Raw genomic sequence first — 72,089 nt, forward strand, 5'->3', positions numbered from 1 at the left:
CCATGACCGCTTCTCATTTTTTTTGGCGTTTTACGCCATAAAATCGGAATTTCGCCTGATTCCCATTTTTGTATGCTACAGCCCATGCCTTCCGCCGTGGGCCCGAGCCCCCAGGCACGGATCGCCTAAGATATTTCCATGACATCAAATACTACCTAAGGAAACATATTCACCACCCCGCCATGACCGCTCCTCATTTTTTGGCATTTTACGGCCATAAAACCAGAATTCTGCCCGATTCCCATATTTTCGTGTGCTATAGCCCACGCCTTTCGCCGTATGCACGGCCCCGTACCCGGATCGCCCAAAAAATTTTCCGGGACATCAAATACTACCTAAGGAACCATAGTCACCGCCCCGCCATGAATGCTCCTCATTTTTTGGCATTTTACGGCCATAAAAGTGGAATTCCGCTCGATTCGCATATTTTCGTGTGTTATAGCCCACGCCTTCTGACGTGGGCCCGAGCACCCGAACCCGGATCGCCTAAAATTTTTCCGGGATATGACATACTACTTAAGGAACTATAATCACCGCCCTGCCATGACCGCTTCTCATTTCTTGGCATTTTACGACCATAAATCCAGAATTCTACTCAATTCCCATATTTTCGTATCCTATAACCCACGCCTTCCGCCGTGGGCCCGGGCCCCCGGGCCCAGATCGCCCAAAATTTTTTAAGGACATCAATTACTACGTAAGGAACCATAGTCACCGCCCCGCCATGACCACTCCTCGTTATTTGGCATTTTATGGCTATTAAACTAAAATTCCGCCTGATTCTCACATTTTCGTCTGCTATAGCACACGCCTTCCGCCGTGGGCCCGAGCCCCCGGACCTGGATTGCATAAAAATTTTCCAGGACATCAAATACTACCAAAGGAACCATAGTCACTGCCCTGCCATGAACACTCATCATTTTTTCAAGTTTTACGGGCATTAAACCATAATTTCGCCCGATTCCCATTTTTCGTGTGCTATAGCCCATGCCTTCTGTCGTGGGCCCGAGCGCCCGGACCCGGATCACCTCAAATTTTTCCGGGACACCAAATACTATCTAAGGAACCATAGTCACCGCTCACCATGACCGCTCATCGTTTTTTGGCATTTTACAGCCATAAATCGAAATTCCGACCGATTCCCATATTTTTGTGTGCTATAGCCCACGCCTTCCGCCGTGGGCCCGGGCCCCCAGACTCGGATCGCCTAAAATTATTCCTCGACATCAAATACTACCTAAGGAACCATAGTCACAGCCTTTCCATAAACGCTCCTCGTGTTTTGGAATTTTACGGCCATAAAACCAGAATTCTGCCCGATTCCCTATTTTTGTGTGCTATAGCCCACGCCTTTCACAGTGGGCACGAGCCCCCATACCCGGATCGCCCAAAAATTTTTCGGGACATCAAATACTACCTAAGGAACCATAGTCACCACCCCGCCATGACTTCTCCTTGTTTTTTGGCATTTTACGGCCATAAAACCGGAATTTCGCCCAATTCCCATATTTTCGTGTGACATAGCCCACGCCTTCCGCCGTGGGCCCAAGCCCCCGGACCCGGTTCGCCTAAAAATTTTCCGCAACATCGAATACTATCTAAGGAACCATAGTCATCACCCCACCATGAACGCTCCTCATTTTTTGGCGTTTTACGGCCGTAAAACTAGAATTCCGCATGATTCCCATATTTTTGTGTGCTATAGCCCATGCCTTCCGCCGTGGGCCCGGGTCCCCAGACCCGGATCGCCTAAAATTATTCCTGGACATCAAATACTACCTAAGAAACCATATTCACCACTCACCATAACTACTCCTCTTTTTTCGACGTTTTACGGCTATAAACTGGAATTCCGCCCAATTCCCATATATTCGTGTGCTATAGCATACGCCTTCCGCCGTGGGCCCAGGCCCCTGGACCCAGATCGCCTAAAATATTTCGTGGACATCGAATACTACCTAAGGAACCATAGTTATCGCCTCGCCATGAGCGATCCTCATTTTTTGGCGTTTTACGGCCATAAAACCAGAATTCCGCCTGATTCCCATGTTTTCGTGTGCTATATCCCACGCCTTTTGCCGTGGGCCGGGTCCCCCTAACCCGGATCGCTTAAAATTTTATCGAGACATCAAATACTACCTAAGTAACCATAGTCATCGGACCTCCATGACCACTCTTCATTTTTTGGCATTTTACAGCCATAAAACCGGAATTCCGCCCGATTCCCATATTTTCGAGCCCACGCCTTCCGTCGTTGGCCCAGGCCCCCGGACCCGGATCGCCTAAAATTTTTACAGGACATCAAATACTACCTAAGGAACCATATCACCACCCCGCCATGACCGTTCATCACTTTTTTGGCATTTTACAGCCATAAAATTATAATTCCGCCCAATTCCCATATTTTCGTGTGCTATAGCCCACGCCTTTCACCGTGGGCCCAGGCCCCTAGACCTGGATCGCCTAATAATTCTCCGGGATATCAAATACTACCTAATGAACCATAGTCACCGCCCGACATGACCTCCCCTCGTTTTTGATCGTTTTACGGCCATAAACCTGAAATTCTGCCCGATTCCCATATTTTCGTGTGCTATAGCTCACGCCTTCCGCCGTCGGCCCGAGACCCCAGATTCGGATCGCCTAAAAATTTTCTGGGACATCAAATACAATCTAAGGAACCATAGTCACCGCCCGCCATGACCGTTCCTCGCTTTTTGGCATTTTACGGCATAAAACTGGAATTACGCCCGATTCCCATATTTTCGTGTGCTATTGCCCACGCCTTCCACCGTGGGGCCAGACCACCAGACCCCGATCACCTAAAATTTATTTTGGACATCAAATATGACCTAGAAACCATAGTCACCGCCCCACCATGACCGTTCCTTGCTTTTTAGCGTTTAGCGGCCATAAATCTGGAATTTCTCCCGATTCTCATATTTTCTGTGCTATAGCCCACGCCTTCCGCCGTGGGTCCGGGCCTCCGGACCGGGATCGCCTAAAATTTTTCTAGGACATCAAATACGACCTATGTAACTATACTCACCGCCCCTCCATGACCGTTCCTCACTTTTTGGCGTTTTACGATCATAAAAATGAAATTCTGCCTAATTTCGAGATTTGTGTGTGCTATAGGCCACGTCTTCCGCATGGGCTTGGGGCCTCGGACTCGGACGCCTAAATATTTTCAAAGCCATCATATTTATCTAAGAAACCATAGTCACCGCCTCGACATAACCGTTCCTCATTGTTTGGCATTTTACAGCCATAAAACTTGAATTTCGCTCGATTCCCTAAATTTTCGTGTGCGCCCACGCTTTCCGCATGGGCCCGGGCTCCCGGACCCGGATCGCCTAAATTTTTTTCAAGATATCATATACAACCTAAGGAACCATAGTCATCACCCTGCAATTATTGTTCCTCGTTTTTTGTCGTTTTACGGCCACAAAGCTAGAATTCTGCCCGTTTCCCTGATTTTCGTGTGCTATAGTTCACGCCTTCTGTATTGGCCCTGGCCTTCAGACCCGGATTGCCTTAAACTTTTTTGGGCCATCATATACAACCTAAGGAACCATATTCACCGCCCTGCTATGACAATTCCTCGTTTTTTGGTGTTTTACGTCCTTCAAATTGAAATTTAACCCGATTTCTAGATTTTCGTGTGCTATTGCCTACGCCATCCGTATGGTCCGGCGTCCCTGCACCCGGATCGCCTAAAAATTTTTCGGGCCATCATATATGTCCTAAGGAACCATAATTATGGCCATGCCATGACAATTCCTCATTTTTTGGCGTTTTACGGCCATAAAATCAAAATTATGCCCGATTCCCATATTTTCATGTAGTATAGCCCACGCTTTCTGCATGGGCCCGGACCCCTATTCAGATCGTATAAAAATTTTCCGGGCCATCATATGCGACCTAATGAACTATACACCACCCCGCCATGACTGTTCCTCGCTTTTTTCCATAAAATAGGAATTTCGCCTAATTCCCGAATTTTCGTGTGCTATAGCACACGCCTTCCGCATGGCCCAGGGCCCTCGAAATCGGATCGCCTAAAATTATTTTAGTCCATCATATACGACCTATGGAACCATAGTCAAAGCCCTGCAATGACCGTTCCTCATTTTTTTGCGTTTTACGGCCATTAAATCAAAATTCCGCCCAATTCCTAGATTTTCGTGTGCTATAGCCCACACCTTCCTCATGAGCCCTGGAGCCGGATCGCCTAAAATTTTTTGGGGCCATCATATACAACCTAAGGAACCATAGTCACCGCCCCATCATGACGTTACTTGATTTTTGGCGTTTTACGGCCAGAAAACTTAAATTTCACCCGATTCCCTAATTTTCGTGTAAGCCTTCCGCATGGGCCCGGGCCCCCGGACCCGGATCGCCTAAATTATTTTGGGCCATCATATATGACCTAAGGAACCATAGTCATCGCCCTGAAATGACCGTTCCTCCTTTTTTGGCTACGACCATAAAATTGAAATTCCACCCGATTCCATGATTCTCGTGTGCTACACGCCTTCTGTATGGGCCCAGGCCCCCAGACCCGAACCGCGTATTATTTTTCCAGGCCATCATATACGACCTAAGGAACCATAGTCACGCCCCTCCATGACTATTTCTCACTTTTTAGCCATTTACGGCCATATTACTAGAATTCCGCCCGATTCTCAGATTTTCGTGTGCTATAGCCCACGCCTTTCGCATGGACCTTGGCCCCTGGACCCGGATCACCTAAAAAATTTTCAAGCTATCAAACATGACCTACGAAACCATAGTCATCGCCTCGCTATGACCGTTCCTCATTGTTTTACATTTTATGGCCATAAAATTGGAATTTCCCCCGATTCTTAGATTTTCGTGTCCTACAGCCCATGCCTTCCACATAGGCCTAGGCCCCTGTACTCGAATCGCCTAAAACTTTTTCGGACCATCAAACACGACCTAAGTAACAATACTCACCGCCTCGCCATGACCGTTACTCGTTATTAGGCATTTTAGGGCCATAAAAATGGAATTCTATCTGATTTCCAGATTTTCATGTGATACAGCCCACGCCTCCTAGGTGGGCTCGGTCGGACCCGGATCGCCTAAAATTTTTTCGGCCCATAAAAAATGACCTAAGGAACAATATTCATCGACTTGCCATGACCGTTACTCGTTTTTTGGCGTTTTAGGGCCATAAAACTGGAATTTCACCCATTTTCCAGATTTTCGTGTGTTATAGCCTACGCCTCCTGCATAGGCCCGGGCGTCCAGGACCGGATCGCCTAAAATATTTGCGGCCCATCAAATAAAACACAAGGAACAATAGTCAATGCCTCGCCATGACCGTTACTCGATTTTTGGCATTCCAGGGCCATAAAACTAAAATTTCGCCTGATTACTAAATTTTCATGTGCTATTGCTGACGCCTCCTGCCTGGGCCCGGGCGCCCGGACCTGAATCGCCTAAAATTTTGTCGGCTCATCAAATGCGACCTAAGGAACAATATTCACCACCGATCCATGACCGTTACTCGTTTTTTGGCGTTTAAGAGCCATAAAATTGAAATTCTGCTTGATTCCCTATTTTTCATGTGTTATAGCCTACGTCTCCTACATGGGCCCAGCGTCGAACCCCAATCGTTTATTATTTTGTTGGCCTATCAAAAATGGCCTACGGAACAATAGTTACCGCCTCGCCATGACTGTTACTCGTTATTGGCTTTTTATGGCCATAAAATTGGAATTCCTTCCGATTCCTAGATTTTTATGTGTTATAGCCCACACCTCGTGCATGGGCCTGTGCACCCGTACCTAGTTTACCTAAAATTTTACTGGCCCATCAAATACGACCTAAGGAATAACAATCACCACCTCTCCATGACTGTTACTCGTATTTTGGTGTTTTCAGGGCCGTAAAGCTGGAATTTTCTTCCAGATTTTCGTGTGCTATAGCCCTGGCCTCCTGCATGGGCCCGTGCCACCGAACCCGGATTGCCTAAAAATTTTTCAGCCCATGAAAAATTACCTAAGGAACAATAGACACTGCCTCACTATGACCGTAACTCATTTTTTGGTTTTTTAGGGACATAAAACTAGAATTCCATATGATTCCCAGATTTTCGTATGTTATAGCCCCTACCTCCTGCATGGGCCAGAACGGCAGAACCTGGATCGCCTAAAATTCTACCAGCCCATAAAAAACGACCTAAGGAACAATAGTCACCACCTCGTCATGACCATTACTCATTTTTTTGGCACTTTAGGGCCATTAAACTGGAATTCCATCTAATTCCCAGATTTTTGTGTGTTATAGCCCACCCCTCTTGCATGGGCCCGGGCGCTTGGACTCGGATCGCCTAATATTTTGCCACCCCATCAAAAACGACCGAAGGAACAATAGTCACCGCTTCGTCATTCCGCCCGATTCCTAGATTTTCGTGTGCACGCCTCCTGCATGGGCCCGGGCACCCAGATCCAGATCGCCTAAAATCTCACCGGCCCGACAAAAAGGACCTTAGGAGCAATAATCACTGCCTCGCCACGACCGTTACTAATTTTTTGATGTCTTGGGGCCATAAAACTGGAATTCTAGCCGATTTCTAGTTTTTCTTGAGTTATAACCCACGCCTCCTGCATGTGCCGAGACGCCCGGACCTGGATCGCATAAAAGTTTCCAGCCCATCAAAAACAACCCAAGGTGCAATTGTCACCGCCTCGCCATGACCGTTACTCGTTTTTGGCGTTTTAAGGCTATAAAACTGGAATTTCGTCCGATTCCCAAATTTTCGTGTGCCATAGCCCACGCTTCCAGCGTGGGCTTGGGCGCCGGACCCCGGACCGCCTAAAATTTTGCCGGATTATCAAATATGATCTAATGAACAATAGTTACTACCTCGCCATGACCGTTACTCGTTTTTTTTTTGTATTTTAGGGCCACCGCCTCGCCATGATCGTTACTCGTTTTTTGGCGTTTTAGGGCCATAAAACTAGAATTTCGTCCGATTCTCAAATTTTTGTGTGCTATAGCCCATGCCTCCTACATGGGCCCGGGCGTCCAGACCCGGATTGTCTAAAATTTTGCCGGCCCATCAAAAAGCAACCTAGGAACACTAGTAACCGCCTCGGCGTGACTATTACTCGTTTTTTGGCGTTTTAGGGTCGTAAAACTAGAATTCCATACGATTCCCAAATTCTCGTATGATGTAGCCCACGCCTCCTGCATGGGCCCGGGCGCTTAGACCCGGAACGCCTATAATTTTGTCGGCCATAAAAAATGACCTAAGGAACAATAGCTACTACCTCGCCATGACCGTTACTCGTTTTTTGGCTTTTTAGTGCCATAAAACTAGAATTCCGCCTGATTCCTAGATTTTCGTATCTTATAGCCCACGCCTCTTGCAGGGGCTCGAGAGCACGGACCCAGATCTCCTAAAATTTTCCGACCCATAAAAAACTACGTAATGAACAATAGTCAACGCCTCGCCATGACCGTTACTTGTTTTTTGGCCTTTTCTTCAATTCCGCCCGGTTCTCAAATTTTCGTATGCTATAGACCACGCATCCTACATGGGCACGGGCACCCGGACCCAGATCGCGTAAAATTTTGCTGGCCATCATAAACGATCTAAGGAACAATAGTCATCGCTTCGCCATGACCGTTACTCGTTTTTTTTTCGCATTTTAGGCCATAAAACTGGAATTGCGCCCGATTCTCATATTTTCATGTGCTATAGCCTACACCTCCTGCATGGGCACGAGCACCCATCCTCTATTTGTTTATAGTATTCTTAGATTTGTCTAATGAATTGAATTTTGTTTATCCCTAAGTTGAATTGAATTGTTAGTTAAATATTACTTGAAAGTTAATTTAAAAAAAATATAAGATAAATTAAACAAAAGAGTATATTATTAGGCAAATTAGTTAGATCATAATTGTTTTCATAAACAATAAATATGTTAAAAGAATTATTACAAGAGAAATTAAAATACAGGAGGTAAGCATAATATTTAAATCATAGCGAAGGTTAGTGTTACAAAGCTAAACCTCAAGGAGATCTCTGAAATTATCAGACACAAAAATCATCAACAATTCTATCATGTAATTATCCATTTATCACACTTTGCACCTATTATTTCCATAACTCCTTTTCCATACCCATGAGGAGGTTGTGGCATGTTAAGTCACTACTTGAGTGTCAATTTCAAAGTTAGTGATGGATCGTTCATGTATTCTTTTTCCTTTGGGTCGAAAAAAATAGAAAAAGGAGATGAGAAGACTACAAAATAAAATATTCAAAGAAGTCTTTTCAGCTTTTCATTATTTCTTGTAGTAGAATATTGGCACTTCCCTAGGAAGCAGGAAGCACCATTAAAATAGTTATGGAAGCAAGGATGACCCATCATCCTTTGTGGAATAATAATACTAACAGCACCAGCGGTATTTATATTTCAGCATCTCCAATTCCGATATCTCGCACTGCCAAGTCCCAGCTTAGTCGGCCGTGGGTGAGCGTCAAGAGGCCTTCGTTCACGTTCCGATTTAGGGGAAGTCCGATGGAAGACCCGCTCACTTCTTCTTCATCGTCATCGACTACCGTCAGTCCAAGGAAGAACTTGACGACGTCGAATCACTTGCGCCATGTCGAATCCATGGCCAAACTGCCTTCTGGAGCCGGCAAGATAACCGGATTGAATGCTGTCATCTTAGGCGAGGCACTCGCTTCCGAGGAGGATGATCTCGTCTTTCCCAGCGAAAATTTCTCTCGCCAAGCTCATGTTTCTTCTCCTCAGAAGGTTCCCCTCCTTGCCTCATCATCTTTTCTTCAATCTATCTATTTGGTCTTTTAACTATTGAACCTTATCATGGAAATGATAATAAGTATTGATCCCTTCAAACTTCTGTGTAGTATTTGGAGATGTATAGAAGGTCGGTCCAGGATCCCGCCGGATTCTGGTCCGACATTGCATCAGAGTTCTACTGGAGAGAGAAATGGGGCCAACAGGTCTACTTTGAGAATCTTGATATTCGAAAGGGGAAAATCCAAATCGAGGTCAGTGACTTATCCGTTTATTCATCTCTCAAAAGCTTGTTACCAACTTTTGTCTTTCTTAACAGTGGTTCAAGGGTGGAATGACAAACATCTGCTACAACTGCTTGGATAGAAACATAGAATCTGGAAATGGTGATAAAATTGCTATTTACTGGGAAGGAAATGAACCTGGTCTTGATAGTTCTTTGACTTACAATCAACTCTTGGCTAGAGTTTGCCAGGTTTGCTTTTGCATTTTTCTACTGCTCCTCATACAAGGCTTATATTTTATATTTCCGCTTATACAATAGTGTGCAAAAATATGGTACAAGTTTCTAATATTCTTTTTAACCAGCTAGCAAATTACTTGAAAGATATTGGAGTTCGCAAGGGTGATGCAGTTGTCATTTACTTACCCATGCTTATGGAGCTACCAATTGCGATGCTTGCTTGTGCTCGTATTGGTGCCGTTCACTCGGTAATAGTTAGCCTAGTTTATATTCTCTTTTATTTCAAATTAAATATTGTTGTTCCCCTTCGTGAGTTAAATCTTCATCATCATCTTTTTGACTTGTGTTTTCATCTAATTCTGGATTCTTTTTCAAGCTTTCTTTTCAGCTTTGCATTGCAATGCTTATATTTATCTTTAAGACACACATGAACTATCTTCGAATTTTACTCCAAAGAATAGTCAAATTGACTCTAAGGGAACTGTGACCTTCAATTTGAGCCAACACCATTTCATTTCTTCCTTTTCCTTCTTAAATCCCTTTCACCAAATCTAAACAACCAAATACATAGGGTAGGAAACATCGTAATCCAGGTTGTTTTATACATTAGGTTGTGTTTGCTGGGTTCTCAGCTGAATCTCTTGCTCAAAGAATCATGGATTGCAGACCGAAGGTCGTCATAACGTGCAATGCTGTTATGAGGGGGTCCAAGATCATTTATCTCAAAGAAATTGTTGATAGAGCCCTTATGGAATCTGCTCAAAATGGCATCAATACAGGTGAGAAGATTTTAAAGGATAAATGCACCAAAATTTCTTTATTTTATTTCTGGTTAAGCAGGTTTCCGAATTTCCAAGAAATTATTTAACAAATGAACAAAGTAGACTTTCATGGTGCAGGAAGTAATTTGCACCAGTCCAAGATCTTGTTAACACAAACCCCCCCCGCCCCCCCCCCCAAACCCCCCCCGGTGATGTGCTACCCACTTCACAGTTGAGCAGTTAGCAACTTGCTTGTCTTTTAGTAAATCAAATTGTCATCTCAAAAGCATGAAATGTTGTCTTACTAGCACTTTTGTGGGTGTTGTGGAAGGAAAGAAACATAGGAGCTTTTGATGGGATAAAGAACAACTATGCACTTTTGAGGAATAACCTTTCGTTCCTAGTTTCTTTTGGTGCACCCATGAGGTTCCAGTGTGTATGGAAGATTGGTTATCGTTTGTAGAGAATCATACTATGTTGTAGATTCATGGCCACATATGGCAGACTGTTGGTAATTTGGAGTAGCAAGCTGTATTAGCCCCTAAAGGTTGGTTGCTTTATGTGCCATTACCCATTTGATCTGGCATTGTTCATTTCTCTTGGTTTATCATTAAGAAGGATGCAAACATTGGATGGGAAGATTACTAAAGAAGAATATAGAGCAAATAAATGGCAATGACAGTAGAATATTCTTCCTAACAATAATTACTTGTGAAGAGGCTTAAGGGGGTATTCATAATTTGCTTTACATTAAGCCTCAGTAATGAAGGAGTAAATAAGACCAAATTATTAAACATCAACACAGAGATAAAGATATCATTGTGAGCGCTTCAAACTGCAAAATGAAACACGAAACAGACTATAAACATTTATATGTGATAGCAAACTCTGCCCTGTGGCAAGAAACCTCTGGAATATGCTCATGAACCTTTTTGGAATCCCCTGGGTGACACCATCCACTGGAAAGGCTACCTTCATAAGTGGGTGCTGCTGGAGGGTAGAGAAGCTTAAAAACTATGGCAGACCATACCAGGTTGTATTTTCTTGGATGCTTTGCAAGGAGGGAGATTTGAGATGCTTTGAAGGAACCTTCACCTCCATATCATCTATAAAATCTTGGTGTTTATTGCATTTGTTTAGCTGGATAAACTGAATATTGTAAATGATGTACATCAACTTCTTGATTTTGTTGGTTCCTTGAGTATTGTTTAGGAACCCGAACCACCCAGTTTTTGTTGACCTGCATCCTCTGCATGCTATTATGATTGAATTTAAATAACTTACTGAAAGAACAACTCTCCTCCTCTTCTTCTTCTTCTTCTTCTTTCTTTTTAGTAGTTCTCTAGCTGAGGGTTTATCGGAAACAACCTCTCTGCCCTTCCAGGGGTAGGGGTAAGGTTGCGTACATCTTACTCTCCCCGAACCCCACTTGTGAGAAACTATTGGGTATGTTATTGTTGTTGAATAGTAAGACAAAAAAGGCGAATTTTTGTAGGTATGTAGTTGTCCCAGCAGATATAAGCAGTAGTCTATATATGTAAAGGAATATGGAATTGCAACAAGTAGCAGTTCAAGAAGAGATATCTTGGAGGCAGAAATTTAGGTGTCTATGGCTCAAAGAAGGAGACAGGAATACTAGATATTTCCAAAGAATGGCTAACTCTCACAGAAGATCAAATAATATAGACAAACTAAAGGTTGGAGAAGAAATTACAGAGGACAAAGGGGTCATTAAAGAGGAAATCCTAAGATTCTATCAGGGGCTATACACAGAGACTACTGCCAATTTTGATAATCTAGCATGCATCTCTACAGAGGAGAAAGACTGGTTGGGAAGGGTGTTTGAAGAAGAGGAAGTAGTAGCAGCAATCAGGGCATGTGCACCAGACAAAGCCCCAGGCCCAGATGGTTACACTATGGCTTTTTTCCAGAAAGCTTGGGATGTTCTAAGCTTTAAACCACTTTCATCAAAATTGTAATATGGTTAGATCTTGTAATGCCTCTTTCATAGCACTGGTTCCTAAGAGGAAGAGTGCTATTGAGCTCAAAGATTTCAGGCCTATAAGCCTCATAGGCAGCATCTACAAGATAACAGCTAAGTTATTAGCTGAGAGACTCAAATCGGTGATTGGGAAGCTCATTTCAGAGAATCAAAATGCCTTCATCAAACAAAGACTTAGCTGAGAGACTCAAATCAGTGATTGGGAAGCTCATTTCAGAGAATCAAAATGCCTTCATGAAACAAAGGCAGATTACTGATGCATCTTTGATTGCCAATGAAATGTTGGATGAAAGGCTAAAAAGTGGAATTCCAGGCATCCTATGCAAACTCGACATTGAGAAAGCATTTGACCAAGTCAATTGGTCATACATGTTTTCAATGTTAAGGAAAATGGGATTTGGTGGCAAATGGATCATGTGGATCAAATATAGCTTGACCACAGTCAAGTATTCGATTCTCATCAACGGGAGTCCAGTTGGCTTTTTTTCACCTCAAAAAGGATTAAGGCAGGGTGATCTCTTATCTCTGTTCTTGTTTATCCTAGCTATGGAGGGTCTTAGCAAGATGTTGGACAAAGCAAAGCAGCTGCAGTGGTTAGATGGTTTTAGTGTTGGGAGACATCAAAGGAATGCAGTCTCAGTCTCACACCTGCTCTATGCGGGTGACACATTAGTTTTCTATGGAGCTGGAATATCTCAAGTTTAATATCTTAATCTAACTCTGCTCATTTTTGAAGCTATCTCTGGACTACATATCAACATGGCAAAAAGCATAATCTACACTGTTAATGAAGTTCCTGACTTGGGAGATCTAGCTGATATTCTTTGTTGTGGTACTGGTTCCCTCCCTGCAACATACCTGGGCCTTCCATTGGGAGCTAAGTACAAGTCTACTGCAGTATGGAATGGTGTGATAGAGAAGGTAGAGAAGAGATTAGCAACATGACAGCTGCAATATCTATCAATGGGAGGTAGGGTAACCTTGATTAGTAGTGTAATGGACAACATACCAACCTATTACATGTCACTATATCCTATGCCCAGCAAAGTACTCAAACAATTGGACAAACTTAGAAGGAACTTTCTCTGGAAGGGGAATAGTGAGGGTCACAAGTTTCACCTGGTCAAATGGGCCAAAGTAACTCAACCAAAGGACCTTGGTGGACTTGGAATAAAAGACTTGGCAAAACACAACAAGAGCATGCTAATGAAATGGCTTGGGAGATTTGGGGAGAAAGACACCAGCCTATGGAAAAAGGTGGTGACTGCTAGACATGGACAACAGAGCCACTGGTGTACTAAACTAAGCAGGTCTCCTCATGGTGTTGGCCCATGGAAATACATCAGTAGCCTTTGGGAGGATTTTTCACAGAATATTTCATTCAAGGTGGGTAATGGGTTACATGTTAGATTCTGGAAAGATATTTGGTTGGACAGTTGCCCACTGGAAGGGAGCTTTCTACTACTGGTTCAGATTGCTAGTGATCCCAACTCTACAATAAGTCAATATAGATCAGGAAACTCATGGGTCCCACTTTTCAGAAGGAATATGCATGACTGGGAGTTGGGTAGTTTGTTTACATTGCTTGGTAGACTGGGAAGCTTCACTATGAATGAGCAGATCCCTGATAGAATCAGATGGATTGGTTGTGACTCAAGTCTATATTCAGTGAAGATGGACTACACAAGCATGTGTGAGCATAATGGAATCATTGACTCGTGGCTATGAAAGCTCATCTGGAAGACAAAGCTTCCAACAAAGGTTATCTGCTTTACTTGGACTGTACTCAAAGAAGCCTGCCTAACTCAAGACAATCTCTGCAAGAGGAGCTTCCAGCTAGTAAATAGATGCTACCTATGTCAGCAAAGTTCTGAGTCAATCAACTACCTATTCTTACATTGTCCAGTGGCAACAGACATGTGGTATATGTTTCTTTCTATCCTGGGAATAAGCTGGACACAACCACAAGGCATCAGGGAAGCAGTGGAAGGTTGGAGCAGTTGGAAAGTTGAAAGGGCCATCAAGAAAGTCTGGAAGATGATCCCAGCATGCATTTTTTGGTGCCTTTGGCAAGAAAGAAATCGCAGATGCTTTGATGGCATTTCAACTTCTATGCATGCTCTCAAAGCCAAATGCCTTGTGCAACTATTTAGTTGGAGTTCTCTAACACCTGTAAATAATGTAATTCCTCTTCTAGATTTCATTGGATCTATGAGTCTATGCTTAACTCAGTTATTTCCTTACTTTTGTTTTTTGAGTTAGCTCCCTAAGCAGATTAAGTCTTTTGTTGTAATGGAGCTAACTCAATCCCTTCTTGTAACTTTGCATCTTCTGGATGCCTGCAATGAAGAATCTTATTTCATCAAAAAAATATGGTGGAGACCTAAGTTTTGGAAAGAATTTGCAAAAGTGAGCGATTTTAACTCAGCAGGTTCGTGGAATCATTTTACAAGCAGATCACTTATGGACAATGACAACAAAAGTTGGTGATAGGGAACAAAGAGAGGGCATGTTCATAGTTAAGTCTTTATGTAGCAGAGTACTCGGGAGGGAAACGGGGAAATTTTTTCTCTTGTTTCGATGTGGGATCCTAGAGCTTCGACTAAGTAAAGTAAGGAGCCACTCAGCTGAAAACTTGAGGAGAAGGACAATTTGCATTAGTTGGTACTTCATATACAAGAATACAGAGCGTTTGTCCATTTGTTGCTTAATTGCCCAGCGTACATACATGCTATGAATGGGTGCTTCGTGAAAATCATGTACTTGTGTAGGATTCTTTGCTCTTTGTATACTTGTACGTAGGGGTTACCCCATGACACCGATAAATTATTATGTTCATTGTGAAAAATTATTAAGAATCAGTGTTGGACTACTGTTTGGGTGACGTAACACTATGGTGATCGTCTTGGATTGGGTATGATTTTAGTTTGCAGCCTAAACTTTGATTTTACAGCTTCATTAATATGCACATACGTGAGAGGGAAGTTATATATTTTTAATAAAGGAGAGGGAAGTTGTTAAATATAAAGGAAGCAAGCAATGCAAAGTGATAAGTTAGATTGAGAACTATTACTAATAAAATTATTTACCTTATAAAAAAGAATTGAGGTTATAAAGTGATTCCAAACTGATTACTGGTACTTGTTTTTGTTTGCTATTTTCTTTTTTGAAATGGTTTTTTTGCTAAATCATATTGCGTCCTACTAATTGGGAATAGGTTTTAGACTTGGTAGAGAACTTCTATTTGTTACTATTGTTTTTATCTTTTACTTGCACTTTTATTTTATTTTGGTAATGACGATGATATCGTATATTGATTTCCATTTTTATTTCTTATTGCACCTTGCAGATGTGTGTTTGACATATGAAAATGTATCAGCAATGAAAAAGGAAATGACTAAATGGATTAAGGGGCGAGACATTTGGTGGCAGGTTGGCAACACATGCACTTTCTGAAATACGGGTTCAATTAGAGAATTGATACCTATAATTTTGAAGCTTCTGTAATTGCAGAGCTCTGTCTGACACGCCTTGTCTTATTTATTTAATTTTTCTTCTCATAGTCAGGATTCATGTTAAATATTTTTATTTTTCTAATAGTGATGTCGATTTTCATAGATGTTCAAAAGAGTTATTGGAAGATCTATGTACAGAACTCTGGGATGAGTTTGTATTGAAAGAATGCTCTCTATAGGGGAATGTGCCAGGATCACTTTCTCTCTCCCACCCTTATCTCTAAACTGCGATGATGTCTTTCCTAAATTTGCCTAACTATGGATCGAAGGCTCACTTTCAATTCTAGTGGAAAAACTTTTGAATTAATAAGTATCAAAGGGGAAGCTAAGGGATGGTATATATTTACAGAACGTTGCAGAAGATTTTCAAGCAAGATTAAGATAGATGACAGCAACCTCCGATGGGTGTACGAAGCTTTGATCCAAGCTTCTCTTCAGACCGGAAATAACTGCAAAAGATGGGGCGGGAAGGTACAAACATACACTTTTCGGGTGGTCCAAAATTTTAACAGTTATGGTCGGTTCGTTAGAATTGAAGCTATCATAGGGGCTAATAGATCTACAATCATTATCCCGGAAAGCAATTACAATAAAGGATGGGGGGACATAGCAGGGATGATACAAGGTTATTTGGGAACATATGTAGACCCAAGATTTCATCTCTATGCTGATCAGTCAAGGTCTTACAGGGAAGCTGCTAATATATCACATTGGCCAACTACTACTAATACCAATGTTGGGCATGGAGCACTCCAGGAAGAGCTGGGAAATGAAAACTTCCTTTCAAAATGTCTCATAGGTCAGTTCAATGACCCATTTAGCTTGAGCCCAAAGGCAGAATTGATTCAGAAATGGTTCACAAGCAGATTGCAAGTCACAGCGGGTTTCAAGATCACTCCCATCGAGCTGAACCAGTTCCTTTTTGAGTTCCTTTCCAGATTCGAAGCAAACACAGTCAAAGCTGGTGACTGGTTCTGGAATGGAAGAAAATTGACCTTGAAATGGTGGTCTTCGGTGGCCGGAGCAAATATGAAATCTGCAAAATCGGAGCATCAATGAGTGAAAGCTTTTGGAATTCCTATCCACGCATGGACGGCAGACACTTTCAAGTTCATCGGAGCCAAGTGTGGTGGCTTTGTCGATATTGACGATGACACTAAACATAGAGTCCACTTTTTTTGGGCCCGTATCTGTGTGGTTAATCGAAGAGAAGAATTACCAAGAAATTTGGAGTTGATTACTAAAGACTGGGGCTTTGAAATCTCGTTACTAGAGGATGCTCATACAAAAATTAGACCCGCCGAAAAATGCTTTTCTGATGAAGCAAGGGATAAGATGGCATGAGTGGATACCTCGAACGTTGCATAGGACAAGTTGGCAGGAACCTTGCATCAAGCACAATCTCACATGTAGAAGGACAGGTTGGCAGCTTTAATTTGAATGCTGGTTCATTTGTTAAACCAATGAGTAAAGGACCACCAGGTATATTGGTTTCTGATAAAAAGGGTAAAGGGCTTTCAATCCATCACAAAACTTGGACCGAGGAGCAGATCAGGAATATTACAAAAAAGGCCCAATTAATTAGAAGACCACATCAAGGAAGTCAAAGGAGTCAAAGCTTTTTAATGAGAAAACAATGTGGAGGGTAACTAGGCTTAAACCCGACCCAAATGCTTTAAAATTAAAAGATGTGGCAGCTGAACCCTTATTCTCGAAGGAACAGAACACGACAAAATCTTGCCCCATGGCTTTGGCAAACTAGAGTTCAGACAACTCCCCTTCAGATGCAGATGATGAAGGGATACCAAAAGACAGAGTCCACATGCCATTTTGCATACACTCGCCAACAATGGATTTGGTTCCAGCAACTAGCTCAGAGACAAGATTTTTCTTCTCAGGCAGTATGTGAAGCCCTTCCACTGACATGGTATGAGAGAGGTCTTAGTGCACAGCTAATTGATACTCCATCCCTAATCGAGACTTCAAAATGGACCAAACTCACTATGGTCATGGCATGCAAGGCCTTTGGGGTCAATTCGACAGTGTTCGAGCATGATCTGTTGAACATAATTCTAAGGATGGAGCAGCGAAGACAAGTCCAAATCCAACATCAGGAATCAAAACAAAAGACAGGGAAGGAGAAGAGGAATAGAGGAGGGGGGGAAAGAAAAAGATTAGCATGTGGGATTAATTATGACAGAATATGGCACCAGGTTAAGGGGTTGAGGAGTAGGCAATACCATTCATGTTCTTGATGAAGCTAAAAATCTTAGGAATGTGCGGGGGTTGAATGAGGATTGGAAAAGAAGCACCATTAAATCTCTCGTTCATAAGTGGAGGGTGGATATTTTGTGTTTGCAAGAGACTAAGGTAGAAGATTGCACTACTAGAATGATTCAACAATTATGGGAAATAGATGGGCTGATTGGGTGGAGTTAAAAGCAAGTGGTACCAAGGGAGGGATTGTGGTGATTTGGGACAAAAGAATGTGGGTCAAATTAGATGCACACCGGGGATCTTATTCCATCTCTTGTATGTTAGAAAGCACCACAGTTCAGATGGTGCTTCGCAAGAATTGATGGACCACACAACAATCCAGAGAGAGAAGTAATGTGGAGTGAGATTGCAGGAATAAGGGGACTTTGGGAAGATCACTGGATAGTGGGAGGTGACTTCAATGTTGTACTAGAAGATCAAAGGCAATGAAGTTGATGAAATGGCTTTGGACTAGGGGTCAGGGACTTAGCTTTGCACAACAAATGCTTATTGATGAAATGGCTTTGGAGATACACACAGGAGGAGCAGAGCCTATGGAAGAAAGTTGTCAATGCCAAGCATGGAACCCAAAGCCACTGGTGCACCAAGCTATCTAGAGCACCACATGGAGTTGGAGTTTGGAAGAGCATCTGCAAACTCTGGGAGGAGTTCTCACAAAACCAACACTTCACAGTTGGAGATGGACAACAAATAAAATTCTGGAAGGACAAATGGCTAGGCAACACACCCCTAAGGAATGACTACCCTGCTCTCTTTCAAATGGTTAGTGATCCAGACTCAACAATTCATCAGTGCGTTCATCAGTGCAGAGAAGGCAACTCATGGAACATAACAAGGAACTTGCAAGATTGGGAATATGAGGATTTGCTCAGACTTCTTTCCTCACTCCACAATTTCTCAAGCAACATTCTAGTACCTGACCAGTTCAAATGGGTAGTCCAGATGCAGGAAAGTACTCAGTCAAAGCAGCCCTACAAGCTAGCAGGAACTCACAATGTAATAACTAACCATTGGCCTTGGAAGTTAATATGGAAAATCAAGTTGCCACCCAAAATCATCTGCTTCAATTGGACTGCACTTTATGAGGCTTGTCTGACACAAGACAACTTTGCCAAGAGGAATTTTCAGATTGTGAATAGATGCTACATGTGCCAGAGGGAGGCAGAAACTCACAACCATCTTTTTCTTCAATGCCCTGTTGCAACAGATTTATGGAGTATGTTTATATCACTCTTTGGATTTAGATGGGTCATGCCACATAATATCAGGGATGCTTTTGAGTCTTGGAGTTACTGGAAAGTTGATAGCACCATCAGGGAAGTATGGAAGATGATACCTGCAGCTATTTTTTGGAGCATTTGGAATAAGAGAAACGGCAGGTGTTTTGATGGAGTATCAACTTCTCCCCACAAACTCAAGGCTAGATGCCTCATGTATTTGTATAGCTGGGCTTATCTATCCCCTATAGACTCCCCTGATAGTTTTTTGAATTTTGTTAGCTCCCTAGTACTAGTATAAACATTTGTAAGGAGCTAACAATTGCTACACTCTTTTGTAATTTATGCATCTTCTTGATGCCAGTAATGAAACCAATTACTTCATCAAAAAGAAAAGAAAAGATATATGTACAGAACTCTGATTTTGTTAATGAGCATGGTTGCTTGGTCAGATGTATCTAAGTAAATATGTATTTTGTTAATGAACACAGTTAGTTTGGGTTTCTCGGCTAGTATTTCTGGTTGACATCTCTTCTCCTTATATGTGTCTTGTGAATTTACCTTACCCTGTAGTTCAATGGTACATGACAGTTGTATATATGGACCATACAGTAAATTTTAAGACCTATTTAATCTTGCTGTCCATCATCTTATAGGCTAAGGTCTTGTATGTAGTCCTTATGGATTTCACTTCTTATTGATCTGTCGGGTCCAACTTGCTTGTGTGGTTCCAGGATGTTATTCCGAAATATCCAGTTACATGTGATGTGGAGTGGGTTGACGCAGAAGATCCACTTTTCCTGCTTTACACCAGCGGGAGTACCGGAAAGCCTAAGGTTCCATGCTTCCTAGATTTGCACTCTTTTTTTCACATGTTTAGTGTCTTATATTCTCCAGTTTGTGTAAAGGGTGTCCTGCATACAACGGGAGGATATATGGTGTACACCGCTACAACATTCAAATATGCATTTGACTACAAGCCTACAGACATATATTGGTACTTCCAAGACAGCTCTTTCTTCTATACTTCTCTTCATTATTCTAATACTAGGTCAAATTTCTTGAAATATGTTTTCCCTGGATTCTTTTAACTATTTGTAGGTGTACAGCTGACTGTGGTTGGATAACTGGGCATAGCTATGTAACCTATGGACCTTTGCTAAATGGAGCAACTGTTGTGGTTTTTGAAGGGGTATTTATTTTATTATTACCAAACATCATCTGCTGGTCCAAATATAGCTTAAGTGAAAGCATTTAGCAAAGGTAGTTTAAATAAAGGACAAGTTTGAATAATTAAATTCTAATTTTCTTCTTCTCTTGCATTTTCATTTTTTTTACATGGCAATTTATTAATAATGAGAAAATCTCCATATACAAGCAGCTTGCCGGAAAGTAGGTATCTACAGCATAATAGATTCTCTATGAACTACAAACAATCTTCTATACAAGTTGGAACACACCCAATCTTGCGGTTTCTTTTTTTGATAGTCTTATCCATATAAATTTGAAGTAGACAATGGATGACTGTTAAGTCAAGGCCAAGCTAGTTAAAATTTAATTATATGAATCACTGCCATACATTTTTCTCAATGTGGACCCATTTCGTTCAATGCTCAATAATATGTTGTTTAAGACAAATTAGGGTTTCTAAACTCTACAGGTTCTTTAACCTTTTTTTAGAGGTTCTTTAACCTTTTACCGGCATGCAAATATCTAAATATACAAAAAAGACTGATGATGATGATGTTAGGTGTACCTTGTCCTCCTTTAACAACTTCAATTATCATAGCATTCTACCTTCAAGACGGTGCTTTGGAAGTTTATGGCAAACTATCTCAAGCGACCTATCATTTTATCCTCCAAGCCTGCTACAGATATCTTCTCTAGAATCTAATCGTTTCTAATCTTGTATTAGTGCACACCCATCTTAATATTCACCTTTCTACGAAAAGATATATTGGACGTTAGAGGCTAAACACTCACTCCCACATAACATTGTTGGTCTCACAATCACTTTATAAAGGTTTCCTTTTATTTTGGTAGGTATTTTTCTATTGTATAGCACTTCCATAGTATTCCGTTTCAGATATCCTATTTTAATTCGTGCGTTACTACTTCTTCTTCATACACTCTCTTGGGATATAGAGTGCCTGCAAAGGGATTTCTTCTAGGATGATGGTGAAGGTGACAAAATCCCACCTTATTGCTTGAAACTAGGTAACTTTTCCAATTGGAGAAAAGGATTAGGGGTGAGGAAGATCAAAATCTTCAATGGAGCTCTACTGGGTAACAAATATGGATGGAGAATTCTTTTCTGGGATCATTGGTTGTGTGAGGGAAGTGCTTTGAAGGTTAAGTTCAATTAGCTGTTTGGTATTAATACTTGTAAGGAGGCATTGGTGGCTGATGTTGACTAGCAATCTGAGCAGGGGTTTGACGCTACAGTGGAATGTGTTGCTACTTGTGATATTAAAACCCTTCTGGATACACATGGTGCAAGTTCCTTCTTCATAGCTAAGCGTTGCCTTTTTTATGCCACAGCTGCTTGGAGCGTGATTCTTACTGCTGAAATCCTAGTAAGAGTGAGAATATATGTTAACAGGCTTGCTTAATACATCAGCATAAAACGGTTATCAAAATTGACAATAACAATGACATTAGAAACAAGAGAAACAAGTCATATTTCTACAATTTTAAATACATACAAAATCAAAATAGAATACTCAATCATGAATAAATGCGGGCAATTACCCTCCTCCTTCTTTTTCTATAATGTAAACAAAAGTCTTATGTAAGTAAAATACTAGTAATAAAATACTCATAAATAAATAAAGAAAAAAAGAAAGGAGCAATAGCAATAATGCGTCAGCGTAATTTTACCTTTTTTTTGGGAACTTGGTTCATATTCAAAAGGGATCTGAGAAGTGATCAGTGATCTACTATTTTTGATATAGTCTGAACTGTGGAATCTACCTTTTAGTCTAATGAGTGCTAGGCTGGCGTTGCTAAAAAACTGTGTGATTTTCTTTCTTTTAGAAGTTGAAGAGTGTGAACCAGTAGACGAACAAAAGCAAGTTTAGAGGTTAATTTTGCAAATTTTACATGGCAAGTACACTTATCTTAACAAGTAAGATAATGGTGAGTAAAGTATTAACCTTTACCTTATAAAAAAGAAGAGGGAAGTATCAATTCTCGTGATTTTGAAGTATCCAAATCATGTAAAACCTAACTTTGTTTGAGACCAAAATTGGCTTCAATCATCATGTATTGAATAGAAGCAAATCCCCAGGAATAGTAGGATGGCAGAAAAAGTTTATAGCACTTAAAAGAAAGTAAATGTAATTCCAATAAACAGTAACATATTGACGTGAGATGAGGATGTGGAGATAGATGTGTGGGCACACCAGGTTAGATAGGATTAGGAATGAAGTTATTCGGGACAAGGTGGGTGTGGCCCCTATTGATGACAAGATGCGGGAAGCACGACTTAGATGGTTTGGACATGTGAGGAGGAGAAGCATAGACGCCCCGATAAGGAGGTGTGAGAGGTTGACATTGGAGGGCCTTAGGAGAGGTAGAGGTAGGCCGAAGAAGAGTTGGGGTGAGGTGATTAGGCATGACATGGCGCAGCTACAGCTGACCAAGGACATGACCCGTGATAGGAAGGTGTGGAGGTCGAAGATTAGGATAGTAGGTTAGGTAGTCTAGATCATTCATACCGGTAGTGTTAGTTCGTACTCTCGCATTTGGTTGGTAGTAGGCTTGTTGCATTTCGATCATCTTACTATCTTGTTATGTATGCTGCTTTTATATGATATTTTGGTGTTGTCCCATCTTGTTTCTTGTTATTATTGGGGTACCCATGCTTGCCTGAGCCGAGGGTCTATTTGAAATAGCCTCTCTACCTCCAGAAGGTAGGGGTAAGGTCTGCGTACACACTATCTCCCAGACCCCACTATGTGGGATTATACTAGGTATATTGTTGTTGTAGTAACATATTGACGTGTGTAGGACCCAGTTATATGATCCCTAATTGCTTAAATCATGAGAGATTTTGAATCAATCATAGATTTTATTGAGGTAGGAAGAACTTCCTCTCTGTGAGTCGTAGTCTTCCAGATCAAATGAAATCCAAAATGAATAGAACTTTTAAGAAAAGAATAAAGAATTAAGACTAGAATTATAATGCTCTTAGAGAAACCTAGGATCATAAGTTGACTTTATAGTTCATTGGATTACTACGTTCTTAATAAAATTTGAAGTCATGTAGTGTTGCGTTAGAGTCACAAGTACCCAAATACTACATATTCCTATGCCTATTTTGAATCTATATGTTCTATCCAATAACCTATATTTCTATGGATTTTGAGATAAAGTGTTTTAGGGACTAACCGTTATGCGAAGAACTATGGTTTAAAAGTATATTCTCAGCTCACAAGTTTCGGATATTCATTTCGAGAAATTGATATTAAACATAGGCTATTCAACTGAAAGTCTAAATCCAGTGTTCCCCTTTCAAGTTTCTTAGAGTTACTCAGTTACCCCATCCATCCCGTTGCTAAATTAGAAACATCGAGAACAAACTTGAATAAGCAAGTAGTGTTATTAATATAAAGCAGAAAACATAAATGTACCCAAATTTGAAAAGGTGGGTCAATGTTGTCTAAAAAATTAATATAGAACTTTTCGTGATGTTATAACTTTTCTGGTACTTAGATACTTCTTCAGCCCTATCATATGTGAAGGTAATTGACTGGAATGGAACATTTTTTTTGATAAGGTAAATTGTATTAATCAAAAGGGAGAAAACTCCCGTATACAAGAAGTATACCAAAAAGTAGAGAATTTACATCAGCCAAATTTAACATAAGAAAGTAAAGAAGACCTTTAAGCCAAATTTATGCAAAGTACCAAGTGGTGGTTAAAGTTCCACATGTCTTTTCATTTTTCTCCCTTATAATAGATGAACTTTATATTAAATGGGTCCCCAACAAATCACGTCATTAAGGGTAAAATGCGAATATTAAGATTGAATAGTTTTCACAAACAAAAGGTTGGTATTAGTACAGAATAGTAGATGGGTGGGTACGTTATCTATTGAGTTTTGAACAGCGCGTCATTGGCTGCGGGAACTTCTTGGTTATTAAAAATAAGATAAAATGGCTTCCGGAAAAGAGAATGCTGCCATTCTTTTGGGAACTGACTAAAAAGAAAAGTATCACATAAAATGGATAGAAGGATTATTAAATGCGTTGTTTTCATTATAGAAGAAAAGAAGCAGGATATACTTCCTCCGTTTTAATTTATCTGACATTGTTTGACTCGGCAAAAAGTTTAAGAAAAAAAGAAGACTTCTAAAACTTGTGGTCTTAAAAGCTTAAAGGATAAAAGCTTTTGTGGGGCTTTCAGTTTGTGCGACTATAAAAGCTTTTCATTAAGGGTAAATGAAAAGTTTAAAGTACTACATCAAAAAAAAAAAAATGAAAAGTTTAAAGTAAAAGCTTCCAAATATAGAAACGTGTCATTTTCTTGGAACGGACTAATAACGAAAGTGTGTCACATAAATTGAAATGGAGGGAGTATGTATTTTAATGTTAATAATTTGTGGAGTGTGTCATATAAATTGAAATAAAGGGAGAGGAGAAGACAAAGGGCTTGAGATGTTGCTCCACCAGCCATCATGAGGGTCATTTGGAAAGAGAGAAATAGAAGGGCATTTGAAGGGGTAGACCAAGATTTTGTAAATTGCAAAGTATTCTTTAGTTTCTAGTTTCCTTTTGGTGTACCCATGAGGTCCCTACTTATACAGAAGATTGGATTTCTTTCATAGAGAACCATATTTTGGTGTAGACTTTCTATGTTTTTGGTATTACGGTTTGTATACAGGGCTTCCCCATCATTAATAAAAGTATTTACCTTATAAAAAAAGGACTTCCAGTATATGAGTTAATGGTTTTAATAATTCATGGATTGTCTCTACCTTTGTTGTCTTTTGAAATTTCCACTGATGGGGATACATTTTCACCAATTCCTTCTTATTGGCGTCATAATCGGTTCTCCCTTAATTTCATAGGTTTCTTGTGTCCCATATCCATTGCTAGATCTGTGTCCTTGCAATATTGGTTCGATCCCTTATGCAATTCTGTTAGCTCTAATCAAACAGTCTTCCGCTCATTCTTATGTTTAGATGTTGGTCATTGTTGAAATGAGTGAAGCTTTCTAATTTGTTTAGAAGTTTGATAAAAAAGTGTGAACCTTGTGAAAGCAGGGTTGCACTTGACTAGCATCTTCTTTCTGACATTGTTATTTTGATTTTGTAGGCCCCAAGTTATCCAGATGCTGGACGTTGTTGGGATATTGTTGATAAGTTTAAGGTTTCAATATTTTATACAGCTCCCACTCTGGTGAGGTCTCTGATGCGTGAGGGAGATGAGGCAAGGATACATCTACTTATTTTCACCTATATAAGTTGTTATTCAATACTTCTATCGTACTTTTTCGTTGTATGCAGTTAGAATAACCATTGTTTTTACGGACGATTATAGAGCTGGCCTAGTGGCTATGCAAACGGAAAACACCCCTGGGCTTTGTAGAAGAGCTTAAGTCCTGTTGGGGTATCATGTAGAGCATGCCTGAAAACCTGAGGGTATATCTTAAGTAAATGGGCTCATCTTTTATGCCTAACTTCATTAACATATAGAGAAAATAAATGTTTTCTCTCGGTAAAACTCCTAGAAAACTCTTATTGAGTGTTTTTCCATAATGAAATTAAGAAAAAAAAGATACAACTTAAGAAGCTGATGTTTCAAACATAGTTTATGGCTTTATGCCAAAGAGGAGTTAAAGCTTGCAAACTTTTATTTACTTGGTTATGTCTACAACAATTCATCTCACTTCTTCTTGCCTTCTCAATCCTTTTACCATTTTTTATCCGAAAAACCATCCCTCGATGTGTCATGTTAACTATCGGTTTACTAAGAAATAAGGGATGTTTTGAAGGTTGTAATAGAACAAGGTATATATATTGATAGCAAATCTATATATATATATATATATATAGAGAGAGAGAGAGAATCTTAAGTTTGGAAAAAATTTGAAAAGGAAAATCTTATAGATTTGCTATCAAATCCGTATAGTTTTGCTATCGTGTTTATTACAAGGAATATGACTACATTTATTGTTCAACACTCCCCCTCAAGCTGGAGCATAGATATTGATCATGCCCAGCTTGATACAAAGGTAATCAACTCAGGTTCCATTCAACGCCTTGGTGAACAAATCAGTTGGTTGCTCTCCCCTCGTCACGTAGCTGGTGGAAATCAAGTTTCCATGAATCTTCTCACAAGTTAAATGATAGTCTAACCTCAATATGTTTAGTTCTTTCATGATACACCGGATTTGAGGCAATATGAAGAGCAGCTTGATTATCACACCAGAGTTTTGATGGTGTATGATGTTTCCTGTAATAGATCTTCTATCAATTTTGGCTCCAGCCCAGTTAGCATATGTGAAGCACTCAACACGAGTATGGCCGTGATTGCTATACAATATGCCAAGTCTAGGAGCTCATTTCAAGTAACAGAATCTGCTCAAAAGCTTCCCAATGTTTGACCATACGTGCGGACATGAACTAGCTAACAACACTTACAACAAAAGCAACATTTTGGACGAGTCATAGTGAGATAGTTTAACTTTCCAACTAACCTCCTATATCTCTCTGGATCATCAAAAAGATAGCCATCATCTTTCATAAGATGCAGATCAGGGACCATTAGAGTACTGCAGGGTTTGGCTGCCAACTTTCCAGTTTCTGCAAGTAGGTCAAGGATATACTTTCTCCGAGGCATAAGAAGTCCTTTCTTGCTTCTATTTACTTCTACAATAACAACAACAACCCATTAAAATCCCACAACTGAGGTCTGGGTTTAAATATTTTAACGGGCTCAAATCGTTCCAACATATGAAATCTAGTATGCAGGAAAGACTTGAGGGAAGAGATTCCCGCATTGATGACAATATCATCAACATATACAACAAGGAGGATAGCCCCTGCTATTAATTGCAGATATAAGACTGAGTGGTTACATTTGCTCATTTTCATCCCAAACTCTTGAACTACGTCACTGAACTTGCCAAACCAAGTTAGGGGACTGTGCTTCAAGCCATACAAAGACTTGACACAGACGACAGAGTAATAGATGAGGTTAGTCTAACAGTCCCAGATCCCCCATCAGCTACAATCACAGGAGATGGTGCTTTGTGTGATTGAAATCTGGAAAAGGTATTGGGATTACCTGTCATGTGATTAGTGGCACCTTAATCAATCACCCATTTATTTGAATAGGAGATAAGATATGTTTTTTCTAACTCAACAAGGGTGGTCACTGTAGTGGATTCCTTAAGTGATTCTCGATACTGAGAGAACTCTGCAAACTCATCCATCGAAACCAATATTTTTTTAAAATGATAGATTCGAGGCAACAGTAATAACATAAGGCTTATTTCCTCTTCCAACAGTCATTTTCCAATTAACAAAATTCAGAATAGAAAAGGAGATAGAACTCCACAAAATAGATGGCTTCAAATCAGTATACAACCAACTCAACGACCCAAGTCAAGAGGAAAGTTCTGAGCCAGAAGCAAAGAATCTGGGATGAGATTATTCTCTTCAAGCGTGCCCAAATGATTTGGGAGCAACCACAGATACGCCGGAAACTTCAGAACGACGTTAGAAATGAAGCAAACTGGACCAACAAAGCTCACAACCCTCAGACAATAATCAAATCAGACCACTAAACGCTCAATACAACAACTCTCACACAACAGAGGAGAACATATTGAACAAACTAATTCCAAGCAGCAAAAATCAAATTTCTAGCCACAAAATATCAGATTGGAGATCATAAGATGACAAATCGAGAAGGATATAACCTGGAAATTGTCAAAACTCTCCCCAAACGAATCCTATCGAACAAGCTTGCACCAACTTCTAACCGGAGATGTCGAGGCGATGCGCGAACATTGAACAAATTAATTTCTGGTGATGCACGCGATGCCACTGCACAACTATCGGTAAATATTTCGCCGGTGCATGACACTCACTCTCGTCTCTGTCGTCCACCGGAATCTAGGGTTCTGTAGATTAGGGTGCGAGACCCTCTCTATGTAGGTGGTGACAACAAAATTTCAATTCCCAATTTCCTTCCAAAGTACCAGATTTTGTTCGAAACTAAGTCACATTTCCAGCGAGTTTCCTGACTCACTCCGGGAAAGTAAACGATCCGCTTTGATACCATGGAATAGAATAAGGTAAGGAGACATAATTGATGTATTATTCCATGAAATAACAATAGATACATACGTGTATATATATAGAGAGAGAGACAAAGTGTCCTAACTATGGAAAGAACCAAAAAAGTAAAATCCTATATATCTTTTTTTTTTGGTAACTATCTATTTATATTTCCACGAAAATAATATTTACAACCATCAAAAAACAAACCCAAGGGCAGCAGCTTGGACATTTAGTCCCAAGCTTACTGAACATCAACTCTACAACCTATTCAGTTTCTATATACAACCTCTTATGGATAGAAATTTAGTGACTGCATGCGTTTGTCTAGTCTTCGAATTCTACGTGCTCTCAAGTATAGTTCTCTTATCACTTGCCTTATCACATGGTCCACAGTTCTTCTTTGAGATTTGAAGATCCTTGCATTCCTTTCTTGCCACAAATGATATACTCCCGCAGCTAGTGTCATCCGATACAACTCTTGTTTTGCACTTTTTCCTTTTGCGTTTTCCATTGCCTATGTGACTTCATGCTGCCAATTGCTCACATCCCTCTGAATTCCTTGCCATAGCAATAGTTTGGACCACACTTGTTTGGCATATTCACATTCAAACAGTATGTCATCAATATCTTCATTTTCCTTCGAGCACAGAACACACTCCATGTCTTCTATATTAGCCCAGCATGCAATCCTCTCCTTTGTTTGTAATCTCCTGTGTAATGCCAAAAATAGAATGAACAACCATTTAGGCAATCCAGCATTGTTGCATATCAATCTTCGCCATGGGATTTTCTGAAACTCCCCACGAATGAGTCCATATACTTTCTTTCTTGAGTAGTTGCTCATAGCTGCCACATCTGCCTCAGTCAATCCTATTTGCTCAAACACTGCCTTTGCTTTAATGATTTTCTGCACAATCCATGAAGCTTGAGTAGTTTTTGTTTCCCATACAACACCTCTCTTTGTATAGTAAGAATGAATCCATTTAACCCATATGCAGTCCTTTTTCCTGTATATATTCCATAACAGTTTCTCAATAGCTGCCAAATTCCACACGTATATGTCTAGGATATTCAAGCCTCCTGCAGTTCTAGGTAGACATAATCTATACCACGCTATAAGTGCTTTTTTGTGATCTCATTTCCACCAGTCCTAGAACGTTTCTGCAAGCAGACTCCACCAGTTGAGTAACCTTTTTGGGTAGGATAAACACTTGCGACCAGAATATTTGGATAGAGAAAAGAACAGATTTCACAAGCTGTAATCTGCCTGCATATGATAGATATCGTGTAGTCCATGATTTGATCTTGGCCAGCATTTTATCAAGAAGGGGTTTACATTGAACAATTGATAGCCTTTTAGTACTGGGGGATTCCTAAGTATCTAAAAGGCATCTCTCCCTTCTTGAATTGTAGAGCATGTAGGATATTTTGTTGAACTTCCTACTACACCCCTCCAAAATATACTGAACTTTTATCAATATTAGCAACCAAACCTGACACCTGCGAGAAATGTTGAAAGTATTGGACCAGCAGTTTCACTGATTCAGGCTCTCCTTTGCAAAATAGTAACAGGTCGTCAGCAAAACCAAGCTGTACAATTTGCAGTTTCTTGCACCTTGGATGGAATTTAAAACTTGGTTCCTCATTAAGCCCCTTCAAACTACGACTGAAGTATTCCTTAACTAGCACAAATAAAAAAGGGGATAGGGGATCCCCTTGTCTCAGTCCTTTTTTTGCTGGAAATGGTACCACTGGCAGTTTTTATGCAACACATAATCCATTTGACAAATTTAGCTGGGAACCGGAGACGATTGAGAAATTGCTCAATGTATGACTATTCCACTGAATCATAGGCTTTTCTCATGTCAATTTCAGCATACATCTAGGAGTGATGTCTTTCCTTCCGTATCCCTTCACCAGTTCATGGCTCAATATGATGTTGTCAGTGATTAGTATTCCTAGAACAAAAGCAGACTGGCTCCTGTCCACTAGACTATCCATAAAACCCTGCATTCGTTTAGTGAGGATTTTGGAGATCAAGTTATACAGCATGATATAGGTCTGAATTCAGATATCTTAGATGGATTCTTGACTTTTGGAATCAGTGTTATTGTAGTGTTAATAGCTCTATGCATATCCCCATCCATGAAGAATCGAATCACAGCAGCGGTAACATCTTTCCCAATCACAGACCAAGCCCTTTTGAAGAAAAGAGCATTGAAACCATCACAACCAGGAGCTTTTTGATCATCTACACCCATAAGAGCTTGATATACTTCTTCATGAGTGACATGTGCTATCAACTGTAATTGTTGCTGTCTTGTTAGTCCATTCCCACGCTTCATGATTGCCGGATTTACTGCAGGTAGTTGCTCAACACCACTGCCTAATTGCTTCCTATAATAACTGGTCACCTCCTCTACTATGGCTTCTGGTTGCTGTAGGATATCACCTGTGGCATTAACAAGGCTTTTGATCCTGTTTTGAGCTTGCCTATTTTTTAGGCTGGCAAAAAAATAGGCAGCGTTGGCATCTCCTAATTCCAACCATTTAGTTCTTGATTTCTGCTTTATTGTACTCTCTTCCACAAGGCTCCATTTCTCTAAACCTTGCTTCAATTCCTTTTCTTCTGCAAACAGCACATTAGGATGGTTGTGGCTTCCCATTTGTGTTTGAATATCATGCAATTTCTGTCGATATAGCCTAATTTTCTCCTCCACATTTCTGAACTCTCTTTGGTTTAACTGCTTCAAGTCTGTCTTCAACACCATATATCCTCCATGTGATTTTTACCAGTTGGCCTGCACCATACATCTGCCACCACACTTGAAATCTTTGTGCTCAGCTAAACATTTTAGAAACCTGAAAGGTTTGGAACTCATCTTCACATCTTCCTTGAGTTGTATACATAGGCCTCATTTGTTTTTTTTAAGATTAAGATGCCTGAATCTAAATACACATCTGAATATTAATATGTGTATTAAGATTAAGACATCTGAATCTGAATACTCATCTGAATATGTGTCTATTAAGATGTGTATTAAGATCTGAATACTAAAAATTAAGACTGTTTGATTTTTAACATATGAATGCATAAAATTTATCTTTATTTGAAAAATAATAAACAAAAAATTCAAATGAAATACTAACTAATCTAATATTCAATCAATAAAATATACTCCCTCCGTTTCAATTTATGTGAACCTATTTCCTTTTTAGTCCGTGCCAAAAAGAATGACCCCTTTCCCTATTTGGAAACAGTTTACCTTTTTGCAATGATTTATAGCCACACAAAATATATGCGCCTCATTTTACACCACAAGTTCAAAAGTCTTCTTTCTTTTCTTAAACTCCGTGCCCAGTCAAATGGGTTCACATAAATTGAAATGGAGGGAGTATAATTTTTTAATTTATGATAGTTGTTGGTGGTGATGGCTAATGGGTGAATGCCGACTAGAGGCGGTGGTTGGTGGTAGTTTTTGTTGATAATAGTGGTTCATGCTAGTAGCTAGTAGTGATTGGTAGTGGTGGCGATTATGATTGAGGATGGTGGTCGTGGGTGATGATAGTTAATAATGGCGGGTGATGGTTTGTGATTAAGGAAGGTGCTGGTAGGTTATAATGATGGGCGGTGCCGGCTGTGGTTGTTAATGGTGATGGGGTGGTTGGTTGTGGTAGTTCAGGTGGATAAGTGTTGACTGTGGGAGAGAATGATGGTGGTGGGAGTGGTAGGGATGGTAGATGGTGATGGTCGATAATGGTGGCGGCTATGATCGAGGATGATGGTGGGATGGTGGTGGTGGTTGAGTATAGTGGTGGTGGTGGCATGGTGGTAGTTGATAATAGTAGACGGTGGTGGCAGTTAATAATGAGTATGTGATAGCATCTTAATGAAATTAAGTCTCTGTTATAGATCTTAATCATACAGACCTATTCAGACCCATTAAGTGGTTGTGAAGTAAAAAAAAAAAACACACTTAATGATCAAGATCTGAATAATTAAGATTCAGACTTTAAAAACAAACGGACTTAATGTATGATGTCTGAATGATTAAGATTCAGACCTCCATTAAGTGCAAACAAATGAGGCCTTAGTGGTGTATGATCAGAAAACCCAGGATTTAGTATCATCACTTCTGTATCAGCAACTGTTAACAACCAGTCAGCATTTACTAAGGCCCTGTCTATCTTGCTATATATTTGCCCACTTGACCATGTATATCTTCTTCCCACTGTACGTAATTCAGCCATGCCACTTGATTGTAAGAAATCATTAAAATCTCTGATCACATTATCCTGAACAGGATTACCAAACTGCCAATCATCCATGTCATTTATTGCATTAAAATCACAAATAGCTAGCCATGGTCCTTGTACAAAGTTGTTGACACTTCTCAGTTCTTCCCCTAGGTCCTTCCTTGTTTCAACAGTATGCATTCCATAGACTGCAGAAAGATTAATTTTATTTGCAACTGAGGGATACTAACTATACCATGAATGGCTTGAGCACTCATATCAGCTGTTTCAAAATCTACTGTATTTGGGTCCCATATAATCCATATTCTTCCTTTATTACTATATGAGTAGTTTGCACACCATCTCCAATTTGTTGTTATCATCACTCTACTTGCATTTTCCTCCTTGACTCTATTCTCCAATATTGCTATCAATCCTACATCATTATTTGTAATAAACTTCTTTACTTCTTTTTGCTTGTATACTTTATTTACACCCCTCACATTCCATGCTATGATCTTCATTTAGTTAGTTGCTTGTGTTTTGGGTCCCCAGTATCACCTTGGTAGCTACATTGCCCCTTCTCCCTAGTAGTATTGTCCACTGCCTCACCAGCTATTGCAATAGTTAATGGACTAAAACCATTCACTACATTAATGCCTGCTATTTCTCTTATTTTGGACTGTCCACCTTTTGCTGCAGATTTCCCTTTTGCTTTCTCCCGTTCTGTTGTTTTGTCATCCTCACAATTTGGCCTTATGCTCTGAACCATGCTATTAGATTGTTCCTTTACAGTTACTTCCACCTTCTCTGGGTCTTTTCTTCTTCTCCATTCCATCTTTGGTATTTGCTGCTGTTGCTTGGCCTCAGGTATGATCTGTGCTGGTCTGCAAACATGGCCAACTTGTAGACAAGTGTGGCAACATTCAGGTATCTAATCCTTTGTAACATCCATCTCTACTAGCAGCCTTGCATAAGAAATCCTCTCTACTTTAGTCGTGCATTCATCTGCATATATTGGGATTCCTAATCTACTCCCAATTCTACTATGTGAATCCATACTCCCATCAGTTTAGTGGCAAATTTGGCAGCTTAACCCATATAGGAATTGTCCGTAACACTTCTGTATCAAAATCAAAATTAGGGGACCATGCTTTGACAATTATAGGCTTATTCCTTATAGTGTGTGGTCCTGACATCAATACATCATCCCTATCTTCCACACTATTGAATTTAACCACAAAATAACCATCATTATGAAAGTAAATTTTTGGTTTGGTAACAAAATTCCACCGAGCAGTGATGAACCGATCTAAAGCACCTATTGAAGGAGAATCCCCAACAAAATATAGCACAATTGCATGTTTCCATTTTGCTGCTTCTCGATCTATCTCATCACTATCTAATTCAACTACTTTTTCTCCATCTTTGACCATAGGTGTAACAAATTTGAGGTGCATACCTCTGGCCGCTAAATTGTTCCCAGCGAATAAGTTTACCAATTCCTTTTTCTTCTTCTGCAGCTCCATAACCAATTTTCTATGAATCTGAGCTTCCTGCTCCGTAATTGGCTTATTTGTACCTAACTGCTTAGTCACCTTCATCTGATTCTCCTTATCAGCATCAGTTTTCTCAGCAATTGGATTCCTCATCGATGTCGTCAGTGTGTGGCTTTGTTCGCCATTGTCAATTGAAAGCGATCTAGCTGAAATCGAACCATGCAAAGGCGGCCACATCTCGCTTAAGCTTTTCAACTGTTCCATTGAACTCTGAGGACTCTGCCTGTCCTCAGTCCCTCTCGATTTCTCCTTTCTATCAGTATTTGTCGTACTTGTTGGTTCCTTGCTCGGATTTGTGATCGGAATCACTCTCTTTGGTCTCCCTCTACCCATGCCGGTAGAGGCGCACGTTAGCTCACCGCTGGTGCGTCAACCTCGTTGTTTAACAAAGGCCTCTATAGTTAATATTTTGAGAGAGAGGGGGGGGGGGGTCCTAACTATGGAAAGAACGCGAAAAGGAAAATCCCGTATATCTACAATCAAATCCCTATAGCTTTGCTATCATGTATATTACAAGAAATATCACTACATTTATTCTTTAACAAAGGCCAAGGCCAACATGTTTCTATAGTTAATATTTTGCGTAGGAATTGGTGGGAATGAAATGGTAACACGTATGTTGTAATATTTTGTCTTTATTTTGCAGTACTTCCTTAGCACTTTATTAATGAAATTTACCTTACCCTATGAAAGAAAGTTGCAATCTCTAAGCTTAATATTTTAGATGGAGAAGTCATATAATTCAATATGGTGTTGCAGTAGATGGAGGTCTTTTTAGAATCTCATTGTCGTCGTCCATAACGTGCGTATGTTAATCCTATGAAAAGAAATTAGACCTGCATGTGAGGGGATGCGTTGACATAATTAAGTAAATAAAAGTATGTCATATCTAGTAGTTTAAATTTTTCGATGAGATGATATACTAGTAGGAATGCGAGGGGTTAAAAGGAACTGTTATACATTCAAGTTAAAATATTATAGGAGGAAAAGGAGATGATTATCCGAAAAAGAGAGACATCATGAATGTGGGATAAAGGAGTGAGGTCCGAGTTTCGTGTGTTGAGAAAGAAAAAACAAGAAGGAAGAGATACCAACACAATTAGTAGGAGTTTTTGGGTGGAAAGGGGGTAGCAAGTACCCGGTGGAATAGTCAAGGTGCGCGCAAGCTGATCCACACACCCCTTTATCACCCATATTATTCATTTTGTCTGTGAAATATTTAGTAAGACGAAGATAAAGCAATAATAGTGGGTTTCTAGAGGGATTTCTCAGCTTCACCATGGAATAGAGATGATGTCCAAGTTTCTCACTTGTTCTTTGCCAATGATTCCCTTGTATTTCGTGATGTAGACATGAAACAACCAGGAACTTGAGGAATCTATTTTATGGTTTGAGAGACTCTATGGATTAAAGATTAATTCAAAGAAATATAGGTCCGGTGAACATCATAGTAATTATTGAAGCACTAGCAGAACTACTCGGTTGTAGGGTGGGATCTCTTCCTACAAATTAACTAGGACTACTAAGAGCAAGTCATAACGAATGAGCAACATGAAGTCCATCCATTGCGAGAGTTAAAAGAAGCTAGCAAGTTGGATAAAAAAAATACTTGGTAAGAAGACGAGCAAGAAGTGTTGGTTAAGAGCACCTTTTTTTTCATCCCTGCCTATTGCATGTCCTTACTATACTAGTGTCGTAGCAAGAGGGTTAGGAAAGTCTCTCTATGGAACTATATAATGAAGGGCTATGTAGACCAATCAAAATGTTGAACTCGAAGCATCTAATGTGACAAGAATTTATTTCTAGAGACAACGGTGGTGTGAAGTTGTACTCTATGTTAAGCTCCTGAGAAATCTTGTATATATATCTCAACAAGCTACAATGGTGGGTCAAATCTACAAAAAGATCAAGGAGAAATTCGTAATATTGGGTAATGGAGGAGCTCAACAAACTTCTTTAACTCTTACACAAACATGAAAGTTTATGGAATGTTTCATTTAGTCAGGTGACTGAAGGAGGATGAATTTTTAGGGACTTAGGTGGTTCGGGAACATCTTGACAATCACATTTTCAAACATGGCTAGAATTTCATGCGAAAAGAAGATGTCAGTCCAACAATTATAGAGTCTACAATGCGAAGAAGTGCTTTGGGATTTAAGGTCAAAAGGAACTTGCAAGATTGGGAGGTGAAGAAGTTCAAAATTTGGTCGATTTGTTTCACAAACATAAAATTTCACAAGATAGCGAAGATGTATGGAGATTGGGGCGGGGAAAATGTCATCTTTTTTGTTAAGTCCTATTATAATGAGCTTCTGATAGGGAGAGTTAGCTTTTCCACATATCTCAGTATGGATCCTTAGGGTATCGAGAATGGTGCGCTTTTACACTTGGCTAACTGCGCGAGGGGTGGTCTAAACGGTAGAGAACTTGAGGAAGATGATGATTACTTGTGTCAGTTGGTGCTTTATTTGTGCCTCATCCATTCTTCTTTTATCGAAGAGGGCGAGTCTTCGACTATTCCAAAAAGGAATTGGAGAAGGTGAATAAAAGTACGGTGGAAATAAATAAAAAAGAGAGAAGAAACGGATGTTAGAAACAAAAAGGGAAATGAAAAGATTAAATTAATGAGGGAAAATTTGAAAAATATAAATTTTTGGTAAGGATATTTTAGTCTTGACAAATAAATTTTATGCGTCTAGAAGAAGCTAGAATTTGTAATTTCTTCCCAAAACTGCTACTGCCCAAACACACTTGTCCATTGTAGCCAAACACTAGCCCAACATGGGCAATGATAGACAGACCAAAGATTTACGCAGTCGTTGCGTCCTTGCTTTGAGCACCGGCATAGCCCACTTGAACAATTTGAAATAATCCCATTGATTCCTATGAAATTCCTAAAAAAGTGTTTTTGGCCTCTCAAGAGCTTTGGCCAAACAGGCTCTAAGAAAGATACTTAATGAACGAAAGAAGGAAACGTTTAATTTAATCTTTCTAAAAGAGTGGAAAGATAATTTTCCTTATTCATCCCTGTGTATCCCTCGTCCCATTGTATTCCGAAAGCTACAGGAAAAGTGTCCCATGCATGAACAACTGCATGGAGAGCAATCCTAAGAGCAGACAATTTTAGAGAGAAGGATTCTATGCATAAGGTTTTTTTTTTGAGCAAGAAGGCGGAGGAAGATGTTCATTATCTGCTCTACTTCATTCCCCAATTTTATACCAATTATAATGCACCATATGGAACATGTTTGGAGTTGAATGGTTGATGTGAGAATCCATCAATCCAGATGTAAGTTCTGAAGGAGGAGGCAGAGGAGAAGAGTATGGGAAATAGCAGCTTTAGCAATCAAGTGAACCATGTGAAAGGAGAGAAATAGGAGGGCATTCGAAGGAATTAAAAGTACATTTTGCACAAGTTGGAGGAACCTTTTTATTTTTGTACTTTCTTAGAGCACTTAGTATTCTTGTTACTACACATGATTGGATGCTATTCATAGTAAATCATGCTTCGCTTTGGTATGAAATAGTAATGCTTTATATGTACACGTGTCTGCGTGCTGTTCATCATTCAATCAATAAAATACTTTTTCCATTAAAAATAAAAGGTAAATTCCCTATTTTTCTATTTAAAACATCGATAATATTTAATATCAATAGATACAAGTCGTATAACTTATATGTATCTGTTTATTTGTCTTTTCAGCATGTCTCTCGATATTCACGCAAATCTTTACGGGTGCTTGGAAGTGTGGGTGAGCCTATCAATCCAAGTGCATGGAGGTGTCAGCTATACATATGGATCTTTTGCTTGTCTATTTTTCCCTGAATATCAGAACATCCACGACATGCTTTCTTCAAGTTTTTGTTTATCTTTGAGCAGGTGGTTTTTCAATGTGGTAGGTGATGCAAGGTGCCCCATATCTGACACATGGTGGCAAACAGAAACCGGTGGCTTCATGGTATCTCGGTTACTGCTTTCATCATTTTTATCATTCACATAAAAATGAATGTCTTACTTCAGTCTTAATTATTTCTTTCTAGATTACTCCTTTACCAGGAGCATGGCCGCAGAAACCTGGTTCTGCTACTTTTCCTTTCTTTGGAGTCCAGGTACCTGCTTAGGATAATAAACAGACCTCCAAGTATATTTGGAACCCAGTCTTTCATTTGGTATTGTTGTAATGATATTATTGAGTTTGCTGTCTAGCAGATTATGTGATGGTGTCTCTCATGCCATGCAATACCGTCTTTTAGAATGTCTGAATATCTTTAGGATTTAATACATGATAACTGTATGTTTAAGGAAAGTTAAAACTGGAGTCATGCTGAGCTTGTACTTTTATTTATCATGATAATGTGAAACAACCCCACTTGTGGGATTCCACTGGGTCGTTGTTGTTTGTTGTTGATAATGTGATAAAAGGAAGAGCCTCTAAAATTTGGTCTTTGCTTTTTGTCCATCATATGGTCATGATGTTCTAAAATCACGCAGCCAGTAATAGTGGACGAGAAAGGTGTTGAGATTGAAGGTGAGTGCAGCGGGTACCTGTGTGTGAAAAGTTCATGGCCTGGGGCATTTCGAACACTTTATGGGGATCACGAAAGATATGAAGCCACATACTTTAGTGCCTTCCCTGGCTATTATTTTAGTGGTGATGGCTGCAGCAGGTATTTTCCAATGAAGTGGATTCCTGGTTGTCTATATACATTATCATAAGGGAACGTGTGGACATAATTTGCTTTTTCTTCTCTGATTTCTTGCACCTGTTTGGACTGATTTTCCATTGTAATGTTCAAACTTCTGTGTCAGGGACAAAGATGGTTACTGCTGGCTCACTGGAAGAGTAGATGATGTGATTAATGTGAGGTATAGTTTGCATATGAATTTTCACGTTTTCAGAACCTAATTAGAGTTTGAAAAAAGTTAGAGGAACAAGAAAATTCCTTCTGGGAACTGAGCAAATTCCTTTCAATTTTGAAAATTTGAAGTGTCGTTTTTGCTGGAAGTAATCTTTAATAGTGCAAATTCAATTAGAAGCGAGTATTTTGCAGGTACTATTATATTGACTCCCTCCGTTTCATATTAAATGAGGTAGTTTGACTCGGCACGGAGTTTAAGAAAAAAGAAGAAGACTTTTGAAACTTGTGGTCTTAAAAGCTTAAGGGGTAAAAAGTTTGTGGGGCCATGACATTTGTGTGGCTATAAAAGCTTCTCATTAAGGGTAAATGGGTAAAATGAAAGAGTTTAAAGTTGAATTATTTCCAAATTTAGAAATGTGTCATTTGTTTTGGAACAGACTAAAAAGGAAAGTACCTCATTTAATATGAAACGGAGGGAGTACCTAATTGAACTGGTAGTTCTACTTGTATATTGTATGAAGTATTTTTTACACATGCAGTGGACATCGTATTGGCACAGCTGAAGTGGAATCTGCTCTAGTTTCACATCCTCAGTGTGCTGAAGCAGCTGTGGTTGGTGTAGAGCATGAGGTATTTTCATGTTTCTACTTCTCATCTGAGTTTATATGAAAGTTTCCGTTCTCTACTCTAATCTGTTCTTCTGGAGTCTGCCTGAAAGGTTAAAGGACAGGGAATATATGCATTTGTTACTCTGGTCGAAGGTGTTCCATACAGTGATGACCTGCGAAAAAGTCTTGTGATGGTTGTTAGGAACCAGGTATATTTATTCCATCCTCTCTGGTGAACCGACATTTGCTTATTGTTTGTTTTTCCCTTTATTAGACATGCTACTTGATTACTATCAACCATAACAGCAACAACAACAACGACCTAGTGTAGTCCCAGAAGTGGGGTCTGAGGAGGGTAGTGTGTACGTAGACCTTAGCTCTAACGCGATGGGGGTAGAGAGGCTGTTTCCGAAAGACCCTCGACTCAAGAAGACAAAAAGACAAAAAGAGACAATATGTCTGTACCATCATGGAAATAATAACAACACAAGAACTAGCGAATAGATGAAAGGCAGAAATAATGACCAGTAAATAAGGCCCGGCACTATGAAGATGGAAGAGTAGTGTAAACACAACACTGACCACTAGCAGTCTAAGACGAAATCCTATCAGCCTAGCCTCACACTGGTAGACTAAATATGCTCAACTACCTCCTAACCCACAACCTTAATGCTCGACCTCCACAGCTTCCTATCGAGTGCCATGTCCTCGGAGATCTGAAGTCTCGCCATATCCTGCCTGATCACCTCTCCCCAATATTTCTTAGGTCGCCTTCTACCTCTCCTCGTACCCACCAACGCCAACCGCTCGCACCTCCTTACCGGGGCATCCAAGCTCCTCCTCTGAACGTGCCCGAACCATCTGAGTCTCGCTTCCCACATCTTGTCATCAATAGGAGCCACGCCCACCTTCTCCCGAATATCTTCATTCCTAATCTTATTCATCCTAGTGTGCCCGCACATCCACCTCAACATCCTCATTTCTGCTACTTTCATCTTCTGGGTATGTGAATTCTTAGCTGGCCAACACTCAGCCCCATACAACATGGCCGGCCTAGCCACTGCCCTATAAAATTTACCTTTGAGTAGCGGAGGCATTTTCTTGTCACACAGGATTCCAGATGCTAACCTCCATTTCATCCACCCCACCCCTATACGGTGTGTGACATCCTCGTCGATCTCCCAATCCCCATGGATAACTGATCCAAGGTACTTGAAACTGCCTCTCTTGGAAATGACGTGCGATCCAAGGCTCACGTCCATGCCCGCTTCCCATGGCTCGACACTGAACTTGCACTCAAGATACTCCGTTTTCGTCCTGCTCAACTTGAAACCCTTTGACTCAAGGGCCTATCTCCAAACCTCCAGCCTCTCGTTAACGCCACTCCGCGTTTCGTCAATCAGAACAATGTCATCATCGAATAACATACACCACGGTACCTCTCCTTGAACATGGTGTGTCAGTACATCCATCACCAGAGCAAACAAGAATGGGCTGAGCGCAGATTCTTGGTGTAACCCCATAACAGCCGGGAAATGCTCGGAGTCGCCTCCCACTGTCCTAACCCGAGTCTTAGCTCCATCATACATGTCCTTAATCGCCCTAATGTAAGCAACCGGCACACATTTAGCCTCTAGACATCTCCAAAGAACCTCTCTAGGAACCTTGTCATACGCTTTCTCCAGATCAATAAACACCATGTGCAGATCCTTCTTCCTATCCCTGTACTGTTCCACCAACCTCCTAATAAGGTGGATAGCTTCCGTAGTAGAACAGTCTGGCATGAACCCGAACTAGTTGTCTGATACAGACACCGTCCTCCTCACCCTCGCTTCTACTACCCTCTCCCACACTTTCATGGTATGACTCAATAGTTTGATACCCCTATAGTTGTTGCAACTCTGGATGTCACCTTTGTTCTTGTACAACGGAACCACCATACTCCACCTCCACTCGTCCGGCATGCTTTTCGTCCTGAAAATAACATTAAATAACCCTGTCAGCCACTCCAAACCTGCTCTACCCACACACCTCCAAAATTCTACCGGGATCTCGTTGGGCCCGGTAGCTCTGCCCCTGCTCATCTTACGCATAGCTCCCACGACCTCCCCTACCTTGATGCGCCTACAGTACCCAGAATTGCGGTGGCTCTCAGAATGCCCCAACTCGCCTAACACAATATCCTAATCCCCTTTTTCATTTGGGCCTCTCCTATCAATACTCTATCGTCCTCGTCTTTGATGCACCTCACTTGATCCAAATCCCGAGCCTTCCTGTCCCTCGCCTTAGCCAGCCGGAATAACTTCTTCTCCTCGCCTTTGGCCCCTAGATCCTCTTACAGACGCCTAAAAGCCGCAGTCTTAGCCTCCGTGACCGCCAGTTTCGCCTCCTTCCTAGCTACTTTATACCTCTCCTATTCTCACTCCTCTCAACCTATCATGTGCTCCCTACTAACTTCAGGTACGACGCCTTCTTCGCTTCCACTTTACCTTGGACCACTTCATTCCACCACCAGTCGCCATTGTGCCCGCCAGCAAAACCCTTCGAGACTCCCGACACCTCTCTCGCTGCCTCCCATATATAATCTGCCGTTGTTGACCACATAACGCTCGCGTCCCCACTACTCCTCCAGGCTCCTACAGCCGATAACCTCCCTTCCAACTCCTGAGCTTTATCCTTAGTCAAGGCTCCCCACCTGATCCTCGGCCGACCTCGTGTAGTCCTCTTCTTCCTCTTCATCCTAATACCGACGTCCATCACCAAGAGCCTATGCTGCGTCGCGAGGGTCTCACCCGGAATAACCTTGCAATCTTTACACAGCCCTCTGTCGCGCCTCCTAAGGAGCAGATAGTCAATTTGAGTCTTCGCCACCGTGCTCTGAAAAGTAACCAAATGCTCCTCCCTTTTTGGGAAACTAGAGTTAGCAATCACCAGCTCAAACGCCCTTGCGAAATCCAACAGCGAAGTTCTCCTGCGTTCCTATTCACCCGCCTAACCTCCACCATAGACTCTCTAAGTTCCCTATCCACCAGAATGCCTACACCATTCTTACCCTTCAGGACTCCAGAGTATCACAGCTTATACTCGTCTGCGTTCCTCGCCCTCGATCCTACCCACTGAGTCTCTTGAACACACGCTATATTGACCTTCCTTTCTGTAGGATCTTCGCCAGCTTTATGGACTTACCCGTCAATGTACCTATATTCCATGACCCAATTCTCAACCTACAGGCACCTTTGCGCCCCTTACCTCCCTTGCCTCCCGTCCCACCACCTGACCCCTGCCCCCCCCCTCCCCCCCCGCCTCGCCCCCTGACCTCCCCGAGGACATGACCTTACTCTACCATCCCAAACTACAGCCACTATACCTACACCAGACTAAGGAGAATCTCTCACACTCACTAGGCAAACGGACCAGACTAGGAGTAAACAAGTTGAAGCTAATAGAAAGCTTAACACTAATGCGAACTAAAAAGGCAGCAATTTAACTTACGGAAATAGAAGGAGAATAGGAATACGGGAGGTACCAACTCCTGAGAAAGAACTTGGAAGTCGTCTTGATGTACACGACTCTGATCCGGCACTTGGCTCGTTCACGTCTAACTTCCCACCGCCCCTTACTGCTACTCACCCTAGCAGCACTCCTATGTTTGCGCGCCCGCTCCTCGCTCGTCTCCTATAGCCAGCACGTATTACCTGAAAGATACAGCAAAACCCAAGAACCAAAAAAAGTGTTGCCTCCGCTACCATCGGTGGAGCCCCAACAAAAGCAAAGAAGAGAAAAACAAGAGGAAAGGAGGGTGGAAAAATAGTGGGGGATATTTGGTCTAACACAATAGTACAAAGAAGAGGAAAAGGAGAAAGAAAGAAAGGGGGAGAAAATCAGATTTTTCAGGTTCAATAAAGCCAAAATTTTCGGAGAAGATGATGGTTTTTCTTTCAAAAAACCAGAGAAATCAAGGGAGGAAAAACGAAATTAAGATATAATAACAATTAATTTTACAAAGAGAACTCGGAATTGAACAGATCTATAGAAAATAGAGGAGATCTGAAACCCTAAAATTGAAATTGATTTTCAAAATGGCTATAGCCGAAAAAGTATAGATGGATATAGAAGATCTCCTGGTTCAATAAGAATTTTTTTAAAGAAAATTGTTAGATTGAATGAAAAGGATGAGTTCAATTTCGATTCCCAATGATTCATGTAAGAAACACATATACATTCAAAATTTCAATCTTTGGGATTCACAGACCAACCAAGAAACAAGATTCCCCAAGTGGCATTTTGGAGATTTGAGCACATAGTCAAGACAAGAACAACTNCAGTCTTCAAGCTTTAAGAGCCTCGCCTTCCCATTGCAAAGTGTTCACGTTCTATTTAGGACCATAGCATCCTTTTTACCTGCTTGCCAAGACTAGTATCAAATATGCGGTCTGGTTGATGACTTAAAGACATACTTTTTTTATTTTTCCGGAGTTTAGTATTGAAGTAGTAGTTGGTATTAGTAGTCATCTCCTTGACCGATCTGACATTTTAACCCGTGATATTGGGTAAGGTATTTGAAAATTTGGTTGAATTGGATTTATGGAGAAAACAACAACATCAAACCTAGTATAATTTCACAGGTGGGGTCTGGGGAGGGTAGTGTGTACGCAGACCTTACCCTTACTTGGAGAGGAAGGGAGGCTATTTTTGATAGACCCTCGGCTCAAGGAAAGGTGGCAAGGAAGAAAGGGAAGAAGAAGAAGAAGAAGAAAGAGGGGAAAGAAAGAAGAGGGAGACAAAAGACAAAAAGGAAAAAGAGGAGAAAAAGTAGCATTAAATAGTAACAATCCGGGGCAACAATTTCCAGTAAAAGGGGAAAAAAGTAGCATCAAATAGTAACAATCAGGGAGCAATAATTTCCTGTAGCAATTTTCAAAAAACAATAGACGTGGTAGCTAAGTACCAGATATACTAACAAACTAGAAGAAAGTATCTTTCAACCAACAACAAGAATATTACTAGTACTACCGGTAAATTTAGGAAAAAGTCACAAGTACCTGTCAACCCACCACCTTAATCCTCGACCTCCTCACCTTCCTATCGCTAGTCATGTCCTCGGTTAGATGAAGCACCGACATGTCCTGCCTAATCACCTCTCCCCAATATTTCTTTGGCCTACCCCTGCCTTTCCTCAAGCCCGCCATGGTCAACCTCTCACACCTCCTGACCGGGGCATCTATGTCTCTCCTCCTCACATGCCCAAACCATCGCAGCCTCGATTGCCGCAACTTGTCTTCTACGGATGCCACTCCCATCTTGTCCCTAATAACTTCATTCCTAATCCTGTCTTTCCTGGTATGCCCACACATCCATCTTAACATCCTCATTTCAGCTACGCTCATCTTCTGGACATAGGACTTCTTGACGGGCCAACACTCAGCTCCATACAACATAGCCGGTCTAACCACCACCCTGTAAAACTTGCCCTTAAGTCTAGGCGGCACACTGTTGTCGCATAAAACCCCCGAAGCTAGCCTCCATCCCATCTTGTCCCTAATAACTTCATTCCTAATCTTGTCCTCCACACATCCATCTTAACATCCTCATTTCAGCTACTCTCATCTTCGGAACATGGGACTTCTTGACGGGCCAACACTCAGCTCCATACAACATAGCCGGTCTAACCACCATCCTGTAGAACTTGCCCTTAACTCTAGGCGGCACACTCTTGTCACATAAAACCCCCGAAGCTAGCTTCCATCTCATCCAATCCGCTCCAATGCAGTGAGTAACATCCTCGTCAATCTCCCCGTCGCCTTGGATTATAGACCCAAGATACTTGAAACTATCTCTTGTGGGAATTATTTGAGTATCAATCTTTACTTCCACTTCTTCTTCATGCCTCTCATCACTGAACTTGCACTCCAAGTATAACCTTTGGACTACAGCGTCTATCTACAAACTTCCAACCTAGCGTTAATACCCCCTCGCATCTCGTCAATCAGTACTATGTCATCAGCAAATAACATACACCATGGCACCCTCCCTTGTATGTGTCGCGTCAGCACATCCAACGCTAGGGCAAACAAAAACGGGCTTAGGGCTGATCCCTGATGCAACCCCATCTCTACAGGAAAATGTTCCAAGTCTCCTTCCGCAGTCATGACCCGAGTCTTAGCACCTTTGTATATGTCCTTAATCACCCTAATGTACGCTACCGGGACTCTGCTAACCTCCAAACATCTCCATTGCACCTCCCTCGGGACTTTGTAATAAGCCTTCTCAAGATCAATGAACACCATGTGCAAGTCCTTTTTCCTCTCCCTATACTGCTCCACCAATCGTCTCACCAGGTGAATGGCTTCTGTAGTTGACTGTCCCGGCATAAATTCGAACTGGTTCTCAGAGATAGATACACCTGTCCTCACTCCCTTCTCCACCACCCTCTCCCAAACTTTCATAGTGTGACTCTATACCCCTATAGTTGTTGCAGTTTTGGATATCACCTTTGTTTTTATACAACGGAATCATCAAACTCCACAGCCAATCTTTGGGGACATACCTATTTTTTTTGTTTCGAACATACATACCCTTGTGTACACAGAAGGAGAAAAAAGAAAACAAAAGGGGAGGTTAGAAAACACTGCTAATACATGACCTGAGTCCCTGCTTATCTGATAATATGAGCATATAATTTTTTTACTGCAGAATGTACACTAGCATTCTCCTTGTGTTTGAGATTGCGTGATGTTCTTACCACTGTCTAAAGCTTTTTGTTTCACATGTCAGATTGGAGCTTTTGCAGCGCCAGACAAGATACATTGGGCACCGGGTCTTCCAAAGACAAGAAGTGGGAAAATAATGAGAAGAATTCTAAGGAAAATTGCTTCCAGGCAGTTAGATGAGCTTGGGGACACTAGTACACTTGCAGACCCGACTGTGGTTGATCAGCTAATTGCACTTGCTGATTGCTAAGTAACAACTTCCAAGTATAGTGAAGTTACAGGTTCTAGAAAGAAGTAAAAAAAGGTTACAGCTTTAGCTGATTGTGCTGGTAGAGATTGGTATTTTCTTTCAGTTTTAGTTGGATTTTCATGTGAGCACCTTGTCTCCAAATTTGAAACAACTTACGATTAACACACTTTTGAAGGTCAGGATGCATTGAGAATCAAGAAATAAAATACCAAGATACGGATTCAATGTATTTCTGGTGGTCTTGCACACACTTTTCGCTGAATGTTATCTTTGCACGTCTGAAATTTTGTGATTAAGGATCTGATATCAAAGTGGAGAATTTATTCGAAGTTGTTGCGGGAATAATATTGAACTTATTATGAAAAGCGATTTCAACAAAGAAATCCGAGAAAAATATGTTTAGTATGTCAATGTATTCTATGAGAAAAAAAGTTTGCTTTTACTTTTTATCTTTTATTTTTGAAATTTATAAAAAAAGTTGGCCTAATGCGTGACAAATGCATACTGTCCAGCTTGTTGTAAATATTGCTAAAGCACATATAAAATCATTTGAAAGGTTGATGAATGATGATAATACTCTTCCTTCGAACTGGAATTTGTCACAATGTAGGCCCTCTAAGCTTTGGCGCATATATCAGGCGTAGGTGTTGGTTCCTCTAGGTGATTGAAGTGATTTTGTGAAAGTATTTGAACTAACGATACCAGTAGAAATAAATTGAACTGTATTTCTTGTGGATGAAATGACAAAAGAAAAAATGGTGGAGAGGGGAACCTTAACATTTATTCTACTGAGGAAGAAGGAAGGGTCGGGGTTAAATTTTAGTTTATACGGGTTGTAGATTTATTCTAGTGGGGAAGAAGGAAGGAGTTGAGGTTAAGTTTTAGTATATACGGGTTATTGGGGGTTGGTTATTGGGGGGGGGGGAGGTTGGTCGCGTAGGGCATCAATATCGACTTTTACACTTGCTATTTAAGATATATTCATAATTTATAATGTATTTAAAGATTAGTCAATTTGCTCAAACCTCGAACTAAATATCATGAATTTTTGAGCTGCTAATTTGGAATTCATGACTTAGTGTCCTAAATTTTTGAGCTGCTAATTTGATATTCATGACTAAATATCCTGAATTTCTGAACTACCGATTTAAAATTCATGACATAAGATTCGAATATTTGGACACAATTTGTCAACTTTAGGAAACAATGTCCTGAAGTATGAACCTTGAGGTTTAAACTTCAGGACGTCGTGCCATGAAATTTGAGTGAATTAGCTAATTTTTAAAAATATTGTAAACTTTGAATTGATTTTAAACATCATGCTTACAAGTGGCTACTTGGTGTCATTTCCACGGATTATAGGAGCTCAAGGGAGTCGGGTTATAAGAAAATAGGTGGGTTTAATTTTTTCTACTATACATACATAAAAGAGAGGAAAGCACCTATCAGTCATCGTGTCTGCTTATGAAGAGGGCAATTCGGTCATTTCAATTAAATTATGTGCATTATTTGCTTGTTCTGTGTGCTTTAGTGCTTTATTGTGGACCACAAATGACAAAAAGCCAAGTCTGTCACACGCTTCTGGAGATATTTATGCTCCTAAGGCCATCTCCAACCTTGCCCCCATTTTTTGTCCCCCATTTTGGGACAACTTACTCCAACCATTCCCCCATTTTTTTCCCCAAACATTTTTGTATTCTTCTCTCTCTTCTATATTATATTATTATCTTTCATTTCAATTTCAGTTTTTAATTTCCATTAAACAAATTCCATCTTTTATTTTTATTAATTTGTAATTTCCATAATTAAAACAATTCCATAAAAATTTAAATAATATAATTTGTAAGCAATTATTATAGATTAATTAATAATTCAAATAAAATTGAAATCATTGCGATACAAGATTAATTAAATACATATTACATAACGATAATGTATTTTCAATTTTCACTTTTCAATTTTAGCAACATATAATATCTTATATTCGCACCTTTCAATTTTAACAACATCTAATATTTTATATTTGCACCATTCATTTTTTGAGATAATTATATTTTTTTTGTACAATTAACTTATAATTTTACATAAAAATAATAAATGCACGAAAATTAATTTATCAAAATAATACACCAAAGTTAAGATATAATATTAATATTATAAAGACATTACATAAACATAATTTGGTATATATAAAGAGATAAATTAAAAGATTAAATAATAAAATAAAATAAAAATTGATGAATAGTAATGGGGGAGATGAATAGTGTACCCCCATATTTGAGGGAACACTATTCATCCCCATTTTGGGGACAAAAATGGGGGAGGGTTGGAGCAAAATTCCCCCAAAAATTTCCCCCATTATGGGGGATGGGGGCAAGGTTGGAGATGCCCTAATGTTGTATCTTAGTATTACTTTAGTTGAAAATTAGTGAACTTTTCAGGCTTTTTAATCTTTTACTTCTGTACAAAATTGTGGGCCCATGACACTTTTCATTTCCAGTTTTAATGTGTGAATACTTGTATTTCTCTCTCTTCATTAGCTTTTGTTCACCTTTTCTGTATTTCTATGTTTCTCTCTCTACACATCTTATGTTCGTCTTTGCAATATTCTTCTGTACTTTGTAGTAGTATCGAGTTCTCCTTTTAAAAAGTTTTTCTGATTTGCGATGCTATTTTTATCTTTAGGATAATCTGTGCTTGATTCATGGTTTTAATGGCTTTTATATTTAACAGTTGGCACTTGATATCCGAAGACATGGCTACATATTTGTTTGCCCTAAAAATCGGATAACAATTAAACTTATAATGTGATTTTAAAGACACGTGATTTTACCTAATACCAATTGATAAACGTAGAAATTAGTAGTAAAGATTAACATTGAGATAAAGCAAACCAGTCTTGAAACGTGATTCAACCCTCGAGCTTAAGTGACCTCGAACTGATTGGTGCCCAAAATAGTTAAGAAGTAAACTGATGAACAACAATATAAGCTAGAAAGTAATGTATTGCTTTGATATACGAGAATGTACGATGGTCACAAGATGATTAAGACCCTCTTTATATAGTAGAGGAATCCTATTTATGGTATAATTCTAATTACGAAAGTAAATCCCATGATTAACTAAATAACCGCCCTTGATTTGATCTGTTCCGAGATTTACGCCATGATCTTCGGCCAGTCACGGATATCTCGCATTTCCGTTATTTTGCTTTGCTTGATGTTTGTCTCTTTTGGTCTCGATCGCTATTGGCCTCGATCTTCAATAAGTGCCTCGGTCCTCGAACTTGGTGCCTTGTCCTCGTACCTCGGTCTGGTCCGTTGCGAAGCCGAACTTCGATGCAATTCCCTAGCCTCGATCAAATTGTAAAATCGGGTAGGCCCGGTTTTAACCGTATACAAATAGTCCCCTCGTTTCTTGGAGTGTAATGAGAAGAAACGAATTGAGCCTTCGATTTTGAACCTCGACCTGTCATGACATCATCTTCATGTAAGATACCATTAGAGTTTTTTTTTCCTCTTCTTGTTATTATTATTTTGTGAATTATGAATGATTCTATGGTTTTATTGTTTTACCATGAGTAGCTAAACATTTAATCTAGGGTTGATGGAACCAATTGTGAGATGAAGTTTTGACTCAGTTTTGTTATAATCGAGCCGGGTTTATTATATGATTGTTCAACTATGTTTTGTATGGTGATTAATTGAATGGGCCCTTGATTAATCGTGTCTAGTCGCCTTGTGTTGCTTGAGAAAGAATACTAGGTTAGATTGTTGTTGAACAACACCACATTTGGGTAATTGGAGAGATTCATTACTTGAATTTAAAAGTGGGGTTAGAAATAACGAAACTTTGGTGGGATAATTCAGAGCTGCATAAATTATCAGCTAGAGCAGTTCGAGAGAATGCTCTAGTAAATTATCGTAGTTGATCGAGAGATAATTGCGGTAACCCATAGCTCATAATCCTCATAGAGTATTACGGCGAGATTATAGCAAAAGAGTTAAGAATTAATCTAGCAATTGGGGAAATCAATACCCTAGATCTCTCTACCATTGAATTATCTTTAATTTGGAATATTGTTAGTTTTAATATCATTTTACTTTAGTTAAGCAAATCCCAATATCTATTGATAAAAATCTTGCATCCGGAAATTGTTTGAGCTTGTACTAGCATCACTAAGAGTTGTAATAGATAGGTTAGTTCCCTGAGGATTCGACTCCGGACTTGTAAACCGGATTATATTTGCAACGACCACTTTGTCTTTTATAAGGCATAGTTGGGCGTGATCAGTGCGTTGCCGAGGGAGGTTAATCTTACTTTCGACTTCAAAGTCTAGAATACTTCATCTATCCCTGGCCGGTGCGAGCCAATGTCGAAAACATGTGTAGATCCTATAAACAGGATTTCTAATGCGGAATCAAGCGAAAAGTCCTATTGAGCAGAACTTCTAGCATGCAAGCACAGAATCAGGAAAATCCTATAGGCAGGATCTCTAAACACAGTCCAGCATTCACGTAATTCAATCGACACAATTAAACCTATAGGCAGGATTTCTACCCAGTTTTAACAAAGGTATAAGAAAAAAAACCCAGCTTTTACTAATAAATCCAAATCTTTTGTTACAGAGATTATTACAGCCCAGAATGAATGAATTACATAATAGTAACAATTACACTATAGGGAGCCTTCATAGGCCCAATCTAAACCTGGGAACCAGGCCTTCAAACACAATAGCTCTGGAGCATAACAGTGATCCATCCATAGCACATAAAATTAGGTTTCCAATGTGTCAAAGTTCCCAAGGGCCTCAGGGACCCCGGGCAATGCTCACACCAGAACCACATTCAGAAAAAATAACTCATAAAAAGATTGGAAGACCAGCCCCAATGTGTCAGAGTTTGGAGGAGTCTCAAGGACCCAAGACAGTGCTCACACTGGGGGTGGTAAGAACCTAAATGACTAAGAGTAGGAGTTTGAAAACCACTGCATAAAGGGTAAGGGGCAAGTATTTAAAATAGTTTATTTTTCAGAAGCAAGCAAATTCAGAATACAGAGTTACAGACAGAACTGCACCAAGAAACAAACAAAGTTCATGTTCAGCACATAGTTTAAACAAATTGGCATTTGATCTGGCTAAATATTAAAGCATCATGGCTTAAACACAGAGACAGAAACAGACTGGACCTATAAATTAAACCGCAAACATATTTGATTACATGCTTACAGTATCTGGCAAGGTTTAGAAAGAAAAACAGACTGAACATTAAAACTAACTTAGGAAAAGGGGTCACATTATTTGAAGTAACTTAGTTTAACATTATTACTAAATGGGATCATGTAGTCACATAGAAATTAGAATCATGCTGAGGATTGAAACAGACTAATCGAATAAAGTATAGAGAACAGAATAGTAAGAGTTAAGGCATACCAGTTGAGAAGAAAGCAAGTAAGAATGCAATAGCAGTTAAATTCCAGAGAGTTTGGCCTTGGCTTTCAGCCGGCCAAATAATTGCCACTTATTGCAGAAATCAGAATAAGAGAATAAAGAGAGAGCTTAAGTTTTTGTGAGAACAGAGAGTTCGAGAGTTGTAGAGTTGTTCTAAAGGGAGTGAGGAAGGGGTTTAAATAGCACCCAATGAAGTAAACAAATAAGGTAATGAACCAGTCCTACCCAAATAAGGTATGAAAATAACTTAACAATCAATTAAGGTCGGCATGAATCAATTAACAAGACAAAATCGAGTAAAGTTAGGCTAGTATTCACTTAATTTAAGGAAAACCTTATATGGAATCAATCAGTAGTCAAGTACTAGGTTAAATAAGGTAAGAACTAATTCCAAAATCAATTAGAAGCCGAGTTTAATAATCAGAACATAAAATCTGGCCAGTAAGGTTAAGTTAGGGAAGAAGCACAAATTATTAATCAGACATTGGTCCAAATAAGGTAAGAACAGGTAACCGCATAAGTAAACACCAGTATTGTACAGAAAAGGAAAATTGATTTCAAACCCTAATTTAGGTAAATAAAATCAATTAGCAATAAGTCGCCAGAGTTAAAGGCAAACAGGCAGAAACAGTAAGAATGAACAAATAATCGGAACCCTAAGAAAATATGCAGAAATACAAAGACATATAACAAGTAAAATCAGTAAAATAAATAAGGAAACCCTAATAGATACCCAGAGACGAAAATGTTTAAAGGTTAAAATATTTTTTTTGCAAAAATTCTGTTGAAATCAAAACCCTAGTTTTAGGGTAAATAAAATCGGTCATAAAATAATAATAGAAAAAGATTAGAGAAATATAGAGAAAGGAGTATTGAAATTTAAAAGGAAAAATATCAAAACGAACATAAAATCGTTTTAGATTTGGGAAGATCTAAACAGGTTCAACCAAAAATAGCCAAATTCATAAAAATAGGCATAAGTTGAACCAAATCTAGTTTGAACCAGAGATTTGAAACCCTAAGATACGAAAATATTCGTACTCACAGGTATTGGGATGAACATAGACGGAATAATCAAAATATGAGAGACTTTGAACCAAATCTGGTTCGAGTCTCTTGAAATACTCTTGCCTTTTGAGGCAAATAGGTCAAGTAGCATCAAGATCGGGTAGCCAGTAGAGAAACAAAGCCAAATAAGGCAGGGAATTAAAGGATGATCCCATGAATCAAGAGGAAAAGTGTGACGGCGGGCTAGAGTTTGAAAGGGTGAGAGAGGTGAGGAGAGTATCAGAAAACGGCGGGCTGGGGCGAATGAAATAGGGTTTGGGGGATTTAGGTATATTAAAAAGGGTTGGGGGATTTAGGGTCGTTAATCTTCTGAGATCAACGGCCAGGATTAGATTTTAGGTGGGGCGGGTTTAATTGGACGAGTATGGGTATGGGTATTGGATTATTGGGCTGGATAGGGTATTGGGCTGGGGTAGGTCCGAAAAAATCAATTAAAGGGGCTATGTTTTAAATACCCATTTTAATTAATAAAATAATTAATAAATGAAAAAATGCTATTTGTATATGAAAATGATTTAATATAATTACTTAATTTTATAAAAATATAAAAAGTCATTTTCCGTATAGATAATATAATTATGCATATGCATGGGCTATTATTGCAAAAAAAAATGTTCAATGTTAGCTTGAAAAATGCAAATGTAATTATAAAAAATGCAATTAAAATATTTAAGTGCTATTTGGGCATAAATGATGAATTTAGATGATTAAATCATCATAAAAATAATATGAGGGATAATTATTGGATATTTGTATAATAAAAATGCAGAAATAAATTGGTTTAAAGCCTTTAAAATTATAGGAAAATTAATAGAAATACTTGTGCATGTTTGTACATGCATGTGCACTATTTTGAAAATATATATATGCATAGAAAAATTGGGTAACAGGGGTCGCCTTAGAGGGGGAGGCCGATCAGGTGGCGGTCAGGCACGTTTTTATGCCCTCCCAGCCAGACCAGACTCCATTGCTTCAGATGCGGTGATTACAGGTATTGTCTCAGTTTTCCACAAAGATGCCTCTGTGTTATTTGATCCTAGTTCCACCTTTTCATATGTGTCATCGTATTTTGCTCGTTACTTGGATACGCCCCGTGAGTCTCTTGTTTCCTCTGTTCGTGCATCTACTCCGGTGGGCGATACTATTATTGTGGACCGCGTATATCGGTCGTATGCGGTGACTATTGGGGGTCTGGAGACCCGAGTGGATCTTTTGTTGCTGTGTATGGTGGACTTTGATATGATATTAGGATTGGTTTGGCTATCTCTATGTCGGGCTATGTTGGACTGTCATGCTAAGACAGTGACGTTGGCTATGCCGGGTGTGCCACGGATTGAGTGGCGAGGTTCGACTGATTTTGTCCCCAGTAGGGTGATTTCGCTTTTGAAGGCCCAGCGGATGGTTGGGAAAGGTTGTCTTTCATACTTAGCGTTTGTGAGGGATGTCAGTGCAGATATGCCTAGTATCGATTTTGTTCCGGTAGTGAGGGACTTCCCCGATGTGTTTCCCGCAGACTTGCCGGGCATGCCCTCGGACAGGGATATTGATTTTGGTATTGATCTGGTGCGGTCACTCAGCCCATTTCTATTCCACCGTATCGTATGGCATCAGCAGAGTTGAAGGGGTTGAAGGAGCAGCTTCAGGAACTCATTGGTAAGGGGTTTATTTGGCCTAGTGTCGCTTTGGGGTGCGCCTGTTCTGTTTGTGAAGAAGAAGGATGGCACAATGAGGATGTACATTGATTACAGGCAGTTGAACAAAGTTACAATCAAGAACAAGTATCCTTTGCCTCGTATTGATGATTTATTTGACCAGCTTTAGGGAACGAGGGTGTTCTCCTAGATTGATCTCTGGTCAGGGTATCACCAGTTGAAGATCAAGGGCTCGGATATTCTTAAACGACTTTCAGGACCCGATATGGTCATTCTGAGTTCCTTGTGATGTCTTTTGGGCTGACCAATGCCCCAGCCGCGTTCATGCATTTGATGAACAACGTGTTTCGGCCTTATCTCCACTCGTTTATCATTGTATTCATTGATGATATTTTGGTGTACTCGCGTAGTTAGGAGGAGCACGCGGAGCATTTGAGAGTGGTATTGCAGCGATTGAGGGAGGAGAATCTTTATGCAAAGTTCTCCAAGTGTGAGTTTTGGCTTAGTTCAGTGGCATTCTTGGGGCACGTGGTGTCCAGCGAGGGTACTCAGGTTGATCCGAAGAAGATAAAAGCGGTTCAGAGTTGGCCCAGACCGTCCTCAGCCATAGAGATTCGCAACTTTCTTGGTTTGGCGGGTTATTACCGTCGGTTCGTTCAGGGATTTTCATCTATTGCATCACCCTTGACCAAATTGACTCAAAAGGGTGCTCTATTCAGGTGGTCGGATGAGTGTGAGGCGAGCTTTCAGAAGCTCAAGACTGCCTTGACCACAGCTCCAGTATTAGTTTTGCCTTCAGCTTCATGTTCATATACAGTGTATTGTGATCCTTCGAGAGTTGGTATTGGATGTGTGTTGATGCAGGAGGGTAGAGTCATTGCTTATGCTTCTCGTTAGTTGAAGCCCCATGAGAAGAACTACCCCGTTCATGATCTAGACTTAGCCGCCATTATTCACGCGTTGAAGATTTGGAGGCATTATCTGTATGGTGTGTCTTGTGTGGTGTTTACTGATAATCGTAGCCTCCAACACTTGTTCAAGCAGAAGGATCTCAATTTGAGGCAGCGGAGATGGTTGGAGCTGCTAAAGGACTATGATATCACTATCTTGTACCATCCAGGGAAGGCCAATGTAGTTGTCGATGCTTTGAGAGGAAGGCGGTGAGTATGGGAAGTTTGGCATATATCCCTGTTGGTGAGAGACCTCTTGCAGTTGATGTTTAGGACTTAGCCAATCGGTTTGTGAGGTTGGATATTTCGGAGCCCAGTCGGGTCTTAGCTTGTGTGAATTCTCGGTCTTCCTTGTTTGATCGCGTCAGAGAGCGCCAATATGATGATCCTCATTTTCTTGTCCTCAAGGACAGAGTTCAGCACGGCGATGCCAGAGATGTGACTATTGGTGATGATAGAGTATTAAGGATGCAGGGCCGGATATGTGTGCCCAATGTGGATGGGCTTCGGGAGTTGATTCTGGATGAGGCCCACAGCTCGCGGTATTCCATCCATCCGGGTGCCGCAAAGATGTATCAGGATTTGAGGCAGCATTACTAGTGGAGGAAAATGAAGAAGGATATTGTGGGATTTGTAGCTCGGTGTCTCAATTGTCAGCAGGTAAAATATGAGCATCAAAGACCGGGTGGCTTGCTTCAGCGGTTAGATATTCAAGAGTGGAAGTGGGAGCGGATCACCATGGACTTTGTAGTTGGGCTCCCACGGGCTTTGAGGAAGTTCGATGCTATTTGGGTCATTGTGGATCGACTGACCAAGTCCGTGCACTTCATTCCTGTGTGTACTACCTATTCTTCAGAGCGGTTAGCAGAGATTTACATCCGAGAGATTGTTCGCCTGCATGGCATTCCAGTTTCTATCATTTTAGACAGAGGTACTCAGTTTACTTTGCAGTTTTGGAGAGCCGTGCAGCGAGAGTTGGGTACTCAGGTTGAGTTGAGCACAAGTTTTCACCCTCAGACGGATGGTAGTCCGAGCGCACTATTCAGATATTGGAGGACATGTTACGCGCTTGTGTTATTGATTTTGGGGGTTCATGGGATCAGTTTCTACCGCTTGCAGAGTTTGCATATAATAACAGCTATCAGTCGAGCATTCGGATGGCTCCATATGAGGCTTTATATGGGATACGGTGTAGATCTCCAGTTGGTTGGTTTGAGCCGGGCGAGGCTAGGCTTTTAGGTATAGACTTGGTGCAGGATGTCTTGGACAAGGTGAAAGTGATTCAGGAGCGGCTTCGTACAACGTAATCGAGACAGAAGAGTTATGCTGACAGGAAGGTTCGTGATGTGTCTTACATGGTTGGGGAGAAGGTTCTATTGAAGGTTTCACCCATGAAGGGTGTTATGAGATTTGGGAAGAAGGGTAAATTGAGTCCTCGGTTCATTGGGCCTTTTGAGGTGCTACGGAGGATTGGGGAGGTGGCTTATGAGCTGGTTTTTCCACCTAGCTTGTCGAGTGTGCATCCGGTATTCCATGTTTCCATGCTCCGAAAGTATATTGGCAATCCGTCTCATGTTTTGGATTTCAGCACGGTTCAGTTAGACGGTGATTTGACTTATGATGTGGACCCAGTGGCTATTTTGGGGCGTCAGGTCCGAAAGTTGAGATCAAAGGATATAGCTTCAATGAAAGTGCAGTGGAGAGGTCGGCCCGTGGAGGAGGCTACCTGGGAGACCGAGCGGGAGATGCGAAGCAGATATCCTCACCTATTTGAGGCTTCAGGTATGTTTCTTGACTCGTTCGAGGATGAACGTTTGTTTAAGAAGGGGAGGATATAACGACCCGACCGGTCGTTTCATGAGTTACAGCCCCGTCTCCCCCACTTCTGCTTCTTTATGTGTTGTTTAACTACGTTTTATCGTATCGTGTTGGTTGGTTCGGGTTTGGAGTAGTTTTGGAGGGGCATGAGACACTTAGTCTCTTAAGTTGGCCACTTAGTTGGAAAAGTCAATCGGAAATTGACTTGTGGGTAAATGATCTCGGAATTGGGTTTTTATGGTTCGAATAGCTTCGTTAGGTGATTTGGAACTTAAGAGAGTGATCGGAATGTATTTTAGAGGTCCGTGGTAGATTTAGGCTTGAATTGGCGAAATTGGAATTTTGGCGTTTTCCGGTTGGTAGTGGAAATCTTGATATCGGGGTCGGATTGGAATTCCGGAAATTGGAGTAGGTCCGTTGTGTCATTTGTGACGTGTGTGCAAAATTTCAGATCATTCGAATGAGGTTTGATAGGTTTTTGGATCGGTTGCGGAATTCGGAATTTGAAATCCTTAGGCTTGAATCCGAGGGTAATTTGATGTTTCGATGTTGTTTTGAGTGTCCCGAATGTTGGAATAAGTTTGAACAGTGATATGTGACTTGTTCGTATTTTTGGTTGAGGTCCCGGGGGCCTCGGGATGAATTCGGAAGGTTGTCAGAAAGTTTGGTCTTGGAATTGAGCAGCTTCAGCTTCTGCTTCTGTTGTTTCCGCACCTGCGGATTGGGGACCGCAGGTGCGATGATCGCGGGCACGTGATGATGGCCGCAGGAGCGGACTTAGTCACAGGAGCGGATGGTTAACTGTACCTGCGAGCCCGCGGGTGCGAGGCCTGTGGCGCAGGTGCGGAAGTTGGTTCCCTTAAGTGAAAACCGCAGAAGCGGAGAATTTCCTTAGAAGCGGTAGAGCAGGTGCGCTTATGGGACCGCAGGTGCGGAATCCCTGGAGCAGAAACTATAAAAGCTTTCCTTCGCCATTTTTAGCCTTATTTCACCATTTGTGTTCAGACTTGGAGCTTTTTGAGAGGATTTGAATAGGGATTCGAGGGGTAACACTTGGAGGTAAGGTTTTTGAACTGAATACTCGATTCTATGGTGATTTTAAACTGATTAGACATGAAATTAGTGGAATTCAAGGGTTAAAATTGGAGAATTAGGGCTTGTAATTGGAGAGTTTAAATTGGGGATTTGAGGGGCCATTTGAGGTCCGATTTTGATGTTCTTGGTATGTGTAGACTCGTGGGAGGATAAGGATTCTAGTGATGTAATTTTATCGGATTTCGAGATGTGGGCCCGGGGGTCGGGTTTGGCCAATTTCGGGATTTTCGATGTAATTTGATTATTTTCGCGGGGGCTTTGTTCCTTTAGCATATATTAATGTTATGATTCTGATTTTGGATAGATTCAGGGCGATTTGAGGCCGAGTCGAGTGGCAAAGGCATCGCGGAGTAGATTTGCATCTGGTTTGAGGTAAGTAACGATTGTAAATCTAGACCTGAGGGTATGAAAACCCAAAATTTCGTACTGTTTTGATAAATGAGGTGACGCACATGCTAGGTGACGGGCGTGTGGGAATGCACCGGTAGGGATTTGTGACTTGGTCCGTCCCGTAGTAACTGTAGAGTTTCTTATTTTGATAAACTCTATATGATATCTATGTGTTTTAGAAATGAATCTGTTAATTTTGGCTTAATGCCATGTTTGGGGCCTTGTACCGAACTGTTTGGGCCTCAGGGGTATTTTGCTACTTTTCTCACAATGTTTTGATTCGAAAGCATATCCTCAGTCATGATTTTTACCTGTTTACTTTTGATTTAGTTTCATTACTCTGTTTTAAATATTTGAAAGTTGTTTGGGCTGAGTTCCCTAATTTTTCACTGAAATGCCCGAGTGGTTGTGAGGTTGATGACTGAGAGAGGCCGAGGACCGGATGGTGAGGATTATATATATATATATATATATATATATATGGATCAGGCTGCATGCCGCAGCAATATGTTGGATCAGGCTGCATGCCGCAGCGATATGTTGGATCGGGCTGCACGCCGCAGTAATATAGCGCTTGGGCTGTAGGAGCCCTCCTGAGTCTGCACTCCACCCAGTGAGTGCAGTCGATATATTTACAGATCGGGCTGCATGCCGCAGCATTATTATTATGAGATATATATTGAGGGGGAGTGCTGAGAGTGAGTGATGATTGATGAGAGTTGAGTCACGAGTGACTGAGAGGCTTGCCCGAGAGGCTATATATACATATGAGTGATGCTTTGCCCGAGGGTCTTGTTTATGAACTTACTGTTTTCACCCTTCTTTTATGCTGAGCCTCTATTGAAAATTATTGAACAAATGTTTTAATTATCTTTCATTGAAACTGGAGTTTTTACGAGCTGTTGGAAATTGAACTACGACTTTGATATTTCTATTGAGATTCTATGTTAGATTATGTATATGATTTAAGTTCTCGTCACTGCACTCAGCCTTTATTTACTTTGGTTACTTACTGAGTTGGCGTACTCACGTTACTCCTTGCACCTTGTGTGCAGATCCAGGTGCCAGAGCATCAGAGTGAGAGATTTCAGCAGTTTCTGAGTATTTCCGGAGATAGCAAGGTAGTTGCACGGTGTTCGCAGCCCTGCCTTTCTCCTTCCTACCCTTAGTGTTATTTATTTCAGCTTCTTCATGCATTGAGTGGACAGTACTGGACAGTATCTTAATGGCTCATGACTAGTGACACCAGGATCGGGCAGTGTGGATGTATTTGCGTATTTGTTTTCTTCCGCGTACTTGTTATATTAAATGAAAGACTTGTGTTCATAACTGATTTGGAAATGAATTTACAAAAGACCTTTATGTATTAGTGTTGAATCGACTTGCCTAGTACTGTGATAGGCGCCATCACAACCGGGGTGGTTTGGGGTCATGACACGCTTTCGCGAAGAAGGATTTGGCTTCAGGGACTTTGTTCTTCCTTCGCGTTCGCGAAGAGATCCTCGCGTTCGTGAAGAACGAAATCTCTGTTGCACAAGTCTCACTTCGGAGGCTCATATCTCGCAATCTATAAAGAATTTGGCGATGATCCAAAAATGAAACTTGTAGCCCTTTATGTCTAGTTTTTAGACTAGTAAACTATTTAGCATTAGGATTTGTGTAAAAAAAGGTTATGGCTGGTACACTACAGGCTATTCGGGAAGATGAGAAGAAATTTGTGTTGCACGGGTCTGAATTTGGAGGCTTATATCTCGAAATCTAGAAGGAATTGGGAGATGACTAAAACATGAAAGTTGTACATCTTGGTGTCTAGTTTACAGAAAGCTAAACTATTTATCATTTGGAGTTTTGTACAAAAAGTTATGACCATTATACTAGAGGTTATCTGAGATGAGTTTGGGAATGGCTTTCGAGAATTTTGTTCATCGCGAACGCGAAGAAGGATTTCCTGGCAGTGTATAAGTTTTGAAAAAATGGGTTTGGCTCATTTCATCTCATTTCCTCCATGGGAGACGACCTAGGAGCGATTTTGGAGCTTCATCTTCATCATCTATGTCAAAGTAAGTGATTCCCGCCTATTGCAAGTTAATTACTTGGATTATATCTAGATTTTAACATGAAAAATCATGGGAAATTAGTGAAAATTTTGGAGTTTTGAAGAAAACCGCTAGAAAATTATATTTTTGAATTTTGACTACGAAATTGGATATGGAACTTAGAATAAATTATATATTTGAATTCGTGGTGTTATGGGTAAAGTTTATCTTCGAAAATTTTCGGAATCCGGGTACATTGGCCGAGGATGATTTTATCGACTTTTCAAGCGGAATTAGAAATTGTTATAAATAGGATTATAATGGGTATTTGAGTATATATTAACGGGTTTGCATAATTATTGACTAGTTTTGGAGCGTTGGGCATCGGTTTGAGTCGTCGAAAGGGCTTGAGAGCTTATGAAACTTCGGAGCGAGGTAAGTCTCCTTTCTGACCTTGTAAGGGGGAATTATCCCCATAGGTAAAATAATTAAACATGTGCTTCTATTTGTGGGAGCTACGTAGGCACGAGGTGACGAGGGTCCTAGCGTAGCTACTATTATGCTTAAGTCCGGGTAGTCTAGGACACGAAAGCATGTTATACTTGAAACATTTGTAACCTTATAATCTGTTTTATTCGCTCAATAATCAAACCAAATACGATAAGAATATTTGGTTAAATCACCTACCCTGAATTATATTAATGTGCACATATTATTTAAAGCCTTGTTCTGACCTTTGATCCCGTGGTGACACACTGTGATTGAGCCCTTATCGACTTCGTACGATTTTCACTTTCATAATACATTGAAAACGAAAGTCATGCCAATAACCTATTAACGGCTCGTAAGCAGTCATCTGTTCTGATCATGAATAGAATAAGTCGTGGCAATCTCTTGAGAAGTTTTTTGATTTCAAGGAAAACATTCCAATGTGTACATCTGCATCATGATTGTTAACAAAGATAAATCGAAATTAGACTGATGAGCCTTTGTAAAAGGCAAGCACTTATCGCTAATGATAGTAGACCCCAAATGAAAGGACACAACTTTTTCAGAGTTGCACTATCTTTCTAAAGTTTGTTAATTTTTCATAATTTTTGTATTTTCATTTCTAAACATATTTACTCTCTCTCTCTCTCTCTCTCTCTCTCTCTCTCTATATATATATATATATATATATATATATATATATATATATATATATATTAAATGTTAATTTTGATCTCTCTTTCCGTCATGTGAACAAATGCATGAAAAAAATACCCCACAGAGATATAGTCATTTTTTATTTTTGATCCAAAATAGACAACGGGAGAAAATTGAATCAGAAACTTTATTATGGTAATACATACTAAACTAAACCAACATAGATGCAAGGTAAAAAGAAAAAGAAATAGAGTCGTACTTCAATGCATACCAAATAATAGAATTTCTTCAATAATGATAACAATACAAAGTTACTAAGATGAAAAAAGCAATATGCACTGTTGTATATGGAGGAAATTAGCTTACCGATCGATCGAGGAAAAAATATTTGACGTATGATAGACTCCTCCGTTAATTTGTTTTCTTTATTATCTGCAGTCTTAAGAGAAGAAGCCAAAAGATTAAGGAGTGAAAAGAAGAAAAGTAAAATCATGTTAAAAATATAATTACTACATACACATGATTGTTGACTTAGTTTTCTTCATAAAATTATTCATCCTTGATTCTGAATTTTTATATCTTTGTCATGTTGTATGAAAATAATATGATTTTTAGAACTTCTTAGACTTAAAGACACCACAATTTTTTTGATTAGAAAAATATTCAGAATTCTATAGCAAATGAATTTAACCTTCACCATATGTTTTAATCGCATATTTGCATCGCTTCGCTAGTTATCTTTGTTTTCTCTAAACTTTAAGTTTTTTTTCCAAATTATTTCCTTTGTTTTATTTTGAAAAATCCAAGACTCATTCCTTACTAGGCATCATAAGATACCTTTTCGAATGAGAATTTCTTACGAGACATATTAAGGCAGCTTTTCCAATGAGAAGTTTTGTTTTAATTTATACATTGCACAATTAGATTTTAAAAAGGGTATTCCAGTAATTTAAGTTTCTAGTTAAGGGCTTTCCACTTTTATAATAATACTAGTTTCTCGGCACCTGCTTTGCACGTGTATGCCAAATCACATCATTTATTTTGTAAAATAATATCGATATTATTAAACAAAACATTGAGTAAATAAGTAAAAATGAAATATTAAAACACAACTATTTACGGATGATCAATGTAGATCGCTGTATGATCACTTATTTATCGATGTTAAGATGATTGGACGTCGTTTGAACTTATGAAGATAAACAATTAAAGTTTAATTGGATATACGTGATGTCATTAGTAATTACAATATAATAACTAAAGAGTATAATAAAAATTAAAAATAATATTATATTCATCAACCGATATTGTTGGCCTAATTAAAAATATTTTATGCTTTGGATTTTTTTATGATCTTACTATCCCTATTTGATTTACTAATATTTTTATCACCCTTTTAGATAAATATTTTTCTAGCATGTTATGAGATCATATGGCTTTGCTAATTCTACTTCTCTTGCCGATCATTTTGATTAAATGAACCTGAGATAGTTAGGCGCAGAAAGCAATAATTGTATGATAGTAATAATATAACTTAGGTTATGTACTTTCCATTACAGTGGATATTCTTGTTTGAAATATTACATAATTAAAAAAGCAGTTAAAAAATCAATACCTTGCGCGGACATTACGTATTGTTATTTTTGTTAGTATATAGAAGTAACTCTACTTAGTAAAAAGTGTAAGTATTATCAATTTTGTGACCGAATAAGTCGAATAACCTAATAAAAGAATATATAACAACTTTACATAGGATACATTATTGAAAGACACAAAATTCATTCAACATATTTTTGCAAATTAGTGTACGTCATCACAACTTAATTAGTAACAGATGGTAATACAAAACTTAGGAACATGAATGCATACAAATCACAAACTACCATATGTGATAATTATATATGTGCATTAAGTCATGATTTTTTTGTGCGGTTAAAATCAAAGTTAATGAATGAACAGCAAAAACTCATTGAAAATAATATCTCTTTGATTTATGCCCATACAAAATACTTACAAATAATTTCTTATAAGGGACCTTTGAAGCGTTTAATAAATTATTGATGTGGTACTGCAAGAAATATAAATGTGTAATAGATTTTTCTCTTGGGGGTTATATATGATAAAAGCCGGTAAACTAATAGCTAGAGTGAGGACTAAAGAGACCACTATATGCAAGTGCGAACACTTACAGAGGTCATACGAAATATATATCAAGTTTGTAATGACTCAACAATAAATTTAATTAGGTCAGACATAAAAATTATCAGAAAAATGAGTAGTCTACTTTTATAGAAGGCTACATCAGTGTAATGAATGAGCAAATTCTGGAGCATAGTAGAGTAGAAACCCTTTCAAGTCCAATCTTAAAATATAATTAACATGAAAAATTAACTTAAATACAAAAAAAAAATGTAAAACTTGCCTAAAGTTGTTCTGTAAGTAATTCTTTATCTCAATATTTTTAGCGTTCTCCAATTTAAAAACCAAAATCAAATACCTTCTGTGAATAGGGTAGAGGTCCTAAAGTAAACCGTCCATAGTGATAGATTCCATAACTGAATTGGCTATCTCTGCCTTAATGCTTCAATATACACCAATTCCTTAAAATCAAATTAAGTTTTTAGCCGTTTAAAATCATCCCATCAATACATGAAAGATCTAATATTAGGGTTAACCAAAAGTTTCACAAGAAATAGAGTATAAAGATTAACTACAATCATTAATGTGATCTACCATATGGCTTGAATCCGTTTCTCATTAGCAAACGGATTTTTTCTTAAGTTTTTTGCGTTATGACCAATGAGAATGTAGTGTAGCCTTTTCAGTTTCGCAATATCCTTAACAAATTGATACAGTAATTTCTCAACTATATATTCACATGAAGTTAATGCAAAGGTGAAAATGAATGAGTTTAATGGATGTACATTAGCTTCCAAACCCTTTTTCATGTACTTGATCTAAAAATTGAGACTTGCTTTAATCAAGTATGATATTAGGCTATTTAGATGATATTTACACCTTAATATTACCATGCTTTATTGTTGTTTTATAGTCAAATTGCCAACAAAATTCTCTAAATGGTGTTTTTTTTTATTTCGCAGGGAATATTCCAAGTGAGGAAGCACCACGGAGTGGTTTGGAGGCAATAATATGAAGAAAACGCCCACTCAAGAAGTACCGAGCACAAAGAAGCTAAAAAATGGCCTGGACAAATTCCACCGCGACCGCGGTAGATTAAACCTCCAGGCAGAATGGTCAGCTCCCACCGCGGTCGAGCCGCGGTCCTGCCGCGACCGCGGTGCACTGTTCACGCGTCAGAAAAATTGGGGACCAAAGTGTAAATTCGGGAAAACTTGTTTCAAACCCTTATAAGCTATAGGAACTCGCCCAAGATTGTTTTTAAGCTTGTTTTAGACTACTTTTGGAGGCAAAAACATGTGTGAGAAGATCAACCAAACATTAGAGTTTTTCTATCTCTTTTATCTTCTTGCAATTACCCATTACGAATAATTTAGTAATTTTATCTAGTTTTGCCATGAGTAGCTAATTCCTTTACCTAGGGTTTTGATGGAACCTATTGAATGATGAAATTCTTGATTATGTTAATATAGTTTGCCAGTTTAATCTCTATCTGTTCAACTACGTGCTTGTTGTAGTTAATTGACAGGATCCTCAATTAGCTATGCCTATTTAGTGTGCATAACTCGGGAGAGAGTGCATATTTAGGTAATTGTTAAACAACACCATGTGAGCACGTGATTTTTGCCCTAAGCAAATTATTCCAAAAGTTTCAAATAATTGATTTCTTAATTATTTTACAATTTTTCTGATTTTTGGTTAAATCTTTGTGTTAATTAGTTGCATTTCTATTCATATGAAAATACAAAAATATGCATTGGCATTTAGGGACTTATTTTCACAATTTTAGTATTAATTAGGTATTATTTAGTTTTAGAACAAAATTTAAAGAAAATTGCAAAAAAATAGTTTCTTTGCACTTTTAATTGTTAATTGTTGCATTTATCTTAAATAGAGTTTTAATAATTCTAGGAGTTAAATAGTTTAATCAGGTCTTTGTTTTGTTTTAGCATTTTATAAAATAGATAAATAAATATAAAAATACAAAAAATAAAATACAAAAACAAAATAAAGAAAATACAAAGAATTGATAGAATAGAGTGCCCGTTTGTCTTTTTTTTTTCCAGTTCTAGGCTTTGCTTCTTGGATTGAAGGCCCAGGTCTTGCGATAAATATTGGTTGGTTTGGACCCGGGCCAAAGTTTTCATTCGTGTATTATGGATGTTGGCAATAATAGGAGAAACTCCAGGTCAGGTCAGGGAATCGATCCCATGACCCCTTCTACGAATTCCGACCAGTTGATGCAGACTGTGTCACGTGACTTGGGCTTTTGGGCCTGAAGTTTATATGAAATTCGGACTAATACTAGCCAAAGGATAAGTGGGGTTTTCCTATATAACATCAATAAAATAGGATTTATCTCTTCATTTTAGAGACAAATTTAAATAGATAGTGGTAGTTGCTTTTAGTGTGGCCTTAAAATAAAATGAGACGAGCCTTACCGAACGAAATACCAAAATTGCGGGGCCCTCAGTAGGAGTTAAAATATACTTAGACTTCGGGACGAGCCGTTTAGCGAATTTCACGGTTTTTCCCAAAGATGATAACGCGTAGTTGTTTTAGACGCGTATTTTAATAATATTACTTTCCTAAATTCGGGTGCACATTTATGTGACCCAAATTCAAATCTCAACGAAGTCGAAATGTGTTAACAATCACGGGTGCACTGGTGCGACGTGGTTCGAGATGCATTTTCACGACGTTGCAATTCTTCTAAAAAATAAAAAAATAATAAAAGCGGTTTACTAATAAAAGCACATGAGTTTGGACATGTTTTGAAATCAGATAAAATCAAATACAACAGTTGAGCGACCGTGCTAGAACCACGGAACCCGGGAATGCCTAACACCTTCTCCCGGGTTAACAGAATTCCTTACTCGGATTTCTGGTTCGCGGACTGTTAACAGAGTCATAATTTCCTCGGATCGGGATTCAACCGGTGACTTGGGACACCATTAATCTCGCAAGTGGCGACTCTGAGTATTAATAATAAATCCCGTTCCGATTGTCCTTCAAGTGGAAAAACTCCTTTACGCCCTCACAGGTGTAGGTAAAAAGGAGGTGTGACACACCACTCCCAAAGTATAAGAAAGATCTATAACTGCGGGTTTAAAGACGGGATTAGGTATAACGAAGCCTTGGGTGCAATCTAAAGTGAGTTGTAATAAACAAAGCCAGCTAGCGTATCTTGGGAGAGTGCGTCTAGTAAATTATCGTAATTACTCGGGAGAGATTTACGGTAAGAGGAGCGCTCATGGTTGATAGAGATGATTTGGTGATCTTATGTGAAGCATAACCGGAAGGGTTTTCATCAATAGGGGAAATCATAACTTTAGAACCTTCTCTTAATTGTTTATAACTTAATCATAGTTAATTTTCAGCTGTTTATTTATTGTGCTTCGTAGTTAGTAGAAATACCATCAATTGTTACTCACAACGTTTGGAAAGTGACTCCGTGGAATTTAGTAAGTCTAACGAAAGTAATTGATAGGTTAATTCCTTGTGGGTTCGACTCTGGGCTAAATACTCAGATTATATTTGCAACGTCCGCGTGTCCTTTTTATAAGGCATAGTTGGACGTGATCAAATTTTGATGCCGTTGCCGGGGACTTTAACGGTGTTATCAATTACAATTGAAAGAAATACAAAAATTCTTAGTGTAGTCAGTTTTCTCTATACCCAATCTTTACATTGAAATTTTAACATTTGTTGACTTGGTTGTACAGGTGCAAGCCTAGAAACTCAACGAGAACTGGTGAAGTATTCGAAGCTCTATCAGATCCCGAAAAAGTTTTTAAGGCCTTGAACCGGGCCAACCGAAAAAGCAAACAGCAACCAACAATTGAACAATTCAAACAGAACATGGGTGACAACGAAAACAATCACCTGCACCTATAGCGCCACCGGCACCTCTTGTGCCAGAGGCTGCTCTCTATGACTGGGCACAACCCACAGCTGAAAATCTGGCCACAGCGATTGTAGTCCCGCAGATACAGGCTGAATCATTCCAAATCACGAATAACATGCTGCACTTGTTGCAGTACAAGGGACTATTTTCGGGGTCACAAGTCGAAGATCCTCAGCAGCACTTGAAGAATTTCCTGTCAATCTGCAAAACCCAAAGGCATCCCAACGTAACTCAGGAAGCAATCAAGTTGTTGTTGTTCCCATTCTCAGTGACAGGAGCTGCCCAGACCTGGCTAAACTCACTCCCCATAAATTCCATAACAACTTGGGAGGAGTTGTCAAGCAATTCCACAACAAGTTCAACCCACCCAACAAGACTGCTCAACAAATTGATGAAATTTTGAGTTTTAAACAGAGACCAATGGAGACACTGCATGAAACATGGGAACGCTTCAAAGGGATGCTGGTTATATGTCCGCACCATGGTATTCCAGATCTGATGCTGGGGCAGCGGTTTTACATGGGGTTGTCAGATAGTGTAAAGAACATAGTTGATGCTTCAGCTGGTGGAGCATTTTTGAGCAAAACATGGAGAGATGGCCAGCGTCTGCTTGACAAGATAGCACAGAATTTGGGATGGATAACCAGAAATGCACCTATCACCCCATTGGTTCACTCAGTGCCCCTAGATCCATCCAACTCTACGGCTGCAAATATGGCCACCTTATTGACACAAATGAGTATACTCACCAAAAAGGTGGAAGAGTCAGGGCAGAAGCAGCAGGTACACATCGTAGACACTACCAATGGGGGCTTGTGCGCATCTTGCATTAGTCAGCCAATTGGTAACCAGTGGAATCCAGAACATGATCATCATCACTACCCTGAAGACATGAATTATGTGTCTAATTATGGAGGCCAGAGACAAGGTGGTCAAAATTGGGGTCAGCAGTAGCAGCCATACAGGCCAGTCCAGCCACAGTTCAACAATGGAAACATGGGAGGTATGAGACCCCCTAATAATATGGCACCGTACCAAAGGCCACAGGGATACAACAATCAAAATCAACAGCAGGGGTACCACCCTCCTCAGCAGCAGCATGGTGGACGGCAGGAAGATGGGTTTGCTAGACTTGAGGCAATGATGCAGCAGGTTATTGGCTCTAATGCAAAAATTAGTGAGAGAGTAGATGCACATGATTCAGCTATCAAGAATATTGAAGTGCAGATGGGCCGAATTTCGATGTATCTGAACAATTGTCCTCATGGGACATTACCTGCAAACACCCAGATCAATCCAAAAGATCAAGGCATGAAGCAGCTGGTGGCAGTGAGTCTACGTATTGGCAGAGATTTGGATGTAGAGCAAGAGAGGTCTCGAGAAACCAGACAGGCTGAGACACTCATACCAGTGCCCATTGAGCTGGATGAGTCAACGAAACTGACAGAGGTGACAGTCCAGCCTGCCCAGGAAGAAAATAACATTCAGACTGAGGCCGAGAAAGAAGCTAAGACAGCCCGGGAACCAGTAGTTGAGGTGGCAGCTGATAAAGAGCAATCCCAAATTATTGGGAAGAAGAGACCTCCTGCACCATTCCCTTAGAGGCTGGCAAAGTACCAAAAAGAGGAGCAATACAAAAAGTTCTTGGAGATGCTGAAACAAATCCAGGTAAATATCCCATTGATTGATGCTTTGAAAGAGATGCATGGGTATGCAAAAATGATGAAGAACTTAATGTCCCAAAAATTCGATTTTCAAGACTTGGCCACAGTTACTCTTACTCAGACCTGTAGTGCAGTGGTGACTAGACCAATTACTGAAAAGCTTCTGACCCAGGGAGCTTTACAATTCTATGCACTATTGGTAACTTTGCTTTTGCTAAGGCACTGTGTGATCTAGGGGCCAACATAAATCTTATGCCTCTGCGATTTATAAGAGGCTGGGGATTGGAAGAGCTAGACCCACCTCTATGTTGTTGCAGCTGGTTGACAGGACTGTAAAAAGACCCTATGGTATCCTGGATGATGTGTTGATTCAGGTAGGGAAATTTGTGTTCCCTGCAGATTTTGTGATCTTAGACTACAAAGTGGATGAGGAGATTCCCATAATTTTGGGAAGGCCATTCTTGGCCACTGGGAGAGCTCTCATTGATTGTGAGACTGGGGAGCTCAAGATGAGATTGAACGACGAAGAGATAACATTCAATGTGCAGAAATCTATGAGGCGACCAAGTGAATTCGCCAGTTGCTCTCTTATTGATGTCGTGGATGTAATCGTAGAAACTGATGATGAGATGCTGACTATTGAGGACCCTCTTGCTGCATGTTTGATGAATTTAGATGAGGTGAATGGAGAAGAACTGGCAGAATGGGTGTTGGCATTAGAGGGCAGAGGGTTCTGGGATAGAACTCTTGAATTTGAGCCCTTGCACTTGGAAAATAGAGAAACTCCTCCAGCCAAGCCATCCATTGAAGAACCACCAAAGCTGGAGCTGAAGCCACTGCCCGCCCATCTCAGGTATGAGTTCCTTGGACCTGACTCCACATTACCTGTTATTATCTCATCTAGTTTGTTAGATGTGCAGGCACAACAACTCTTGCAGGTACTCTAAGACTGCCATTGGGTGGACCATGGCAGACATAAAGGGGATCAGCCCCGCCTACTGTATGCACAAAATTCTGCTGGAAGAGGGCCACAAACCTTCCAGGGAACACCAAAGAAGGCTGAACCCCAACATGAAGGAAGTGGTGAAGAGAGAAGTGATAAAGTGGTTGGATACGAGAATCATTTTCCCAATATTCGACAGCAGCTGGGTTAGCCCGGTTCAATGTGTACCTAAAAAGGGTAGCATGACGGTAGTTAAGAATGATAACAATGAACTGATCTCTACGAGAACCGTCACGGGCTGGAGAATTTGCATGGATTACAGGAAGTTAAATCTAGCCACCCGGAAAGACCACTTCCCACTTCCCTTCATTGATCAGATGTTAGACAGGTTGGCAGGGAGGTCACACTTCTGTTTTCTGGATGGGTACTCAGGGTACAATCAGATCTCCATTGCACCAGAGGACAGAGAGAAGACCTCCTTCACTTGCCCGTATGGCATTTATTCTTCCGGAGGATGCCCTTTGGCCTATGCAACGCACCCACCACATTCCAAAGGTGCATGATGGCCATATTCACTGACATGGTGGAGGACATAATGGAGGTATTCATGGACGATTTCTCAGCGGTGGGAAACTCGTTTGATGAGTGCCTTGTAAATATGACTCGTGTGCTGAGACGGTGTATTGAGACTAACCTGGTTCTTAATTGGGAGAAGTGCCATTTCATGGTACAAGAGGGCATAGTCTTGGGGCACCGGGTGTCAAGTAAGGGAATTGAGGTGGATCGCACGAAAGTTGACGTGATAGCGAAGTTGCCACCTCCAACTTCAGTCAAAGCAATCAGGAGCTTCCTCGGGCATGCCGGTTTCTACCGGAGATTCATAAGAGACTTCTCCAAAATTGCCAACCCTCTCTGTAAGTTGTTAGAAAAAGATCACCCCTTCCTGTTTTCTGATGATTGCAGGGTAGCATTTGAGGAGCTAAAAAAGAGGTTGGTCACAGCACCAATCATTGTTGCCCCCGACTGGGAGCAGCCATTTGAACTCATGTGTGATGCTAGTGACTACGCAGTGGGGGCAGTGCTGGGACAGTGGAGAGACAAATTAATGCATCCAATCTACTATGCAAGTAGAACGCTGAGTGGAGCCCAGCTGAATTACACTGTGACAGAGAAGGAGATGTTGGCGGTGGTGTTTGCTTTCGATAAATTCAGATCATACTTGATCGGTTCTAAGGTAATTGTATACACTGACCATGCAGCTCTCAGGTACTTGATTGA

At 40.0% G+C, this 72,089-nt stretch overlaps 1 protein-coding gene across 2 annotated transcripts; it reads left to right on the top strand.

Moving 5' to 3' along the window:
* On the top strand, positions 8,251–46,996 carry LOC109228460 (acetyl-coenzyme A synthetase, chloroplastic/glyoxysomal-like). Of its 2 annotated transcripts, none has more exons than XM_019393549.1 (18): positions 8,251–8,798; positions 8,912–9,055; positions 9,121–9,276; positions 9,390–9,512; positions 9,875–10,043; positions 15,377–15,459; positions 19,771–19,872; positions 19,945–20,033; positions 20,138–20,228; positions 25,357–25,470; positions 37,830–37,906; positions 38,007–38,085; positions 38,168–38,236; positions 38,619–38,794; positions 38,937–38,993; positions 39,508–39,616; positions 39,705–39,803; positions 46,369–46,996. In XM_019393549.1, exons 1-18 carry the CDS (start codon positions 8,385–8,387, stop codon positions 46,552–46,554), a joined length of 2,337 nt encoding a protein of 778 aa, XP_019249094.1. In that variant the 5' UTR covers positions 8,251–8,384; the 3' UTR covers positions 46,555–46,996. The 2 variants fall into 2 exon arrangements, with proteins under 2 accessions (XP_019249094.1, XP_019249095.1); XM_019393550.1 differs by having other exon boundaries at positions 8,253–8,798; positions 39,526–39,616.

This window comes from Nicotiana attenuata, chromosome 7, assembly GCF_001879085.1.
Source record: "Nicotiana attenuata strain UT chromosome 7, NIATTr2, whole genome shotgun sequence".
NCBI lineage: Eukaryota > Viridiplantae > Streptophyta > Magnoliopsida > Solanales > Solanaceae > Nicotiana > Nicotiana attenuata.

Excerpts from the sequence above, each read along its gene's own strand:
- LOC109228460 (XM_019393549.1), top strand. The coding sequence starts at position 8,385 with ATGGAAGCAAGGATGACCCATCATCCTTTGTGGAATAATAATACTAAC. Across the intron at positions 8,799-8,911 it reads ATGTTTCTTCTCCTCAGAAG|TATTTGGAGATGTATAGAAG; the intron begins GTTCCCCTCCTT and ends ACTTCTGTGTAG. Across the intron at positions 9,513-9,874 it reads GTATTGGTGCCGTTCACTCG|GTTGTGTTTGCTGGGTTCTC; the intron begins GTAATAGTTAGC and ends TTTATACATTAG.